We start from the raw sequence: 72,089 nt of genomic DNA, 5'->3' as shown, positions 1-72,089 counted from the left end.
CGTGGCCCTTTTCCCAATCAGGTTCCTTCCACGGCGACGTGTTTTTGCCAGGTTGAAGCCAGCCTCATCCACAAAGATGAACGCATGTTCATTCTCACTGGCTTCAAGTTCCATGGCTCTCTTCAGGAAATTAGAGAATACACAAGATACCATAAGACAAAAATGGCATAGCTTACAGTTTTGTGCAAAATCACAATCAACATGACAGTGTGTCCTGTGTTCAGTCTTACCTGGACGTATTGGTACCGGAGTTCCTTTATCCGCTCAGAGTTCCTCTCGAAGGGGACAGTGTAAAGCTGCTTCATTCGAATTTGGTGCTTTTTCAGCACTCTGGCGATGGTCGTGGTGCCAACATTCTCAATGTTTGCAAATACACCAATGTCTGCGATGATGTTTGCACAAATTTCTCTTAGCCTTATACTATTGTTAGCAATAACCGTTTGCACTATTGCATTTTCTTGTGGCAAAGTGAATTTTCTTCCCCTTCCACCTGAGTGGGGTAACCATTGGGTCCTACAATAGTGAGTCAGACACAAATGCACTGATACGTCAGGAGAGTTTTGGAGTCTTCTCACATCACATTACTACTGTTACAAACACATCAGTCAGAATGCTGTAAATACTGTATAGTACCTGTTAGTTTGTGTGAAAACCCTCACGATTGATGCTACCGTTGATCTTGGCAAGTTCGGCTGAACCCTCAGACCAGCTTCCCTCATGGACAGACCATGATTGATTACATGGTCGATGACAGTTGCTCTGATTTCATCAGATACAACTGTCCTTGCTGCTGCTGCTCCTCTCCCTCTCCCTCTACCTCTCCCTCTTCCTCTACCTCTTCCTCTTCCTCTACCTCTTCCTCTTCCTCCTACTCCACCTTCACCTCCACCTCCACCTCCACCTTCACCTTCACCTCCACCTCCACCTTCGCCTTCACCTTCACCTCCACCTCTTCCTCTTCCTCTGCCTCTTGCTCTTGCTCTTGCTGCATCCATTTTCCTATACCAACTACGTAAAGAAGTCCAAAGCAAATGCCAAAGAAGGCCCTTTTTCAACGAGGCACAAATTACATGTAAAACACCTGAGTAGGTCTTTAGCTGAGTAGGTCTTTAGCTGAAATGACCACCAGGTGTTTTGCATTGCAAAACTTATCCTCTGTGTTTTGTACAGATCATTGTATGTAGTGTTGCTTTTACGTAAAAAAAGTAATTCCATGCCAATTCACCAAGAACTATGGTGCACAGGGGGAAAAAAATCTAAATTACTGTAAAATAAAATAAATAAACTATAAACTAAATATTTTTTCTTATTCAAACATGTAACTTCATTTGTCTGTCCAAATGCAGCATCTTTCCATCTACAGTGATCTAAATTACTGTTAGGTTTTGAACAGAAAGTTCACTGTTTTGAACAGAGTATCTAAACATTGGTAAAATATGCTGTAGTTCCACAGCGTTTTGCCGGTAGTGAACATTGACTGGGGCAGGTATCCATGAAATTTGGAAGAAGGCGTCATTGCCAGCATTTGTATCTTAGCATAGGGGCAAGTAACCACAGTTTGGTTCACATGGTCTACTGGTATGCTCACTGTGTGAAGTGTTTAGGGAATGTGAACATGGTTTAGGTAAATTGCCTAAAACGATAGGAAAAAACTGTATTACAATGATTAATGCAAAGGCACCATCAAAAAAATGTCTTCTTTGTTTTGAGTTTAATGGCAGGAACATTTCTGATTTCTATATTGTTACAACAGATATAATTGTTGTTGCCTGTTGCATAATAAGCATTAAATCCAGGACAAAATCATGCACAAGAAGTTTTAATTTGGTCGCTTTTTTTGATATCTCAAATACAAAATTCCATATTTTCTCATCTTGTAGGAATGGGCAGGCTTGTCCTTTAGCCACCTGCTGGGAGTTTAGCATTTCTTCAGAGAGATCTGTAGCTCTCAGGTTTAAGAACCATTGCTTTTACACCTATGGGCCAGAATTCTGTCGTAGTAGGACTGATTTCTACTCTATAATGTTTGATCGATTAGAAGATCAGTCTGTAATATCCAGAATCATGACATGTCACATTGTTATTCCCTCCAGCACTATGGATTTGCAATGAGCACACCTCAGCGGTTTGAGAAAAGGGATGTGTTGAGATAATCACGAGAGGAGAAGACTTCCATACTATTTGTCGGTGATAAATCCTAACCAGGCAGTGTTTGATAGTGTGCACACATATAGTTATTATGCATATGTATGAGTTCAGTCGTTAAATATTCATCAGAGAGCATCATTGTTTTTGGAGGACTACATATGGGGTAATTAGAGCAATAGTTTATATCTACATAAACAACCGCCTTCTGCTGCAGAGGGACCCGGCTTTAATGTCAAACAGGCTGTGTGTGTGTGTGTGTGTGTGTGTGTGTGTGTGTGTGTGTGTGTGTGTGTGTGTGTGTGTGTGTGAGAGAAACAGGCAGTGTCAGTGTAAGCATTTACCTGTGTGTTTCATGGTGTGTGTGTGTGTGTGTGTGAGAGAGAAAGGGGGTGCCATGTTAAATGTGAAACAGACAGTGGCAATTTTGCCTCAGTGGCACAGAGGGAAAGGCGTGACCATCTAAACTGCCCCCTGGAGAACCAGAGAATCCATCCCCAGCTGTGTGTGTGTGTCTGCAGCTGCAGGAGATATGAAAGGTCAAGAGTTATATTCGTGTTAGCCTGATACCACGAACCCACTGAAGGTTATCATGATCACTTTCTGCCAAGTAAAACATAATTTAGTCCTGGATGTCTGGGGGGGAAAATGCAATTGTTACTATAATTTTGCAACCCAGTCCATCTACTAGATGTATTGGGATCGTGCACAGGGACATGAAAGTGGACACACACATTAAACGCATCCACGTGACGATGAAACATCGTCGGAGCTAGTGATGTTTTATTAAATATTGAGAAAGAAATTTGGATTGGTCAACGCATTTGTGACGTCTTTCCTAAACCATTCATTTTGTTGCCTTAACTTATCTGTTAAAAAAAAATGTTTTTAAGCCAAACCATGATGTTTTCTCCAAACCTAACAAAGTGGTTTAGTTGCCTAATCCTAAGGCGTGTAAATATCTAAATCTTATCTAAGATTTTACTTTGAACCTGAGTTGATGTGGACAAAAGGGCTTTAAGAACTCAATGAAATGGAAATCTGACCACGAGGTTATCTATTGGCAGACAGGCATATGCTTATGTATGTTTATATGGTTGCATTTGTTTGTAAATGTACCATGTTTATGAGAGGATGTTTGAATTTCAAACATATGCTCACATAGTGCTTATATTATTTCAAAGGTCTGCTACCTGTTATTATGTACAATTGTACACTTGTGTCAGTATGTTTGTGTGTCCTATACCTGCATTGACATTTACCTTTGACATCGTCAAACTCCCCCAAGTGCTTTTTATCCGTTCACTCCATGAAACAAAATATAAAACTGCCCTCCTCAGCTCGGGAAATCCCATCACTGCAACACTGTCCGTGTACCGCCCTGATGATTTTCCAGAGAGGGTGTGTGTGTCTTTGCATCATTAATCTTTGGCGTGTACTTTGTTTATGGGCTGCAACTTGACCACTACAAATTAGATTAAAACCAGGAAAGTGAGTGAAAGAGAGAGAAGTGGGAGAATTGTTGCAGTTCAGGCAATAAATCAGAGCAAAAGTGGAGTTTCCATTTTGTCGTAAAAGTCGACAGCGCTGTGGTCTCGGGGTGAATGCATGCAGTTCATCTATTTCATTATGTTATGGCATTCTCTTTCCTTAGTCTTTCACCCACACACTTCGCCGCACTGCACACTTTGTGCTCTTTATGTCCTCTAAATTATTTCCTTTTTACTCCTGCCTTCGCTGACACTTACCTATTATTCCTGCCATGTCCTGACTTCCTTATACTCTCGATGGTGTATTTAAATACTTTGCCTTCAATATTACCATTGAATCAAAACACACGAGTTGTTCTGATACCGGTTATGCACCAATCTGATATATTGTTATATCACTTATAAGCTAATATGCTACACAGGAACAACAAGAACACATATCACCTGCTACCTCATCTGTACATTCTGCTCGATCGGTCCTTTACACCTGTAGATAAACACTACTGCATTCTATTTTTTCCCAACAAATCTGTGTCGAAACGATCATGAGCGCTAGGTAACGTTAGCTGTTAACTGCGGCAGCCGGTGGGCAGCACAGTCATGCTTTGCTAAGTAACGGAGCTAACAGCTAACGTTACCAGAAGTAGCATTGAATTATATTATGTGTTAAAGTGCTGTTCAGTAAAAAAAAATGACATTGATGTAAATTCAAACCAACCTGAACCTGATTTCTCACTTCATATTTGTCACAAACTACAAAAATACACCAAAAAATGCAGGAGGAGAAGAAATGGAGCTTGACCGGATGTTCGCCATGGCAACACGTGAAAGCTACCGCTACTATCCACCCGACCATCCGATCAATAAATATCCATAAGATGACAATTTAGCCGTATAAATAAAACCAACAATAAGCATCAACAGCTGTCACCCTATGGACCTTAACGAGGCGTTGTCGCATGTTGGGATGGATTTATTAGAAAAATAAATGCGTTGGTTGTTTGTTAGCATCGTAAAAAAGTAACAATTCTGCGACTTTTCCCCCCGGAATATTGCCCCCCTCTCTCGGCTCTGGTTTTTTCATACAGTGGCCCAGATACGCCTTCGTACAGAGGAGCAGAATATCTGCTGCAGCACGATCACGAGCACATAGGCCGCCGTTGTAGTTGTTGTTACGAGACGTCGCGGGGGAAGAAGTCAGGCTCAAGGGTTGAGGAGCGGGGCGATGACATCAGCGTATGCGTTTTTGCCGTCTACATGAAAACGAACATGAAACGGAGGGGTTTTTCTTTTTCACCCTCAGAGCACCCTCAGGCCCCGAAATGCTGGATCCGTATGGACGGCCGGCCGCCCACAAAAAACGTTTCCGTGTGGACGGCCTCTAACAGTAGTTCCGTAATGAATTTGCACGCTAGTTTTATTTATTCTTATACCGTGTATTCTCCGTGTAAATCCATGCACCGAACCGTGACCCCTGTACCGTTTCGGTTCAATACGAATACATGTATTGTTACACCCCTAATCTCCACAAATCAATGTACAGTAAAATGTTTGGTTTTACATTTTAGTGTTTGGCTGAGTTTTACTCACACTAATCTTGCAGGCAGCTACTTCTTGCAAAAAACTACCTGCCTAGAAATGACAGATGGACAGGTAGGTGACAAAAGTGAATACATATTTTTGGGATGTAGAAACAGTCCACTGACAGTCCAGGACATTTAGTTTGCTATGTTCCCTGTCAACTCTGATAAGATATTAAAATTCTCTGTTCAATAATCAAACAGGAATGGGCAAAGCCAGAACACAGGTATGAGGTTTACATGAGACTGTTGACAGGTACACAACCGAACCTTGGTGGATGAGGTACGGTGAACTAGTACCTGAGGAACACCATGTCTTGCGTAAAAAGATTTATTGACGAATCTCCACCCAAACTTCCTCTGTGGTTACATCACCCAGATCCTCCTCCTAAAGGGTTTAAGCTTCCAAAACGTCTGATGAGAGCTGTGCATTCTACTAACAAATAATAACATGTAAATTAAATTTGGTGAGAAGAGCAGAGTTTGTATGGCGTCTTTAAAGCTACCTCTTAAAGTGTCTCTTCCACTGTGTCTCCCTCCCTCTGTCTTGGTAGCAGGCGAGGAGACGCTTCCTGTCCAAAGGGCCCCGGGCAGACCTGCCTCGCCCCGAGTCAGACCAGAGCGAGCCCGCGGCCAGATGCACACACAAGTGGGGGCAAAAGGGGAGTGATCGTCTACGCGATCCATGCCAGGTGAGAGAGAGAAATCTAATTAGAGAAAAAGCACCACAGCGGCCGTGTACCTGTGGTTGAGAAAGGTTTGCTTTTGATTTATGGGGGGAAGGAGCAAACTTTGAATCAGATTCTTGGCAGCAAACGATGCACTTAAAACTTACTGGCAGTCTGAAAACACTTCACTGGCAAAATCGCAATAATGACTCACATTTTAATGAGATTTATCCGATGAGAGAATTCTTGTTTAATGGGAACTGAACTCTCGGTGTCAATAACAAACAGTTGAAGGATTAAATATGTCAGTATAATGTGCAATCAAAGCACCTTTTGAATGATTAAAACAACTCCTTAACATAAATCAAGCAAATTCTGCTTTTGTAAAATTTAAATAAGTAAAAAAAGAAAAGTACATATGGGTGTATGTTTATGTATAGATTATAAATCAAGATTCCCACTGTGGCCCTAATTTGAAGGACTTTTAAATAAATTAACATAATGAAGTGGAGATAAGTCCATTATTGAAAGAAAAGAGAATATATATTCATATATGATATGTGAAGCAAGCTGTAAAATACTTTCTATTTTAGACTGCATTTTCATACAGCTCATACAGGCATCTGTGGGTGGTAGCACCTTTTCAAAAATGTAAAAAAAAAAAAAAAAAACAGAACATAAAATGACCCCTGTGGCCCTTATGTGCTTGCATAAATGTAAACTCATAAAAAAAAAGGGTTGTGGTTGCTCTCACTGCCGCACACACACACACTTGCATATAAAGTCGATATACTGTACTTGCTCCCACCCTCAGGCATATATACATGCATGAACAGTGTGCATTAGCAACTCTCTGCGTATACAACACCACAGACCTGCACTCATGTACTTCACTACACCTGCATGGTCGTTCATACGGTCCCATCAGCATGATGGTGGTGGACGAGCCTGGTGCTGTAGTGCTCTCTTTCTGGGAGTCTACAGGCCACCAGGGACCTCAGTGTGGCTACTAGTAGCTCCTACCACGCTGTCAGCATGCAAACCTCAGGGACCTCATTATTTAGAATAACACTGCATTGAAAATACACGGGGTATAAATAAGGACTTCGTTCCTATTTAGTTTCTCCATCCTGGTGCTGACAATTCAAATCAATAGAACAAGCAGCTCCGCGGCTTTCAGTCGAGCAAGAGTTCAACGTTTTCAGCATTGACACCATTGTCAAGAGTGCATTCAAATAATCTATGAGAGCTTTCACCAGCCAACCCTCTAACAACAAATGTTTTGCTCAACAACAAAAATTAACGCAACAGTTTCCATCAATCTTTTTAAGTTATGACAACTTCTAATGAAATCAAGTTCAACCAACACACTAGATTGAGTTGGGGGAATTCACTATTCTTCTGCAATCAAATGTATTTTTAAAATGAAGTTGTTTCAACTAGTTTTTTCACATGATGCAAAATTATTTTAAGTGTTATGTACTTAATTACAATAATTATGAAGACAAGTTTTTAAGTTGACAATGGTTTAAAAAATTAAGTCGGTCAAGTTATATTTTTCTTCACTACTTTAGCTTTTTAAAATATTATCATTCATGAAGCTTTTATGAAATTAATTCAAAAACAAAATTGTTAGGCAATTCACCGTTTAATTTTGAAGTGCATTTGTATTTGATCCTGTTACTGTATTTTATCACAATATAAAGAACATTAAGATCAATGTACAAAAACTGCACACATGTGTTTCCCCAGCAGATAGTCTTTAAACAGGATGAAACGTTTTAACACACAAATGTTTGGGAGATACTAACAGAATCACATATTTTGAACATCTTGACAATTTAAAGTTGTACTCTGTAAGATTTGAGATATGTTGCTTCTCGCAGCCTCTTTGGCGGTAGATGTAACTGCAGGCAACCTCTGTGACCTCATCTCCCTCAGCCAACAGTGTCGACTGTATGACATCAGTTGTGATCCTGTTTTTTTGCCTCGTTGGCGATCACTTTGCTTCCTGATGACTTGCCCTTCTTCACTTCCATTAGTTTTTTGTTTATTTTTCTTGGAACTGGAAGTAAAATGGTATTCTTTCTCTGCCTGTTGATCCTCCATTGTGAGTCAGCAGTAATGAAATGTACCTGGCTGCACGGGCCAAACACTTTAGACAAGAGGGAGTCTGACTCAGCAGTTGGAACTGATTTCTTATTACAACGAGACTAAAGGGTACGATAGCCAAATGTCACTGCTAAATATGACATGTAGTAGTACAACATATTCCATCAATTTACAGGTGTAGCCTAACCTCTTTACATTAGTCCAGTATTGGTCATATCACATTTCAGAATATGCCTAAAATTAATTTCTTTAGTCGAAATGTTTTGTTAATGAATGATGCTCACTTTAAAAATGTCCGTGAAACTGTCTGAACTTGTTCAGGCTTGTTAAGTTGGCAGGGGAGGGCACTTGACATCCTGAACTTAAGTTGATATTAAGTTGATGTAATTACAAACATTATTATGTCAACCATGTCAACCCAGCTCATCAAAATAATGTTTGTAACTTAAAAGTTGTATCTAAATAAATACATCAGAATTTTTAATTTGCAGCCATGCATTTCATTAAGTTGTAGTAACAGATCCCCTGAATTCTTTTTTAGAGTGAACATTTAGTCCGTTTGCAGTTGTGAATGCAGGAATCATACTCGTGTGGAACAAGCGGTCCGAAGACGTGGTTCCGAGAGAACTCTAGTGCGACTTGATTGCAGTTAGAACATAATCCAACCCAATTTAAGGAAGTGAACTAAAAAGCAAGCTGCCTGCGTGGGCATTTTCTGAGATCGACACAGATAAACATGAATGAGTTTAACATGAATGAGAAAGAACTGACTCCAACATTTGGCTGAACAGACTGAATTTGCAAAAAAATATTACGTTTATAAAATCATTCGGCAAACTGGAGGAGCAGGGACACACAGCAGATCACTGCCAGGTGAAAAAACTTCAGCCCCACTCCTTCGTACATGTTGCCTTGCACGGCAGCATGATTTAAGGGCGACACCAGGATTATTTTTTAACACACAATGAAATCGGGGGATCATTGTCCATCGACTTTGACTATGTTGGGTTAGTTTAGCCTTCATCTGGGCTCTCCTCTCTGTCTTCCTGAGGCAGAGGATGCTTTTGGTGGCGTTTGACCTGGCTGGTTGATCGGCCATGGACAGTCTCAACCCCCACACTTCCTTCTCCGATGAGTGTTTTCTGTGGTATGCCTTTTAGTGCTGGCTGCTATTCTGGCCATATAAAAATGACATACATGAGCCTATAAATCATTATAAAAAACTTCATAATGTGTTGATGGTTATTGTTTGAAAGTATTATGAACATCTTTGAGTGCCTATAACTGATTATATCGTGCTATGAGCATATATTAAAGCATCATCAGTATGTTAATAAAGCATTATAGAATATTGTTACCAAAATAAATTATGATAAATGTCAGGCGTTGGCCTTAATAAACGCAAAGCAAGATCCACCATTAAACACCAGCAGTTACCACACTGCTTAAAGAAGTTAAAGAAAAAGCGAAAATGTTTTGGCTGCTGTCACTCTTCCCGTTTCTGTCGGCCTCTCGAATGTTTCTACTTCAGATTTAGAATTACTTAAAACGCCAAATACAATAAAAACACAGGAACCTGTCTCAGTGGCACACACACACACACACACACACACACACACACACACACACACACACACACACACACACACACACACCATGGTACAACCCTGCACACTGTAGTGAAGTTTCGCATTGGTGAACTGCACCATAAATTTTCCTGACCGCTTTCCCCTTCATCCTGAAACACTGTTTTGACTATTGCAAAACAATGGGTGAAACTCAAGCACCACATAAGTCACATAAAACTGAAGAGCTGGTTTCACGGCGTTGCTTTTCTCTCTGTTTCGCTTCCAAGTCTGACCAGAGTTCTGGGTCTGATTTCAATCTGTAGATACTGAAGCAGTGGCCAGCGCTTTCAGTTTCAGCGGGGGGGAAAAAGCTCAATACTGTACAAAAAGACATTGCAACACGTAATAAGATATGCCATATGACATGTTCTTCCCCCAAACTTAAAGTGCACCCACTCTCTCTCTCTCTCACACGCACGCATAGAAAGGCATTCACGTGCACACGTACGGCACTCGCTGTCTGCCTGCCTACCAGAAAGTCAGTTTTTTCCGGCAGACAATCCTTCACTGTTTCCTCCAGCCTCCTAATTGGCTTTACCCCGGACCCAGTCCTGCAGACCCGAGTCACAAACAATTAAAAACTCCATTTATATCCCTGCTGTGAGCACGTGCTCCCACGGTGTCCGGCTGCACACATCGGCCCTCATCATCTGTGTGCGATTTTAAACCTTTTCCATATTTATTTGAACGTGGCCCGACTTGAAAGCTCCGCAGACCGAGCGGCGAAAAAAGTGCTTTTTTGATCACACAAATAATCTGTAACTCGTCCCAGCGTTGCCTTTTCAAATAAATATCTGATTCAGAAAATATTAGCTTTCCCAGCAAGCCTGTTTATTGTTTGAGTTTGCGGAGGCTTAAATTGACTAGGAAAACATTTTTGCTATAACGTCCACATGGGTGACTCAAAAGCCCTGGATTTCAAAAGAGGGCCTGATGGCGGTAATAACCACGTTTGACAAATAAACAATTCTACCCGCCTCCGTCCTCCGTCCCAACCCTGCACAGGACTGGAGCTTTCCAGACAGGTAATTGCCTTTTGCCCTAACATCCATTTTTAGAAAGTACCACAAATGTATAAATGACCACATACCAAGGAAAGAAAAAAGAAATATGTGAACTTGGCAAATCTCAGTTTCACCCATGTAACCAAATCCAGCATGTGGATGCAGATTTTTATCAGTGCATTTGGTTTTTATTTGTAATGTGGGCAGCAGTGGACTGATTTAATGACAGGAGTGGATCGAAAGTGGGATGTGGCATCGTTTGAATCAGAGATTACAGATTAAGATGTCAGCATGACAGCAGTGATGGCGACCAGGGTCTCTGGTGTACAGTACCTTCTGGATCCAGCAGTCACTTCTGTGAAATACAACTTGATGCTCAGGCACATTAAAGTGCTCTTGCTGTTGGAAAACAAGGAAGTGATACCCGATCATACTGCATGTCAACATTGTCATTGCCATCATTGTTTTAGAGGAACGTGACAGAAACATTACTTGCACTGAACTACTTTCGCTGCATTTGTAGGATCTGTAGGTTTCTGTCTGACTGACATGGGTGGATTACTGAACGGGCCTACTGGGCCAACACATTGTCACTACCAGCTACTCAAATACCAAAGTTTAGTCAGTGCCCCTCTGCATCAGAAATCACAACTGGTCTCCCTTTACTCACTGTATGCAACATACCAGACTCCACTAACTCCAATATACACACAGGAATAGTGGATACTAAGAGAATGTGACGGGGTATAAAGTGTTTGTAACTGAAAACGTTGATATTTTGTGACCAGATTCGTTAGGCACGCTAGTCAATAGTGCCGGTAGTCACACTAGTCACTAGTGCCGGTAGTCACGAAAGTCAAGCTCATCACTAGTGCTGGTAGTCACGCAAGTCACTAGTGCCAGTGGTCACGCTAGTCACACCAGTCACTAGTGCCAGTGGTCATGCTAGTCACCAGTGCCAGTGGTCACGCTAGTCACACTAGTCACTAGTGCCAGTGGTCACGCTAGTCACTAGTGCCGGTAGTCACGCTAGTCACGCTCATCACTAGTGCTGGTAGTCACGCTAGTCACGCTAGTCACTAGTGCCAGTGGTCACGCTAGTCACTAGTGCCGCTAGTCATGCTAGTCACGCTAGTCACTAGTGCCAGTGGTCACGCTAGTCACTAGTGCCGGTAGTCACGCTAGTCACGCTCATCACTAGTGCCGGTAGTCACGCTAGTCACGCTAGTCACGCTAGTCACTAGTGCCAGTGGTCACGCTAGTCACTAGTGCCGGTAGTCACGGTAGTCACGCTAGTCACTAGTGCCAGTGGTCACGCTAGTCACTAGTGCCGGTAGTCACGCTAGTCACGCTAGTCATTAGTGCCAGTGGTCACGCTAGTCACTAGTGCCGGTAGTCACGCTAGTCACGCTCATCACTAGTGCTGGTAGTCACGCTAGTCACGCTAGTCACTAGTGCCAGTGGTCACGCTAGTCACGCTAGTGCTGGTGGTCACGCTTTTCGCTAGTGCTTGTAGTGCTGGTGCCAGTTGTTGCTATGAGTCGCTAGTGTCAAAATTGAGAGTCGCTAGAGGCGTTCGTCAAGTGACTTTGAGTATGTCATTCACTATTCAACATTTATATACATATTACATGTTACATATTGACAGGTCTTCCTGTCATGTAGATAACTAACACTTGAGGTGTACCTCGTGCATTGATCACCGTTGCCAAACTGTGCTGACCTAGCGACGCTATTGGACGAGTTAGGAGTGAGAATGTGTTGACCGCAGACCTGCAGGGATGTAAAATGTCATGTATAGTGTAATAATATAGTATTCTTATATAACTATATTATTATAAAGCACATAGTTTGAAATGCATTTCTAAAATTCAAATCCAAAATGATGCAAACAAACTAAGAAGGTGAAATTATTTTCAATACACTTGACAAGTTAGGAGTTGCAGACAGGGAGAGACCTTGAAGACAGAGGGTGAGAAAGAAAAGAAAAGTCATCTGGATCTCCTTTTTACTAGAACACTTAAATTAAACAATGTCAACATTAATTTTCAAATGCTTTGTGATAATTTAAGCCCTCTCATGTTTACTGCTTGACAGATCATTCATGCTACCGCCCAATGACGTGATCTTAAAACTGTTGCTATTCACTATTTTTCTCCCCAAACATCTTGAAATGCAATGAAGATGCAATAAGATCAGAGCAAGCTCAATAGTTGGACCTTGGTATTTCTAAGACCCTGAGTACGACCATGAACCTTCCAACCAGGAAGACACTCATAACATATACTGTGCCCCCATCGTCATGATACACATTAAACTACAAAGAGACCAGAAAAACTACTGCACAAAGACATGCAAAATGTCCACAGAGAAATCTAAAACGAAGAGAGACACAGCGAGCTGAGAGAGATTCACCATGACCACAAAGAGACACGCAACCACAGAGAGGTTTGTAATAAAAACAACAATAAAGTCCGTGGGTCTCATTGTCTTATAAAGCGAGTGTAATTCTCCTTGAAGATGTTTCTCATACTGTTACGTCAATAGGACTTAATAAAAACCAAACAATACATTTGAATGATCAGTTTGTTCAAACTGAACAAGCGGAGCATGGCCTGATGAAGACGAGTGAGAGAAAGTGAAGAAATGAACGTGGACAGAGCTAAAGTAGAGTTGGCGTGTGTCTGGAACATATGAGGTGTTTGTGGAGATGAGTCCTGCGTGCCAGCAGCCACAGCAGGTGCAGGACGTCTCCTGGTGTGTGTCGGGTTGTTGGTGTCCTTCCCTCTCATCTTCTCTCTGCTCTGTGGACATAAATAAAAACAGACATCTTGCCACAAAGCACTCCTCTGGAGCAAAGGACACTCATGGACAGCTTTGAGACGGTCATCTCAGGACACTTGGACACATTTTCAGAGCAGTTGGATACAGTTTTTAATGTGGGAGATCACATTGTAAACATTAACTTAGAATTGCAAGATTGCAAGATTTAAACAACAATTTTTCACATTTGTGCAGTGCAACACCAGGGAGTTGTTACAACACTAAGAGGTTGTTTGTGAGTCTATCTCGTGTCTGTTGGGGTGGAATCGAGGTTGGACAATACAGAGTGGACAGAATGATCATTGTCATGTCTTCATGTCCAAATCAAACATTTTGTTCTCATGTTATTTATCATGTCTTTCAGCGAATGTTAGTGCTCCTTTAATTAATCAAGCAATGAATTTATGAACAACCCTTTGTTTCTGAAGAGGACAGCATGTAGCTTTTTGTTGACGATATACAGGAAGTTACTTTCGTCACATCCTAAAATTATAATGAAAAAATAAATGTATAAATAAATAATTATGATGTTATAATGACAGTTATAATACTGATAATAATAATAATAAAACATAACTTGTATAGTAAATAGTTATAAGAATGGTACTTATAATCATGATAATAATTAGCTTTTTTGATAATTATAAATGGTAACATAATAATAATAATAACAATAATAATAATAATAAAAATAATAATACAACCAATTTGTTTATGTTGCTCCTTTCAAAAAACATGATACAAGTAACTAAGATTCAGAACTTAAGTTATAAAGAAATTCCAACAAATACGCAAGTTAAAAAAAGTCAGAAGCTAAAAGTGAGTAGCGTTTTGTAAATATAGTCCCAAAATTAAATCTACAGGAATAAATATATCATTCTATATAATATGATTATTAGTGTTCCTCTGAGTTCTAACTGGACTGCCACCTTATTTCCATGCATTTCCTGCTTTTCTACCAAACTCCATTAAGTCTCGCAATTTGTTATTAATTCAATCAACTCAGGAAAGTATTTGGGATATTTCAACATGCTCATTCGATTATTTTTGCAATGTCACTTTCCTGCTTTTAATGTGCTCCCTCACAGCTCCACCTTTTCTCCTTCGTCTCTCTTTGACCTGCCGTCCACTTTTTCTCCACTCTGTGCTCCAAACACTGAAAGAACATTGTGTTGATGTTTGCACTTTAGAGATGCAGCAACTATTGTTCATGCATTTATCTTCTATCTCATCTGCCCTTGATCACGGCAACGTTCTTTTCTCTTGTCTTGTCAAATATCTGTGGAACGACTACAGAACCTGTTTTAGCTTCTTAATATTGGCTCCCTGTTTGTTTGAGGGTTGATTCTAAGATTGTATTGATAACTTTTAAGGCTCCTCCCTCTTCTGATCTAATCCATATGTCCACCCAAAGGGGACAGAGCTTCCGTGATCAAGACTCCGAGGCTCTGGAACGACCTGGCCGAGAAGATTAAGGCTGTCTGATTCTTTTTTTAAAAAACATACTTTTATGAGATAGCATATCCTGATTTATCTGGGTTGCCTGCATATTTTTATGTCTTTTAATCTTGCCATTAATGCATTTTGTCAATCACCCTGGTATTATTTTCTCTCTGGGAAGCACTTTGTACTTTGCTTTGATACGTGCCCTATTTATAAAAATGACTATCATCAGGTTGAATCATGCAATGAGGCTGAGAGTCAACAGTTCTTACTTTACCTGTCTCAGGTCGTTATTCTATTCTACATCTAAACCAAATCTACCTTTTTATTTTTTACCTCTTCTTATCCCAAAACCTGAATTTAACTTCTGCTGTCCTGCATCTGTTCTTCCTCATCAGTTATTTCAAAGGCCTGCTGAGCCATTATTTGCACATTTCTTCTCTCGACCTCCATGTTGGTGCCAGATGTGGTTGATCGACAACATATGAGAACTCTCCGCGTGTCCTTTTGAATGATTAAAACCAACTTGGGAGAGGAAGCACTTTCTCTTTTACGGAACCTTAGATCAGTGATTTCAATTAGCTGCGTTGAGTAATGCACTTTTCTGTGCACTGAGAAATGATTCTCCCGAAGACATGAAGTAATATTTTACTGAGCTCCACCCTAACCCCATCTCCTCCTCGCCTGTGGGAGTCCTGTTATGAACTGTTGGAGACTAGAAAAATCCCCTTGCTGCATCACCACATATCTCCCGCCATCGCCATTCCTCCTGTCCACTCCTCCTCCACCCCCACGCCTTCTTTTCCCCTCCTCTTCCTTCCCCATCGCCCTCCTTCGTCTCCTCTAGTAATGGATTACACGTCTCCCCTCAGCCTTCCCTGTCCTCTGTGAATCATGGGGCCGAAGCCAAGGGTGGACCTCAGGGGTGGCTGGGAACTCCAGCAAACGGAGGGGAAACTCCAGATATTGGGTTACGCTGTTCTTAGCTCCAGATATGATGTAGTGAGTGTGAGGACGGGTGCATAGTGGGGCCTTTCAGTGTCCTACACATCCATCGCGCTGTGAGGCCGATGTGGAAATATGGGATGAATCTGTGGTGAGAGGGTGATGCTGGAACGACTCAGGAGGGACATCCCAGCACTCATACTTTATCTGAAATGTGAAGTGCTTGGACAGTTGGTAAACCTTTGTAAAGAATGGCACCTCATTTTCATCAGGTATCACTTTCACTGAAAATCATTTATTGTGTGATTTGTTTATTTCACTCAAAAAGAAAGTGTTCTGATGTTAATTTACACCTGAAAAAGACCCCGTTGGTCACAAGATCACATTCCCATACAACTAAAGTGTGCTGTCAATTATGTTTCCAGGGTTAAGCATTACTGTTACAGTTTCACTGTCTGACAAGCTGATCTTACTTATATCTAGGAAACCGATGAGTGTATTAGTATTTGTGTGTGTATATATAGGTTACTGTATGTTTACTATTTAAGTTTAAGTTTTGAAGTTGATCAAACTTAAAAATTGACATCAACTAGTTTGTGCACGTGTTAGTAATTTAAATAGAAAAAGGTCAGTCTGACTTAACTGGACAGTTGTGTTTACTCAACCAATTGTCAAATAAAAAGTACAACATAGAATGATTAGTTCACAGGATTCTTTTTTAATGTTGACAAATTGTGGTCCGTTACTATGAAATTGAAACAAAACAAAGACGCAACAAATAGTGTATCAAGTCTCCTGGAAAGTCCTGTGTTCCACCACCCAGACCTCCTCACTACGTGCACTTCCGCTGACTCATGTGAAACTAATTTCTGATATGTCAAGAGAAAACATCATCAAGAAAAAAATATGTTTCCCTTGAAACTGAATTCACAATGCAGTCTTTTGTGCAGGAAGGTAATTTTGACCAGGGTGACAATCTAACTCGGTTTTTGAATTAGTGAAGTGTTACCTTCTGGGATAATATAGCACATGGACACGAAGAAACTGAAACTGAAAGGCAAATGAATGGTGAATACTGTTACAATTATACAGTGTATATAGATATAGGGAAAACTGCCCGCTATATTCTTTGTATATTGTTTTCCCCATATCCTGTCATATTTCATAGGTTGCCCTTTTACGTTGTACATATTTTTTCCAGGGTGCATTGACAGTATTCTCTCCACCAATGTTTTACAGAAGGTGCATGCTTCAATTTCCAATTGCATCGATGTGAATACCTTTCATTTCTTCCCATCATTATGAACCTCTTTAAGCATTTCTGCGTCTCCCGACATTGATGGAATGAGATGAATTTGCTCAGAGATCAGAGCTCCTTGTCGTGTCACGTGCTGATTATTAGCGTTTTCTGTGAGCTTTTAGTTTCATCTGCAGCAGCTCTGTGTGGTTGTCTGAGACAGCAGGAGTTTGTTGGCTTCGTTCCGGCTTTGGCTGAGATTCCTGCACATGTCGAGCTCGGAGCTGGACGCAGCAGTAAATTTGTTGGGCGGCGGTAAAATACTATTACGGTGGAGTGAGGACAGCGCTGAAAGCTAGCGTCGCTGTAGTTCATCGACTAACATCTAAACTCCACTTTTTCATCCCTGTAAATCAGATGAGTCAGGGGCTTAAGTGCCTGAAGCAGCCAAGGGACACAGCAGTCAGACACTGTGGGGGTGGAGGGTTGTTCCATTGCACAATAACACTGAGCCTGCAAGATGAAAACGATAGTTTCCACTACTCCACCTTTATCTGGATATCTTAATGTCACCATTCATAAGGTGGCGGCAACCTGTAACCTTTGAGCTTATTATAATGTAAAATATTGGATTATTGTTTGTAAAATAGACAATCTGCAAGTTTTCTGAAAATGTTAGGTTTAAATATGCATTGAGGCAACATCTTGTAATTCGTTTGCTAATTTGCATTAATTTCCTGAACAGATATCTAAACACTGGATAAAACCAGGGTCAAGATTCTTGTTTCATGTTGTTACATATTAAAGTCCAAGGTTTTTACAGAGGGAATGTTGGATATCACTTTGTATTAGTCCATAAATCAGAAAATACTACCAAAATAATCAATATTCTCCATATTTTGGGAAATACAAATATTGTATAAATCAGGATATATATATATATATATATATATATATATATATGAACAAAGCACTCTGTAAAAACGTTCTGACAATAGAAAGGAATGACAGTGAAAAGTTTGGAGGCTGCTGAAGTGGAGATTTCTGCCTCAGAGTCTGACAAAAAATAAATTGGAGAAAATGACCTTTAAAACAGGTGAAAATATTAGCTAGCTGATATCATCATGAAGCTTCACCAGTTAATCAGTCTGAGATGAGACAATGTTATGGAAGATAAATCTGCGAATTGACTAGTACATGAAAAACAATGTTTTGCCTGCACTGTCTCGCCTAAAATTTAGATTTTTTTGCTCCTTGTCAGATATGGAATATGTATCATAATGTTGATATGGAAAATTGTAAGTGACCTCGCTCCTCAAGCATGATATGAAATTAGCGAAATTAATAAAGTAAAAACTTGAGCCCGCCCGCAGATGGGATCCAAAAACAACAGCGACGCCAAATCAGTCCGAGGGCATAAAGTTTCCTGACTGCATCTTACACAGTACAGACGCTGTCATGGGGACAGACAGACAGACAGACAGACAGACAGACAGACAGACAGCAGCTGAAAGAGCCGCACGGACAGAGACAAGTAGGCACACACACAGAGACACACACAGACAGACATACAGAGAGACAGACAGAGACAAATAGAGACAGACAGCCGGACACACACACACACATACAGAGAGACATACAGACCGACTGAGACACTATGAAAAACTCCAAACCTCCTCTGAGGTTCTTCTCGCTACAGTCGGCGTCTCCAGGACGATAGGTTGCCATGAAGACTCACACACACACTCAAGGTGAAAAGAGTCCAGCGTCGCTGTCATGGCTGCTAATGAATGAGTTTGTGTACGTGCTGGTGTCTCTTTGGCCTCGTTATGTGTCCAAAGAACGTTTCTGATCCTAAAGGCTGCCAGGGTCAATGTAACACTGAAGAATTCAGAGCTGATTAACGGCCCACTTGATCTTAAGAAAGAAGGAAATAGGAAGCAGTTTTATGTGGAGACAAAGCACCTGATCTGTCCATACATGTACGTTTATAAGATGCTACAGACATAAGAAAAATAATGCAACTGATACATGAAATAATAAGTTTGTGTAGTGAATATTTAAATCTATCCTTTCAGAGGTGCAAACCTAAATCCCTCTCATAGTCTAATCCACAAAGAGCCGCACTGTGTGCTGTGCAGGACGCCATTGTGACACTACAAATACATGAATGTAACCTTCATTAAAATACGGCAACCTCTGGATATATTTAAGCTGCATGAAGTCAGCCAGAAAAAAAAGCTTTTATTCCAGTCTTTCTGAGTCTGACATCAACCCAGCGCCTAACATAGCGTCTGATGAAAGGAGGTTTGGGTTTGAAGCCTGTCAAAAGGTCTCCAGCTCCCATTCATAAACAGCAGAGGAGTTTCTTTCTGTCAGCTCACGCTATATTTCAAGGCAAAAGAAAGGCATGTTAATGTGCTGCAGACGATGTTCTGGGTCAGAGTGACACAGACAGCAGCTAGCTTTAGCTTTAGAGTTACAATGTAGGATTCTTGAATGTATTACTATTATGTCATATTCTTTTAATATAGATCACGATGAAAAAAAGATAGTTTTTATTACTTATTGGAATAACTTTAACACTATTCTGTATTTCATGTTCTCCTTGATTACAGCTACAGACTTGACTCTCAACTCATGCACCGAGACCCGACCTGCAGCTAACATGCTCCGTTTTAATTGGCCACCTGCGCGAGGAGTCACGCTCAATCCCACATCAGTCCACTTCAGACTCCCGTACAGGTTGTCTGTTCTCCTGCCTGAAATTAATGAAATTCGCCACGTTCCAACTTCAAATGGTCAGAGAGCGTCTGAAGTGCCAAAATCTCTGTAACACAGAGTCCTTAATGAGCTCAGAGTTGCCGTTTTTCACCTGACTCCCCGCGATTTATTACCTGTGGAACATGTGAAATAATTAGCTGACTTTCAGCCTTTTCATCAGAGAGCTACGAGAGGTTGCATCACCTGCTTGTGGCCTGCAGACAGAGCAAACCTAACCTCCACCGCTCTTTAAAGAGGATCAGTCTGGCCGAGGACGTGTGAGGAGTAGCTGTCATTACATAACACAGGAGGAAGAGGGCTCGGCGACATTGCTGCCAGTGTGGAGATGAATTGTGGAGTTGTGAAAAAATGATTAAGCGACACTTCAGTACAACTAATAAACAAAAAAGTCCTGCTATACTAACACATAATATTTCAAGATTACTATATTACATCTAACTTGAATGGGGTCAACAAACACAGGACTTTCACTCTGGAGACTGATGTTAGTTTCCCACTTGTTCAACAAGTATTTCTGTTGTGTTTAATTTTTGTCTCAATTTTGAAGTCATTTTAAGCCAAACCACATTGTTTTATGCAATGAAGAAAACATAACTAAGTAGCTTTGTTGTCTAAACATTACTGTGTTTTGTAGCATGTTGTTTTGTGTTGTCGTTCACCACTTGTTTCAAACTGTTAAAACTTGTTTGTTTCCCTGAAAACAAATACAAAACAATAATTGACAGTGAAGTTTGCTTTGACAAGAACTTAAACAAGAAGATGAATTGTTGATTTATCAAAACTATAAAATGATACTTTAATAGAATAATGTCCTGCTATACAAATAAGATGCATATAATGATCCTACATCATTAGTATTACTTCAAATTACGGTTTCAAGATATTTATTACAACTCATTTAATAAATACATCATAATTTCATTATACCTTTTATTATACTCAGTGTTTATTTATATGTTTTATAATTACAATATTTAGATTTAGGCAACAAAACCTCTTCCGTAGGTTAAGATAAAAAAAAAAGATATAAAGCATCAGTTCACAACAACACTTTGGGACAGGCGGTGTCTTGTGATTTAAAATCCATTGTTTTTGGACCCATAACTAGTTTTTCTCAATATTTAATACAATGTCACGATCTCTGGCCTTTGCATAGTCACATTGATGTGTTTAATCTGTGTGTCCACCGCAAAAAAGGATCCTAATTAACTTTCTATTGGCATTATTTCCCTTGAGAGTGACAATGAAAAATATATTCATCACTTATAGATAGACAGACATATTTTTTCAGATATTTTATTCATCCCCACAGTAGCCGTACTGGAGGCATGAACAAAATGGAGGATCTCTCACAGTACACGCTACATATAAAACAACCACCGAGATCATCAGACTAAAACCAAAAGCTTCGTCCGTAACTATACGGGAGGCTGTAAAGTGGATGGTAATGAATTGTGTTTTCCAACTTTCTTTTGCAAAGGCATGCAGCACCTTTAATGAGGCAAACACTCTCTTTCTCCGCTTCGTCTCCCACATTAACTGGCCTGCATGTTTTAAAGTCTTGGCCTGATGTCAATGACTCTGTAAAATAAATTAAATCAACTAAATTGAGTTGGATTTGTAACATCTGTCCTCTACAAAATGGACAAATAAAAACTCTGCTGGCATAGATTTGCATTTCTACAAATTGTTCCGTGCACTCCTTCAGATTAAAAGTACGTATGTTGCAAATCTACTCAGAGTACTTGAACAAATGCATTTACATTTTAAGCAGCTAATGCTCTTATTACGATTGACCTACAGTGAGCACAGACTGGATTTCTAGTGTTCTATACTAAAATACTTGACCACTTGTATTTAGTGTGCAACAGAAAACATACTGAATATATGATAAGATTCATATTTCATATGGCTTTAAAACATGTTATGATTGTTATGTCAAACATCCACAAATGCTGCACATCAACCGACCAATGAGTGAGTTCAGCACCTGAGATCAGGTTATGTATTCCCCTTCTACCACCACTGCCGTCATACACTTTTATTGTGAAGAATGGGCAGCGTGTCATGTTTCCGACAGTATGTGCTGCAGCTGGTTGAACAGACAGTAGATGCATCGCTGTAGTAAATGATGTGTTGAGAGAAGAAACCCTCCTCCTCTCCCTACTTTCCACCACTGACTCATTTGGTCCTCCTCCACTTTCCTCCTCCACTTATTGCTCTTGATGACATTGCTGTCACGTCCAATCTTTAAAAGTCCGATGTATAAGGCGTAGCCACCTGCTTCAAACAAATTGGGGACAACGTTTCATCTCAACTATGGGGTCTATACCAGGTGGCAACCCTGTTCTGAAAAGTAAAACCATGCTAAAGTACGTTAAAACTTGTATTTGGCCTTTGGCCATCAGGGGGCGACTCCTCTGGTTCTAAAAAGAAGTCTAATTGAAAAACATCTGAGAAAATGATCTTACTTTAACTTTGTTTATTATCTCAGTAAACATTGCAAACATGGGTTTATGGTATAGCTAAAGGATTTAGCTAGCTAGACTTGTCAATAACGTTGGCTAGAGAGAGAATAAAATAACTTTTTAAAAATACTTTGTGTTCTTGTTTCTTTTACCATAAAGCAAGGCAAAATGCGCAGAGAAAAAGCTGTGCTTTGACCATGGTGAGGTACCCCTCGTGGGAATGCAGTCAAGTGATTGGCTGAAAACGAGGGAGGCATCTGATTGGCTACGGAGAGTTCCTTTGAAAAATTGAAAAATGTGATGAAAAAAAAATGCATTCGTGAATCCAGCCAATCAGGAGAGTCTCAAAAGTCCACACACAAATTCAGTAGCAGGGGGTCCAGTAGCGGAGGTCCAGCAGGCTAGTGGAGCGCTGGGTCCAACATGTTTAACGGCTGCAACAGGAAGTTCACTTGGGAAGCCGGTGCAGTCATCCTGCATCAGAAGCTCCCCTTGTTTCATCCTCTCCACAGCCAGGACACTACTTTGCTGGGAGAAGAGTATATGAGATGGACTTTTAGTTAGCGGTTAGCTTTAGCAACTCAAATTCAGTCACCGCAAACCTCAACACCAGGGGTCTACCCAAACTCCACCAGACCAGCACACTTCTGTTGATGCCTTTTGATCCAGCGCTCCACCAGCCGCTGTGACTCCCAACACCGAGGATTGGTCTGGCTGAATGTTAATTGCTACAGCCACATTCCTTCCTCCGAGCAGGCTGGTCTACTGGTGGCAATGAGGTCACAACAAAAACTGTCACTCTTGATTGAATCCAATAAACTATCAAATCGCACACAGACTATGGACATATTGTTGATGAGCCTCTGGGGCAGATCTACGTCTTCATCCTCATATGTTGGACTGAAAGTCGACACTGGAAACTCTTCACATTGAGAATGGTAGTTCGTTTATTGAATGCTATAAACTAAAATTCTGCACTTTTTAATAGTGTTTCTGCTTTGCTCTTAGTGTCTGAAGCAACTTGTTTAATGTGTTAGTTGGTGAAGTTAGTTGTCTATACATCTAAAAACTTTCAAAGATAATGTTATTGTCACAAAAACACAACAACCGCTAAAATCAAGGGTTTACTAATGCATTATTCTGATCCACTTTATTTTTCCTCAAGGCTTCTACATAAAATCTAAACGTACATAAAAACACTGGGTGGTTATGAATGGTTGGAATAAACTGTATTATAGAGCGATGAATGGATGTTTATTGCACTGCATTTTGGCTAAGCATGTGAAGTTGTTTACAGCTACCTATTATCTCGCTTTATTCTTGGAAGGTCTACTGTTTGTTTCTCTTAAAGTCTGTTATTGAAGAAACTTGTGAGATAATTTGTTTTTTTTCTTTTGTCTGGCTCCTGTGAATACTTTAGACAATGGCCAAGAGAGTACTTAAGACATTCAAGCTTTAATCCAGAGAAGATGAATGTTCCCAATGTTGTGGCGTGAGTGTGAATACTGTTTGATTGAAACAAGGTGGCACGCACTTTCTTTAACCCCCTGAAAGGCGTGTCGGTTCAAATTCTCCCCTAATTTGACAATCAGAGTCTGGCCTGTCACAATTGCCTCCAAAGCCAGAAGGACCTAAAAAATATGTTCCTTGACTGGCCTAATGACATTTTACACATAATAAACTTTCTCTTGCATTCCGTTTACCACTGCAGGGAGCCACTCGGAGGATTTGACATGAGTTTTACAGGCCCAGGGTTGTTGCCCTTCTCTAAACTGCTTTTGCCTGCTGTGAGAACTACACTGACGTTGGCGATTAAACCTGTTGTGCATGGAAATTGTCAGTGTAGCGGGCGGCTGATGGGTGATTACTGATGGAGAAATAGGATATTGATACAATACTGTATGCTGTTTTTATGGGTTGTGGATCCACTGTGAATACTTTGAGCTTTTATTGTATTGCTCATTTTGGGTATCTGATAAGATGCACAGCAAGTTTCATTTTTTTATATTGCACCCAACTTTTTGGAAAACTTCAATACTGAAAATGGAAAATGGACAGAAAAAGCAGATGTAATTTTATTCATTCATCATATCATGTAGTCATCATTTTATTGGACAAGCACAAGACAGTCAAATTAGGTGAGGTTCTGCAGAGTATAGGCCTACTGTAACTGTTTTTTTTTTCATTTTTGCCATCCTGCCAAACAGAATTTACAACGGGATGTTTCGTAGCTCGCTCACACAAGAGTAATTTGTTTAAGTTGAATAGAATATGAAGACAAAGCTGTGTTTTATGGCATATCTAGTTTATTCCATCACCATAGCGACATATATTGCCATGCGTGTTTGATTTTGCGGTCCTGCCATTCCGGCGGACGGATTTCCTTTGCAATTGAGTAAATGTACTTTGTTACGTTCCACCTGTTAACATAAACACATTTTATTAACCAACTCTAGTCAATGAATGTGATGGCAGTTGTGAAGTATTCAGTATAATAATTATGTTTTTCAATAATTAAGACATGTAATGACAATAAATCAATAAATAATAAATAAATAAGGTGCTGGAGTGCATAAAGAAAATAGGTTAAAATAGGTTGTTAATCAGGAAAATCGGATGCCCCTCCTGAGTTCTGGGCTAAACCCTGAATGTCCTCAAGCCCTAGAAACACTCCTTAACCAGAAGGTGTTGTCTGTCCACCGTCTGCATGATTCTATGTGAATACAGCAGAAACAACAGCTTTTACTGACTGCAGCACTAAATCAGTTGTTTAAGGATTTTTATAACGTTATTCAACTGATTGCATTGTGTATATTGTAGAATAAAGTTTGTACTTTGTTCCTGATGTAATGTGTTAGCTCTATATTATAGGCAAGTGGAACTTTAGCCAAATGTTTTTAACTTGCCTGTTGTTTTTACACAGAACTGTTGTTTATTGCAGCTTAAACTGTAATGATCCTAATAACAAAGAGGATGGAAACTGCAAAGAGAGTGAAAGTGATTGAGTGCACGGGAAAATTGACCCCCCAAAAAGCTGCCATTGTCGATGATGGATTCCTCCCTAATCGAAACAGTTTGCCCAGTCGCCCAGCTGGGCTTCATGTGCTTTTGATTACTCTCCGCCATTTAGTTCCACAAAATTACATGCTGCCTAATGGCCTTTTAATGGTTATAGGTTTCTCTGCTCTTTAATGAGCCTGCACCAGTTGGTTGCTAATGCCCTATGGAAGTTTGGCAAGCGTCCAGTGTGGTTAAGTATATTTCCCTCCAGTTTACAACTTTGTTGTGTGAAATCACAAACAAGAAGGGGTTGGGGTGTGCGGTGTGGAAATGCGGCTCCTTGTTTTACTGTGGCGGCGATCCACACGGCTCCATAATTGTGCTATTAGGCGTTTGATTGTTAGCACTCTCATGCTCCCTGTGATTTTTCTGAGGTGATAATGTGGCAACTATTCCGTCTTTACGCGCACATGTGCAGCACACACATTCACTGCAATGGTAAACAACATGCGGGGTTGCTAAACATGTCTTTGGTCTCCGCTTCGTAACAAGACACCCCACCGGTTGGAGGCTCTCAGGTGTCTATGTGGGTCAAGAGGTCAAGGTGAGAGAGAGACCCCCCCCCCCCCCCCCCCCCCCAGAATTGACCTTAATCATCACCGCAGCCATTACTGATGTGTTTGTTTGATTTTTATCTCTACGGCGCGGCTGTTTTTGTGTCCTGGTGTGTACATGTGTGTGTTTGTGTCTTAATGGGGACGTCAGCAGCTGCTTTTCGATGAGTGCCTGTTTACTGGACCTAATTAAGCAGAAAACGGCCACAGATCTCCTCTGCTAAAGTAGGACCCCAAACAGATGGCCTGAAGACCCAAGAGGCCATCTGACACCTTGCCTGCCCTGAATGGCCAGTCAAAAAAAAAAAAAAAAAAAATACAGGCCAATCCAGTGTCCCTGTCAACATCATCCCATCTGAAACAAGGTCATTATCACTGCAAAAGTTCCCATCTGAAAAAAGTGGTTGGTTCCATCAGTAGAAAGATTTACAGAGAAATATATTTTCAATATTTCAGTTCAACTCATTGCTGCAATTCAGTAATTCCCAAAGATTGAGTCAGTCCTACAGGTGAAGGGTCGCCAAATATATTTATAGAATGTCTTCCATTAACATTTAGGTCTGCAGTATTCCTTTCAGCCACATGAGGGAGCCTTAATATTGGTCCAATAATTGTAGCTCAAGATAGGCTCTAATATAGTTAGCTTACATTCTGTTTGTTTAACTGATGAGAGGAAATGAAAAGAATGAGCTTTTCTCATGATTTATAGATAAGGCTGTCGTGAATTGGTCGCGATGGTCATCATTTTAAAAAGTGTCTCCCCAGAAAATAAGTTCTTGCTGTAAACGTAACAATCTGGTATAATAAACAAGTGTCATGGCTTTGGTGTACAGCCAAGCAGCAACCTCTGCTGCTCAGAAATGAAGCCAGAGAGGAAGTGCAAACAAACTGCTGGCTAATGTGCAGGCGTTAGATGATGGTGAGTTTTCTACGGGATATTAGGAACTGTAACGCACATGAAACCTGGCTGGAGTCTGGAATACTAGTCATTCAACCAAGACTTTATAAGAAAGGCACGTGCTTTATGGTCAGTTACGTTAATGCCCAAATTTAAGGAGGGTGATTGGCAAGTTCTAACGTTACCTTATACAATTTTCATGTCACAAACAAATTGATCGGAGACGTCTGCGCTCCAGTATTTTTGGTGGGTGAAATTCTGACCGTAGTGTTATTTTATCTACATGTTAGCACCGGGACCAGCCAGCACCTGGGAGCAACAAGACCACAGGCTTAACGTTAGCATAGTTGCATATAACCTAGCTTCTTAGCCTGAGCTAGCCTGTTAACTATGAGCTAGGTGGGCCTGTTAACGCAGCCTGTTATCCTTTGGCCCATCAGCTCCATCCCTGCTCCACCTCTTTACCAATTTTTGATGACCTCACTACCAGGATTGCAAAGATAGAAATGGAACTTTTCACTTGCACCATTCGCTCACCTCTTGCGGCTATTCCGTTTTTGTAAGGCTTTCTTTAGAATTTGACAGATCTTAGGCAACTGCCCGACCGCCTGGAGGAGGAACTCTGGTATACGTCCACTTTGTTATTCTTCATATTGCTTTATCTGTCTGGAGTCTGACAGAGGCTTACCTGAGGCGACGTGCAGGACTTCTGCTGACACTAAACGGATCACGGAAGCAGCTCGCGACACGCCTCGCCTATGAAGTCATCACCACATAGCTATGCAAAGGGAGAGACGAATCCCCAGACCACAGGCCCCGTCATGTTTTAAAGCGTTGTTTTAACTATTACAACAATCAACTGATAAGACACTCGTGGACTGTAGTTAAGTCTCCTGATACTAAAAGTAGCTCTTATACTTTTTTTTGTTTTCTACCAAGCCAAACTCCAAAAATACTCCACTTCCTCTAGTTGGACCGTCCTGCATGGGTTGCATTCATATGTATTTGTGCTGCATGCCCGTTAAAGGTTTCAAGACTTATTTGGAGTCTCCTTGTTCCAGAGATTTGTGAAAGGGAATGTGTGTGTATGTGTGTGCGTGTGTGTGTGTGTGTGTGTGTGTGTGTGTGTGTGTGTGTGTGTGTGTGTGTGTTAGTATGCCTGAGTTTAATAGGGAGGTGTAACAGTACTCTAGAGGGCAGCAAGAGACCATGAAGAAAGTGTGGCAGCTCCGGGTCTTTTGCAATGTGTCGGGCAAGGTGGGGGTGGTGGGTGTTGTACGAGGGTGGCAACCTATTTGTGTGCGCGTGCACAAGGCACACACTTATTTCAATGCATCTGCATTTTTCTTCCAGCTTTGATACATATATCTCCATACAAAGTAGAGCAACGTGCACCTGCAGCGAAGCTAATGATGATCTGCTGTGACCAATAATATTCCAGGAGCGGATCCCTCTGTGATGAAGTGCTGGTGAGAATTTATTGATTAAAAGTAGAAATTAAATTTGTGTGATAGAAGGAAGGCCTATAATCAACAGCTCGGTCATGCGGCGCTGACCGAAAAAGGTCAAATGGTTGTGAATGACAATCGATATTTGTTATTCATTGAAATCAATGACTACTAATAGTACACTTAAGTTTTTGATTTACAGCTTTTTACAGTTCGAATACACACTTTACTGTCAGCAGAGTATATACCGTAACAGCAGCTTATGCAGCTTGTGACGATCAATCCATAGATCAGATGTGATAAATAGGCCAACATTCCAAGTTAGTCCATGAAAATCACCTTCACACAGTTTTACAGCATGATGATAGGAAGAGCTGAACTCTATTACAGGATTGTCCCCTGTCATCACAGTCCCAGAGTAGACTCGGGAGGACTAGAAACCCGACTCTGCTGTTTGTCAGTCCAGGGACCAACAAGCAGGATTAGCCTTGGAATGACGAGGCCGCCGAACATTGTGAACCTGCGCAAACAGTCTTTGAGTCTATCCCCTGCCGACAACATGCTATGTTTAACGTTATGTTCCTACACCTGGGCTGATTATGAGACAACGGGCCCCCGTTTCTTTGTGGTCTTTTTGAGTCTCTTTGTAGTGGTTTTCTGTGTCTTGTTATCTACTTGTAGTTGTTTTTTTATGTTTTTGTGGTAATTTTGAGCATCTTTGTAGTCACTTTGTAGTAGTTTTGTGTCTCTTTGTAGTCATTTTGATGGTTGTTTTTGCCCCTTTTCATAATCATTTTATCTTTACAGCAGTTCAGTGTCTCTTTGTAGTTGTATTTGTACGTTGTAGTCCTTGTGAATGTCTGTGTAGTTTTGTGTTTCTTTGTAGTTGTTTTATGTCTTTTTGTAGTCATTTTCCATCTCATTGTAGCCAACTAATGGTCATATTGAGTCTCTTCCTGGTTGGTAAGTGTCTTTTTAAGTGACATTTTGAAGACTAGAGGAGCCCCTAACTGTATGTTCCTACACCATGTGTATGCCATACATCATTGTATCCAAGAGGCATGGCACGGCACGGTCAGTTAAGGGGCATATGAAGCCAATGGCACATGACCATATGCCTGTTTAAATGGAGAACGGGCTGTTGGAAAGACCACAGTGCCATTGGACGCCTATTGTATTGACTTTTTAAAGAAATCATATTTTGAACATGTGTCACATCTGTTTAATTAGTTTTCATAGTCTGTAAAGTGACATTTTTGATTGCAAATATAAAGTCACAGACGGTGCGCCATAAACACAAACTGGATGCGAGCAATTAAACAAAGCAGTCCCTGCCCTCTTCATTACCCTTCAGTGTGCCCATACTTCAATGTACAGCTGACCTTTCCTGATGGAAACGCTGCCGCTGTTGCACGAGTGCAAAGATGCCAACGCATCTGACTAGAGAAAAATAGATCTCGTGTCCAGACAACGGTTGGAGTTTGGCAAACGCCGGCGCCATAAACGGGGTGATCAGTGTGTAAATGTCAGCAGTCTTGGGAGCTGCACAGGGCTTTTAATTTGTTAGCTTTTATTACCTATCAGAGAGACAAGATGCCTGTTATGTGCTGCCAAATCCACTCGACATGCCCAAACGGCCCTTGACCTTTTTATACACGTTAGTTTACAGCATGAGAACCTAGACATACAGCACATACACAGGCAGTGTACGGTGTCCCATAACTTCACATATAATAAATGGATCCCTGTCAAAAGCCAATCTGGGGACATGTTAAACATCTCTATTTAAGACTTTGAGTTAAAACATGTTGGGGCAACTGTCTGTACTGCCTAAAGCTAATAATTGTTTGCCTAAAAATATCTGACTGTACGTTTTATAAAAAAAATAATGGCTACTAGGTGTACTGCTTTAACAGCAAATTACTGTTACAGCTGTGTACTGCAACTTCATAGTCAGTTATTGTATCAAATTACTGTGATCAAGCAATAAAATACAGTAAATTACCCATCAGGATATTATAGCAAAATGCTGATAGAATTATAGTATAGTAAACCCACATTGCTTTGCAAAGTTCAAACTCAAGGTTCCTAAGTAAACATTTTCCACAGTACAGTGTGAAATCTCACAGTTGAAGCCTATAAAGTGATAATGTATTTTATTGTGAAATATCACAGTTAAAGCCTGTAAAGCGATAATGTATTTTAATTGTGAAATACTAGTTCAGTCTGGGGAAATTCTGGAAATCATTTACAGTGTATATATTTAGTGTTATGGAAAATGCTTCAATGTGAGTATAGGAAAAAAACATCTTAATTTCTGTAAGAGCACACTGATGTATACGATACAGCCTTAACAGTGTGTGATATTGGTACAATGAGGATATTAAATGTCTTCTTTCCTCTTTTTCTGCAATCCACGGGCAGATTTACACCCTCACATATTGTATGTGATTAAAACGAATGGAAAGGGCTGCATTAGCACTGTGGAATTGGACACATTCCCTGCTGAGAATGTATTACAAATACAATCTTCATTTCATTTTACAGGCACAAATTGGGCAGAGTCAAGCAGAACAATGAAATTATGTCATATATTTATTCACACATATGCACATTAGGCATATGAATAAAAAGCAAATAAGACAGATCTAATTTCAAGAACATCAGTGCACAGCAGCAAATTTCTTGGATACACTTTAGATTAAATCTGGGCCCTCTTATTAAATAATAGATCTTAGCAGCCCCAAAGTCTGATTGTACATCTTTTTCTATTTGATTTGATAAGTTTGTCAGCTAAATTTAGATTCCTCGTAATCAGATCTCGGCAACCTTGTTACATACTTGTAGATGAGTCGAGGTGCAGCTTTCCTCTGATGACCATAAAGGCAACTCTTAAAGCTAATATTAGTTTACTTGTGTCGCTGCTGTGGCTTCCTTTTTGGTCTATTGGGTTACAAATCATGCCCTCAATTTGATCATTAAAATCATCATTTCACATTGAAATAAGCTTAAAATTAAACAGATGTTTGTTCAAATGAAGGGATTTGTAAAGCGCCTTGATGAACAGAATGTGAGAGCCTTGATAGACGGCCATTTCAACATATTCTTGAACTATTACTTAACTTGCTCATGTTCCTTTCAACAAAACATTAATAACTCGTATCAGTATGTCATTAGACACATGTTGATAAGTGACAAATGCGTGCCATCCGAAGGCAGACACACGCAGTGTTGAAAACGACACCTCGCGTTTTAAGAGTGCGTCCTAATTTAGCGAGATGTGTGGCTTCATGGGCCGAATGCTGTCCGCCTGAATCACCCCTTTTAGTCATAAGGGCCATTAACAGCTAATGCTATCCAGTGCTAAACTGTGCGGGAGGTAATGAAACCTCGGAGTCACGACACTTATCTCCCTCTGCAGTTCCAGCAGCAACATGGCTGCCAGCCCAGCGTCGCATAGCAGTGTGTAATATCAGCTCCTCCGTCCCTGCTCACAGACAGCAGTGGCTTTAAACACCACCATCTTGTACTTTAGCGGCAGGCGGTCTAGGTGTGGTGCAGGCAGGTATGCCTGGCACCGCGTGCCGTCATGCCAGGGGGTCTAGCGGGTATACTTATAGCCGTTTGTCTTCCAGGACATGGAGCTGCGAAGGCGACATAGTGACAGACGTCGGAGAGGATGGCGAGTCTGCACGTCTAACGCTGTAAAAATGGATGGAAGAAGTGATGAGTAATGGAGTGATAATAATATTAATACAACTTTACAGGGAACATATTTAAAAGCAGAAGATCAGGATTAGTGCCTAGCCATCATGTAGGAGAGGTATCTGTGTCACAAATCTTAGATTAAACGTGACGTCCAAACCAGCCTGGACCAGCTTTCACGATCTGAATTGAGCTTGTAAATGAAGTGTCCTTAGCTGCTCACTAGCTAATTAAACATTTCCAAATGGAATTTGATCAGCTTCAACTCATGTCACAAATAATGTGACAGGCAGCAACATCCTGGTCTGCAAAGTTAAACCAAAGCTGAAGTGCCTAATGCCTGGTTCACCAGACAATATCAGCCCGACGGTCAGTGTAAGCCCGACGGCCATGTCGGCTCAGGTCGGGAACCATAATGTGTGTCGGAACTGACAATAGATGGATTTGTCCCATGTAGTTTGTTAAAGTAGACAATTGCCTATCCCAGTCAAGGAGGCCAACTCTCTTCCTACTCTGAGTGCTGCGGCGACTCAGACCAAGCCATTGCGATGACTCAGTTCTTGTCGACCGAGTGCTGCAATCAACCGCCTACCGCTAAATTACAAGATGGTGGTGTTTAAACCCGCTGCTGTCTATGAGGCTAAGAACTGGACTGTTGGTGGGGGTGTTGTTAGTGGGTCATGCTATGCAGAGTAGAGGTGAAGTCTGAACAGGTGAGTCTTGAGCCTTTTTCGTTAGATGGCAAGTGACTCTGCTATCCTGAGATTGGTCGGGAGTTCGTTCCACCACTGAGGCGCCAGAACAGAGAAGAGTCTGGATTTTGCTGAGCGACATTTGTTGACCAGTGCTTAGGCAAGGATTTGCGTTGCATCCTTTGTGAGGAAAGTCCGAATCCTGCAGATATTGTAGAGGGCAAATCTGCAGGATCGGGCCACAGCAGTGATGTTGGGGGTGCAGGATAGTTGGTCATCGAGGATTACACCCAGGTTCCTCTCAGGACAATACACTACGGCAATATGTCCTTGACAGTGACCGACAGGTCCATGCAAGGGCAGTCTTTCTGCGGGATGAAGAGGAGTTCGGGTTTGTGCAGGTTAAGATTGAGGTGATGCACAGTTGTCCAGACGAGATGTCTGCCAGACATTCTGAGATGCGAGTTGCAATGTGGGTGTCAGAGGTTGGGGTTGTCGGAAGTTAACTGTAACATTTTGGCCGCCTGAAAATGTCTTATTTAGCATTCGGTTGTACTTCGCTCCACCCTCTTGTGTTTCTTCTGGTTGCAAAAAAACAAGATGGCGACGACCAAAAAACAAGATTTTGATGGCCAAAACTTGAAGCTTCAATACGGCAGTCTTCATACCAATGAGTGATGTCAAATATTAACTTCTTATATACAGTCTATGCTAACTGATGGTGGACACCATGACATTTTCTCGTCAGTGGTTTTATTCTTATTTTGTTGAAAATATTAAGAAGTAGTTATCCCGCCCACTCTCAACAAACGGCGTATAAATGACTGGCTGCATGCATGTTCATACATGAACTGATTACATTAGCAGGGGAAGTATTAGCTGCTGTTTAAAAAAATCTAAAGTCTTTGTTCATGTCTTTGAGATTGGAGCATCTCAAGATAATTATATGTTAATCTGAAACTGAACACATTTTAAATTTCATCATATATTTGACAGAATCTATTTAGTGGTATAAACATCATACTTACTTACAAGCGGAGTTGTTCAAAAACGTATAAATGTGTAAATAATGTGCGCATTAGATAAGTAGCTGCCGTGGGAACTGATGCAAAGACTATGGCATATAATATTTAATAAAAGCCCACAGTGGCATGATTCATCAAACCCCCCACACACAATTTGACAGATTAAAACTCTAACATTAAAAGCGGTTTCATTTCAGCGTAGGCCTGCTGGCTCGGCACTTTGACTGGTCAGCCGAGGTGTTAAAGAGGCAAGGCAGATCTGTGCTGGCGTGAGTTACATGAGCTCTGGTACTTAGTGTGGCTGAGGATTTGGATGTAAGTAGGAGCAGAGTGATCCAGGCCAAGGGTGATGACTCAAGGCGGATTTGGGACTCGGAAAATAGTTTGTGTACATCTTCGGTCACTTTTGGGAACAAGCTAACAACAGTTGGCTTTTTTCATTTTTTAGTAATAAATAAGTAGTAATCGTTTGTTTTTCACGTATTTTTAAACACTTTACATTGTACCTCACTTTGCTTCAATATGTGTGTTGTTTCATCGTAGTTTAAATCTAGAGTATTGTTCCCTCTGAGACTTATTTGTGTTTTACAACATCCATCAGACCCAAACCCATAAAAATCTGGTAGTTCTGCAGGACATCGTCTCTGATTTTTCTTTAAAAGTAGCGTATGACTGAGGGATGCCTATATTTGCAGTACAAAAGCTCAGAAAAATTGACCTTTGCTGCATAATATTCACTATTTTTGAAACAATATATTGACGTGCAACTTCCAAACATTAGAAGAGGTAAAGCTTTTAGCACATCACATTTCAACGTCAGCTGTCAGTTATGCAGAAGCTCCTTCAATGGTTTCATCACTATGTGTCGTACTTTGGCACAAGGCAGCAGCGAGACAGGTGGCAGGAAGTTATTTCAATAATTAGTAATAATATCATCAACTCCCACCCTTGCCACACACACACACACACAAACATACTCACTTCTTCCATGACAACACATGCTGATCACCGCTCAGGGGGTGTCAGCGTATCCCAGAATGCAGTTTGGATGTCTAAAATAGGCCCCTGCACAGCTGGGGCTGCAGGAATGGAGGGAGACGCAGACTACCCGCTAGTTCCTGTTTGCAAACACTCATACCGAAGCTGGCTGCTGCGTGTTGTCATGCTTCACGTGGCGTCTTCCCGCACTGATTCAAGCAGAACCGTGCTTCAAGTTCCCTGGCAGTGATCAAGGACGGACGCCGGCTCGCTGATCAAGGGCAGCAGTTGGCTTTACACTGTTGCACCTGTCTAATGGTTACAGAGCGTCCATTTGATCCGCATGGGCCATTGTTATAAGTTAATGAAACTCTAGAGTAACTCTTGTTGGGTGATTAATTTGCCTTTTATGGAATGAAACATGTGAGAGGAGCGTCCCACTGGGAGGCAGTGCACACTAGAGAAAGATATTGTCTGTGAAGCTTCTCAATCATCCATGTCGTGGTCATCTTAAAAAGCTTTATCGTAGGCAAATGGACTTGCTTTTTGCCTCTCATCCAAGAGTTTTAACAGCTTTGAAAATACATTCACAAATCACGGAAGAAGGAACAAAAATTAAGAAAATATTTTGCCAAAATGTGCTGCCTCCTCTCATTCAGGCTCAAATGAAAAGACATGTCTGTATTTCCCCTCGGCTGTTACATTTCCAGTGTTCCCACTCCACTTCTTGAACGCAGCCTTTCCTTCCCACTCTATTGATTTGACCCAGAGAGTGAAGGGGAGGGAAAAAGTTCTTTGACACTTTACATTTTCCACTTCAGATATGAGATAATTTAGCGGGTGACTTCAACGAAAAGAGACATTTTGTTTGAGTTAAAGAAATTACAATGGAACAATTAAAATAAATCTTGAGTTGAACTTCCATTAACCTCGGCTTGGTTTGGGTTTCAGCTCTCCGGGCCCCGAGGATGGAGGCCCTTCATTTGATTTATACCATCCTCCTCTTTGCCTGAACTAGAAGTAGGGGGGAAATTACATAGTTCTGTAAAAAAAATACAGCAGATTAAACTCCCCCCTCCCTTTCAGATGGAGTGAAATCTTTCCTCCTAGCTTCAGAACTTCCATTAGTTTGTGTTGTAAATCTCTCAACAACAGATTAGATCACCGGCTGGAGGGATACTTGTTTTGTTCACTTTTGGTTTTTCAATTGACCCAAAATGTCTAGAGCTTCACCATGCTAAAGATGCTAAAACACCTTTTCTGTGGAGCTGCGATCAGGTTTTATATCATGCTCACGTTATTTAGTATTTGGAGCACAGAACACAGCTTGGTTTGTTCAAGAGTGGGAGACTGCATTTACCTGATTTTAGAACTACAATACATTTTGAGAACACAAACCTGTTGCTTACTGTTATATGTATATCTAAGGTTCTAGAGATAAGGGCAAAATGTCATGTAAGAATACACCATCAGAGGCTGCAACAGAGAAGAAAAGAGCTTGCTTCTACAAGAGATGTTGTAAATATACAGCTCGTTGGTCTGAGGTGATTTAGCCTCTGGGGCCAATCGTCAATATTTCTGGTGGTTTCTGGTGAAGCCAGCAGATATCAAGGTCAAGACTTCCTCTTCCATGCTCTGCTCACTTGTTTAAATAGCCAGTTTATACGTTAATTGTAAACTCGGAAACAGCTTAATCATGCTCAGATAGTCGGTGGATTCAGAGCATTTCTCTGCACGGACTATTTACATGCATTCAACCATTGCATTCATTCATTATTTTCCACTTGTCCGCTTTTGGGGCATCAGGCTTAGAATGATAGTCCCTCAATGTTTTCCAGCTCTTCTTGAGGAACTCAATTGTTTTTTCACATCAGAAGAGATATATAAACCCTCCAGTGTGTTCTGGGTCTACACTGAGGTCTGTTACTAGTTGGCCTAAACCTCTAAAGGGAGGCTTCCTGGAGGATCCTGATCAGACATTGAACCACCTCAGCTGGAAGGAGCGTCTCTACTCCAAGCTCACTTTGAATGCCTTTGCTCCTCAGCCTATCTCTAAGGCTGAGCCCAGCCACCCTATGAAGGAAACTCATTTTAGCCACTTGTATCCATTATCTCATTCAACCCCCCTCACTGGTGAACAAGAGCCCACGATACTTGCACATCCTCACATGGGGCAGTGACTCACGCCAAACCCAGAATGCACAATCCAACCATTTCCCGGCAGAGAACCATGACCTCAGACTCAAAGGTATCTCTCATCCTGAACCAACCCTCCAAGTTTTGAAGGTCACAGTCTGATGCAGCCAACAGAACCACATCATCTGCAAAGGTCAGAGACGCCACTTGAAGGTCCCCAAACCGGACACTCTCCTCCCCTCAGCTGCTTCTTGAGATTATGTATACTGACACAGCTCTCACTTTGGTTAGACATGGACCGGGTGGCTTGTTGCAACAACCCGGTATTACTGCAGTGCACACAGACATATTCGTAAGCCTTATCCAAGTCCACAAACCCAACAGTCTCATAGCACTTCAAATTAAAATCTATTGATTCCTGTACATGGAACTTTCAAACTGATGTGATTGGAAGTAAATGCCTGCATCAACATTTTCATTTTTCATTTCCGTCATTCAGAACGACATTAGGCTACAAAACATCAGCTTTTGGCAACAAAACCACGAGTTCGGTTGAAGGAAAACGTCACAAAAGGGTCACACAGGACTGGTTAAAAGTTAAAAGTCCTGTGTTGCTAATTGGTCGTGATTATTTCACGACCTGCTTTGAGACTGCGTTAAGAAAACACATGTTGACATGCAACCAAAAGCCCACTCTAACACGATTGTTCGATACAATACAGACTACAAACAGAAACCAGAACGCCTCCAGTACTCACATCTTGTCCCGTCTGCATACGAATGCAGAGTCTCTTAATAGAGATTAGAAAACTGATGCAACTCAAACCTGTTAACTGAGAGAGAAGAAAAATCCCACCAAGACACTAAAAACGGTAAATTTATATCCAAGCACGGCCTGCGTGGATCCCAGAATTCAAAAGTAATAAATCGCTTTAAACACACAAGAGTTGAAACAGTTATTTCCTGCTGCTCGTTCAGAGCCATCGGACTACAAAGTTGCTTACAGTTCAAATTAAAGCACAAAACGATAAAAAACCCGACAGCGTTTCACCTTCCGGTGATCATTAAGACGAACTCAAAACAAATGTCACTCTGGATAAGATTGCCAGCTACATGTCTAAAGGGCAAATGTAAAATGTAGTTCATCCACCTTTTTATATGTCTATATCAGTTCTTAAATCAACTGTGTTTATGTTTGGAAGGCCACACTGATGTGGTCAGAGGCGAGGCTGGCTGCTGTGATTGCTGTGTACTGATGTAAACTCTGCTCCGTTGGTTCATGTTTCAGCCCGGAGGCCAAAGTGGCGGCTCTGTGTCGAAACGCATAAACACTTGCATGCCGACGCACGATATCTTCAAACAGAGAAGGACACGTGCACACGCACGCACACACACACACATACACACACACAACCACGTTGACCAGAATGGACACACACTGACCACGAGGGAAGAAAAGGAGGCGTGGGTCATGTCATCAGGGTTGGTGGTTAATTTAGGAAGGCTGAGTAATCCATAAATGAGTGTGTGTGCTGGCCTGTCAGTACGTTCCCAGGGGAGAATAACCTTCGAGAGTTCGTGCTGATGGCTTCATGGAGCAGAGGCTTTGTTCACTTTTACTGCACATGGTGAATCCTGCTTGTTGCCTTCTGACTGAAATACATATGTGCACTGATTTTTGACTACATAAAAATATGTCAATCTGATCAAGCTGCTGTCAGTATGTGAAATAGTCACAAAAACTAAATCATCTGATTCGTGGCCTTTTTCATGTCACAACTTTTAAATTATTGTATGTCAATTGGAAGTACCATTTGTTCCTGTAGGATGATTTTTCATGTTTTTGTTGGGACGACATTACGCTATAAAATGAAAGTAGGTTTATGCAACTAAACCACTGTTAGGTTCACTTTGGGAAACACGAGCACGAACCCTTGTTGTTGGACCTTTCTAGCTCCCCACATGCCCACCATAAGTAGTCTTTTCTCAGTATTTAATACAACGTCACAAGCTGTGAACGTTGCATAGTCAACTGGATGCTTTTAATTGATGTCCATCACTTAAACGGATCCTAATTGCCTTTTCATTGGTGTTGATTTAGTGCTGAGAAACACAAATAAATGGATAATTAGACAACCTATAGATTACATTTCCTAATTTATTCAGAAGACTAAATTAATAAATAAAGTAAATAGCTGTAGAGAAAAAGTGTCACTTTTTCCTCCATTCATATATTATATAATATATATAACCTATAGTGTTCCAAAACAAATGGATTCATGAATGTGAATATAATAGAAGCCTTTCAATATTCATTTCACAGCTTTTCTCTCTTATTTCAAAGTGATCATTTCTGCAGCTGCAACTTGACACTTGGTTCAACTCTCAGCATAAATTCCTAACCCTAATCTTCGTATCTGATAATCTTGTCGATCCAGTTCTTTTGTTGACTCTACCGTTGCCTAAAAGGACCTGCCAGACGATCCATCATGAACTATTCCTCCAGCTGCAGCCCGGTAACCAGCACAGCTCTTCCTCCTGTCGTCATGTCAGACTTTGTGTACATTCCTCCTGCCAGAACCGTGTCCGAGTCGCTGCCTCTCTCTGCGTGACTCGCTGAGGCACAGGTGTGGTTGAAGTACAGTGTGATGTGGTAACCCACGTGGAGATGCATACACACTTTGTCAAAGATGCAAATGAGGCAATAGATCAGTATTTCCTGCAGAGTCCTTATCTGTGATCAGACAACTGTCCTCACCTCACTGATAAACTCACACACACCTTTGCAGCTCCGCTACAAGCAGTAACAACAACCAACTTAGCTACTGTAAGAAAACAGCTGTTCCTATTCCTACCGAGGCCGTCCAGTCTGGCACGAGCAGCTAATAGTGATTTACATCCATGTCAGTGCCAGTGCAGTAGCTTTTACATAGAACAGCACTAGATTATTGTTATTATAAATGATTTGTATCCATTTATTTGATTTATTATGATATTTTATTTAACCATTATTTAGTCAAAATAATCCCACACAGATTTTTAATCTCATTTTCAAAAGGCTTAAACAACAAGGATGAAGAAGCAGCGCTCTGACTTCACGCAACAATGAAAATGCATATTATAAATGATAAACCATTGACTAAAAGGCAACATAGAGTAAAATAGAATGATAATATTTCCTTCAAATCTTTCAAACCAATTCATATAAAAAAAAATGTTTTTTTTTATATTTTTTATTTACAAAAGAATATGAATAAAAATAATCGATTATAGACTTTCCTGCAGCGATGCACCATAGAATCAAATCTAATACATCTAGTAAAGCCTGTTCTGCCAACACGTTCTCATTCCAACTCGTCATGATGCTTTGTCAGGAATCCCTTCCAGACATCACTAAATAACACACTGAACTATATGTGGTATTGTGGAAAAACATGATGGTTGGGCTTAAAGTAAGGAAGTACACAAAGAAACACAATAACAGAAAGTCATTAACATAACGTTGGGACAGGAACGCTGGTCTCCTGGTTGACGGTCATGTGTTTGTCCCATCCTGCAGACTTCATCATCACACTCCCGGAAAATTATGAATGATTATGAAAAATAAAAATACCAAAAAATCAATCAATCAAATCTTTCCACTTTGAGGAGTGACAGGAGGAAGCTATGCCCCTTCATTAAATTATCACAGATAATATACATTTAGCTCCTATATCTGTGTGAAATAGTCATTATCTAAATGTTGAATATTAGTTATATATCCAACACAAAATAATAACAAAAAGAAAAAAACAACACATAATACCCCTAAAACACTTTAAATCTCCAACTCTATTCTTTTATATTTGTGCATAAATAACTAGATGCACATGCTCTAGTTAAAGTGATTTAGTTCATTGTTTAAAAAGCCCCCAAAGATGTGGAGGCTGCACAGGGTTGAATTAAGCGACACTTACCAAAGAAGCATCGTTTGTCTCGGGGAGTCGTGGTTTACTTGTACATTTGGTGTTGTGCACCTTGAACATTTAGAGGTCAGTAGTTGCCCTCTGCTGCTTTGATTTGAACCATCTTTTAATAACATCCATTATTTGAGATGGTAGGAAAAATCCATTACGGAATCTTGACAGTAAATGTTTTGCATGTAGAAGAACAAATGGAAGGAACAACATAAAATCGTAGCAGCACAACAATCAAATAATTCCATGCAAAGCTACTCTTTCACTGTTCTGACTTCTAAGTGCTGAAGCTGTCAGACAGCAGCCGCCGAAGCCACGGCTGTGAGCCTGCGCTGGCTTGATTGGTGAAAACACGCAGACCGGGTCTGCTGCTGAGCTGCTGGGACGTGTATCATGTAGACTACAACATACCTGGCATTCACTGATTGGTGGATATGAAGACAACTGTTGGGGAAACACGTACGGCCTTCAGTGTATTTTACTGCGAGGCGGATGTGTTACAGATACAGCAAATTCAAGTCATCTAATACAGTGAGAGGATACAGAATAATTCAGCATGACCCTGCGTTGAGGCTAAGAATGTTCTGTGACGTTAATTAGTAATTATCATAAACATTGTTTAGGTTGTTATAGTTTAGCACAAAACGTAGCCTAAGGTCACTTTTGAGATTTGTGTTTCTTTCATTACATGTCTTCCTTCAAATTAGAAAACTGGCATATTTATTCATGACATTTCAGAAAACTTGTTATACAAAAACGAACTGGTTTAATATCAGTAATGACCTGGGGGAGTGTCATGATCTATTCGTTATCTTTAAAGGACATTTTCTCAAAATTTGTTTTTTTCCTTGTCGACTTACATCCAACAAACTTTCCACTTTCAATCCTCTCTTGATTCTGAAGGTTTTAATCGACAAGTTTATCATTCATAGCCTGATTTAAACAACATTTTATGACTTAAAAACAATGCGAACATAGATTTTTTTTTTAATGGCTGTTTTATACACAAAAATATGATTGGTTTAATATCAGTCTGTTTCATGGTGATGTATGTTAGTTTAAATGTTTACCCCCTTAAGCCGTGAGACATTGAAATGTTTGATTTTCAGCAACGTTGAAGCTTCCTGTCTCCACATTTCAGTGTCATCTCAAAGAAGTCCACACAACAGAAATACAAATTGAGGATAGTTTCAAACGCAGTGCGTTTTTTTTCTCATATCAGTGCATTTACTTGATTTACAAGCGAATGCTTTGCTTTGCCTTTGATGTTTTTGGAGGGAAATAAGTGGTCAGAGTGCAATGTGAAATTTAGTGGCTCCATCTCGGGTGCTACAGCACTTATCCCTCATTTATCACAGACGGCCTGGGCTCCGCAGTCACACAAACTGTCTCCACTCGCATTTAGCAACACAATTTACCTTTGCCACTTTGCATGCCGAGTCTATTTGTCACTTTAATCTGGGTGCTGTGCGTTTATCTTCCCTCAGTCAGTTTAATGCACGCGGCGGGTGGACCAGGCCGTCCGTCAACTCGCGGCTGCATTAGGGCTCTAACGAGAATTAGAGGCACATCCTTCACGTGATGCATGAGCACACGTGGACATTTGCACAAACACACGTATTGACCATCTCACACATTCACTTGGTGCACTCGCAGACACACAAACATGCATGAACACTGACATGCTGCAATAACTCTTATCTAATGCAACCACGGAGGAGATAAACTTACCATTACCTCACAAAATACCCTCACATTCATAATTACTTGTGTCGCTCCCAGCATCTGGTCAAAGGAACAGGAGGACCGCTGGAGCTGAGGGCTCCACAAACTGCTGATGTGACGAAAAATAAGGAACACACTAATGATTGTAAGATTAAAGATTATTATTATTTGTTCAACTGTTTCAAGAAAACTTGCTTGTGACCATCCATCAGAGTTGCCATCAAGTTGTATCTTTGACAAAGAAATAAGTATATTATTGATTATTATATTTTATGCATTTAAAATATAGGAAAATACATCTAAAAGTTTGCAAAATTATTTTAAAAAGTGTACACAATTTTTTGAAAATGTGTTAAAGTTCATGTTTACAGGATAGAAGAGTCCATTTCTGAGTACGTCATAAAACAAAGAGCAAACACAATACATGTGTCCATTTTCAGTCGAATGCTGTTAAGTTTAAGATTACTAAACGTTTCAGGCCACCATTCCTTTATTCTTTATTATTATTTAAACCAATTGGAAGAAACATGCTCCATCGGAGATCTAGTTATAACTTTGACAAAAAAATGTATTTATTATTGATTGAAGATTTAAGATAATAATTAGTCTTTCAATTTTAGAATTTTAGAAATGGGCTCCAGTAAAAATCAGAAAAACAGCATCTGAATGCAGAATATCTATTCCCACACAATTAAACGGCATTGTGAATTACAATTGAAGGGAAGCTTATTTTCTTGTGGATTATGTTTTCTCTTGACGTATCAGAGTCCGTGGAGGTCCACGCAGGGATCAGGTCTGGGTGGTGGACAGGTCCATAATCACAGGCCTTCCACCAGGAGACAGATGTTAGTGTCTGTTTTGCTTTAATTTCATAGTCATTTAAGCCAAACCATGATCTTTTTTACTAAACCTAACCAAGAAGTTTTGTTTTGTTCATTAAAAACGTTTCAAACTGCGACCAGAAAAACTATGTTTCACTGGAAAAATTTGAGCATGCTTAGTTGTATGGGGACACCTTTCTGTAGGAGGCAGGGTTACTGTTGGCAGCCTCCATCAACTATTGGCTTTAAAATGAATCCACAAACATATTCTGCTATTTCACGTCAGTAAATTTCGACCTGAAACTGCAGCCAGGCCTGTGCTGATAGCTGCTGTCTGCCGCGAAGCTCGTGAGCTGGTTTCCAGGTCGGGCCGCTCCACTGATTATGCTGTCTCCCTCCCTTTGATTTCCTGTCTGGGTCGAGGAGGCGGTGATGATTTCCACCGGCCTCTCCGTCATATAAATCAAGCAGGAAGCCAGACTCTGGGACGAGCACTAGACAGCCTCTGTCCCGGCAGCGCCAGGAGTGGTTGCAGTGCAGGAAAATCCCGTGACTTGGGGTTAAAGGACGATGCCGTACATTTGAATCTCAGCCCGCTCAGTTGGTGGAAGCGATTGGAAGACGGTTTGAATCTCACTCAGGACGCTTCATTTCACCGTAGATTAGAGCTCAAAGGAGAGAGAAACTCAACGTCTGATCAGGAACTTGACACAAAACATTAAAAAGCAGCAGTGTCCCTTTAAGAGTTGTTAGATGCGTTCGTGCTAGCCTTGATCGAGGGCCTTTTTGGGGGGCAGGTGCAGCAAGTGGGCCAGGGCTGGAACAGCTGCGATGGGATCAAGGGAGGAGGGGGAGATAAAGAGAGATAGATGAGAGAAGAGGAGAGAGAGAGAGGGGGGATTTCTTCTGAGCTGCTGCCATGTCATGTACATCTCCCATAAATCTCAGAGAGAGAGAGAGAGAGAGAGAGAGAGAGAGAGAGAGAGAGAGAGAGAGAGAGAGGTTTGCATATCATTCGCTGGCCGTCTCTGCATTCTGCCTTTCCTCCCCCCCCCCACACACACACATCAGTGCTGTTTATTTTCAGCCCTCAACATACTCCAAAGGCCTGTGAAGTAATTATTTCATAAAGTTACACCTCTGCTGTCACAGATGACTACAGTTGGCCCACACTTGAAAGCCTGAACCAGTGATTAACATTTGAAGGCAGGCGGCCAGGGAGAATAGCAGCTACCTCAATTTGTCCAAGTACCTTCTGCATGACAAGTAGAGTGTGGGGGGGTGCATCAGATGCAAGAAGATTTCCCCCTCCCAATCGATGAATTATTATGAGGAAAAGTCTTCCTTCATATAAATAATCTTTACAGGCTTCATACATCTGGCAGTGAGATTTGGTGTTCCTTCTTTCTTCTTCTTTCACCATGAGCAGGAATCAGCCTCTCAACATGTTGAAGTAATAGCACAGAGTGAAGCTGTTTCTCCTTTTGGATCCATTCACTTTGGAGACCCAAGAGGTTGCAGACGTCGAGGCCTGGTCTGAACATGACAACCTTCACCCTGCATGCCCAAAGGGTATGAGTCTATACAACTAGACACATGCTTGATGAACAAAACAAAACAAAAAGCTACAAACCTACTTGGTTGAGTGTTTAAACATCATGGAGGTGGTTTAATATGACTATGAATCAACAAAAGTGCTATGCACAGGACACCAACATCAGTCTCCTGGGTGAAAGTCCTGTGTTTTTGGACCCGTCCACCCTCCAGACCTCCTCCCGACATGGACTTCTGCTGACTCGTTTGAAACTGATTTGTGATACATCAAGAGCAAACGTAATCCACTACGAAATAAATCCCCCTCAAAACATAATTCACAATGCGGTTTAGTTGTGTGGGAGACCAGGTTGTCTTCAGATGCTGTTTTTCTGTCATTACTGGAGCCCATTTTTAAAATTCTTGTATACTTTTCAGAGATCCATTTTGCAAATGTTGGGATGGAGTTTCAAAAGGCTACATCGTTGTTGTTTGAAGATGTGTTGAAATACAACTGAAGAAAAAACTATACCACAAAACATTTCCCAAACTTTAAAAAAAGTAATATTAGTAATATTAATTTGAAAATGTCACGTACAACAGGAGTGCTGACACTTTTTTCTCTTCATTTCTTCCACTGTCAACATGTGGACGCTGGAACAAACACGTAGTTCAACATAATGCAGGGCATCACTTTTATGGTGTCTTGCTTCTGTTGATGCTGGAGTTTTAATAGTGAACGTTGTGAAGTTGCATGCTGCTTTAAACTATTATAGTAATACGACATATAACCAGATTTTCTGTCTGTTTTGGCCTCAAGGGGAGACATACAGGCAAAAACATCAAGTGTTCTTGCTCTGGTTCATTTTGAGATTTTGGTCTTTTTATCTTCTATAACATGTCTCATTATAGTGGAAAGAAAACATCCTAAATAAAATATACATATAGCTGTCTATTTGTGTCTGTAGATTTCTCTTGAATCCATGGCCTAAATACATGTTGAATATTATTTCACTTTTTCATGGCTGTTGACAGCATTTTCTGATTGATGGAGTGATTCAAAGAGAGATCCAACATTCCCTCAGCAAAAACCATTTGCTCTAATACGTCAACAACATGAAAGCCTGACTTTATGGCCAATGTTCAGATTTCTGTTCTGGAGATGTGTGCAAATCAGCCCAAACATTTTAAAAGATGATGCTCCATTTGCATATTTAAACATTTAAACACTTCAGAAAACTAGTATGTTTCATGATGTCGATTTGACAGTACATTATTATGTTATGTTTGTTATATTGCATGGTAAAATATTTTAAAATCACAAATTAGATAATAAAATAGATCTCAAGGGGTCACCGCGTGTGTTTAAAAATCACGTGTAAGTGATACTGAAGAACTAATTCAGTAGAAACATCTTCACGCGCTCCCGTCACGTGTGTGTGAGAGTGTTTGCTCCTCTTCCTCCCTTCGGTGATCTCCAGGTTGATTCAGAGTGAAGTCGTGCTGATTTACACACTTTTAGATAAAAGCCTGTCGCGGCTGTCCGTCTTAAATCACGCTCCTCGACAGAGCAGCTGCATGTGTGTGTGTGGGGGGGGGGGGGGGGGGAGAGAGAGAGAGAGGGAGTGTGTTTCACATGTTACAACATAGCACTCCTGTGAAAATACATACAGGTACACAAATCTCCTGCTGTAAATTGTACATGCAGACTCTCACACAAAGATCCCTCAGTGCTCGTCGGGATTTGTTCGCCCGGATCATAAAAGTGCAGAGACACAAGGGCAGAGTCAGGCCCATCATGATTTTCAGAAGTTATAAATAGCGGAAAAGCTAATAAACATTTATGGAGCGGCCGTAAATCGCCCGCAGTGTAAACGCTTGACAATACGTTCTGTTATTCCCAATGTCATCCGAGTGCCCTTTACTGGTGGGGCCATTACTCATCCGGGCCCCCGCTGTGAGTTCAAGCGCTGCTGCCATTGGCCGCAGCTTCGGCGTCGTCCAATCAGGTGATCCAATGTAACGTCCAATGTAGCGTGTGGTTTCTGATGACGCCGTGATGCCTGGCTGTTAATTCCACTCTGTGAAGTGTGACGCCGAGGGAGAGGAAGATGTCATTTTGTGTTAAATATGCTGTTTGCACAACAGTTTTTGGTTTTGGATCCTGGTTTGAGCCACGGAGACATTTAAACTGGAATATTTATAAGAATTCAACATTTTGAAAATGGGATAATTTGAACATAATTCTGTCTCGTAAAAAAATCCATCCCCATACAACTAAACTGCAAACTCACTTATGTTTTCAGGGAAAATAGTTTTCCAGACCAAGCAGTCGCAGTTTTTAACAGTTTGTTAGCGTTGTTAGCGACCAACACAAAACATGCTACAAAACTACTTTGTTTGGTTTAATAAAAAAAATTGACTTTGGAATTATGACAAAAACAGAAAACTACTTGGTTGACATGAGACACAGTCTGCTGGTGAAAGCCATGTGTTTTTGAGCCATCCACCACCCAGACCTCCTCCCTACGTAGACTGCCTCCTCCCGCGGACTCGTTTCACATAATTAGTGATGTGTCGAGGGCAAATGGTTTGTTTCATAGAGCAGGCTGTTGAGCAATGAATGGACTTGTGAAAATGATTTGATTGATGCAATTTGCTGGCTTGTTTTAAGTCTCTTGTCCCTCACATGATTCAAAGCGTTGGCGTGAGTTGGTGACTGTCTGCGTCGTCACATCTCGGGAACACCTGGAGGGAATTTCTTTGCTTGACTCAAGGTTGAACTCAATGGGCCCTAGTTTCGTACACCAGGCGCAGTCGGGGCGCAGCGCACCTGCCACGCCGACGGGGTGTGTCCGCCTGGACTTTACAAGTTTTGTGCACCGCGCAGTCGGGCGCAGGCACACCTCCCGTCACTCCCACCCGCGCAAGTGAGAAAGAGGGAGGAGAAGAAGGCGTGAGTGGGAGACGAGGAGGAGACAAGGCGTGGACTGGGATTAACACAGCCGACTCAGATCTTCACCAATCAAATGAGTTCCTCTCCTCACCTTTAATGCGCCAAGGCGAGGTTCAGTGCAAGTTTCGTCACTTGACAGCCCAATGACAGAAGCAGCGCCAGCGCTCCCACCACACTCATCACGCGCGGTGTGTGCGTATAATTATAATAATTATAATGCCGATATTATATCACTATAGAAATTGTAGGCACATTTTAGGCATGTCTATCACAAAAAAGGGTCAGGGCGCACAGCAGTAGACATACTGTAATGGTGGCGAGAACCCGGTGCCTGCACGAGCCGCCGGGCTATTCATCATCATCATCACCGTCTTCATCATCTGCGCTCCACAGCTGCACCGGATTCCCCGTCCAACACCAGAACCAAAATGGCTAGCAGCGGCGCTGGACAGAAGACAGCAGCAGCAGTGCTAGACGGCCAAACTTTTCCCAGGATGAAACTGATGTTTTGGTTTCCGTTACGCGTGCCATCCGCCTTTGATCTGATGTCAGATGTGACGGGACAATCTATATAGATATAAATTCACGTGTTGATTCAATTAGTTGCATTAAATAGTGTTTGTTGTGATTATTTATTGCATTTAAATGTGCCTGGAACTGTGGAAACCTGCCTGTGAGGTCTCGGTGACGTGCGCACTGCGCGCCGGTCAGCCAAACAGCCAAAGTCTCGGCGAGTCTGTGATGCCTCCCCCTGCTGCGCCGCCACACCCATCTTGGCGCAGGCGATCCACCAAACTGCCAAACTGACCGTGCGCAAGGCTGCGCGGGTCGAAACTTGCATTACACCGGCTCCGCCACCCTACGCTGCGCCCCGAAACGAGGGCCCACTATGTTTTGCTGGTCAATGTTCACTCAAGTCAATAATTCATATGCTAACTATGACTATTCCAAACATATGTCTTACGCCGGCTTCCCATTGGATGTAGCCGCGTCACGGAAAGCCATGATTTCGGAGACATGTATCCCTTCCGCTCATGTAAACCCATTGAGCTGGACACACAGGACGAACTTTCACTCTGGCGTCTTTGTCGGGATCCCCTTGTAAAAATGATTCAAAATCTCAGTATGATTATAATATTCTTCTTTCTTTTAGTGCCTTGAAACTTCACACACATGTCGTTTGTTTAAGTGGTTTGGAGGTTTAGTTGAGCCAAGGAGTTATAGAATTTCTACAAAAAATCCCTTCACCTATAATAAATCACATTTCCACTGCACAATGACATCTTTATTGTCAGAACTTTTTACATGATTAGAAAATTCATTTATGACATCATGATTGATGGCAATATTGTTTGATAAAACACAATATTTCCATTTAAAGAACAGGCTTAAATCTATTTTAGTCCCTTCTAAATCTCATTTGCTTCACTGTCCGCTACATTCAGGCAGGAGCAAAGGATGATGGCACTGTTCTGTGGTTGCTGCTGTACCGGTCCGGAGCAGTGATGGAGTGTGTTATGTTTTAAAAGCTAATTAGCGTCACTAGCAGTATCAGCAGCCATCAATCTCAGCCTCAGTAAATAACCAAAATGGACCAAATAACCAAGTTTGGCTGATGATGGTGGATGTAGCCTTTGTTGCTAATGGTGGTCATTAACCTCTCAATGGCTAAATAATAGCATCTTAATTAATTACTTTCAAAGGGAAAGTTTGTAGTAGAATTTAATTATATTAATGGGGGAGGCCACAAGGTGCACAGCGAGGGTTGGCAAACGTGTGCACGGACGTTAACTCGGATGAGATTACACTGGTTACGGCTTGTGTGTGTGTGTGTGTGTGTGTGTGAGAGTGTGTGTGAGTGTGTGTGTTTATGTCTACACACGCCGCCTGTGTGCATACATGTATTTATGTACACGCATTCGCTCTTGTAATGTCCAGCTGTGGTGCATGTCTTTCAGCAGAAAGCATCATTGACTTTATGTTCCTAAAATAGAAGACGGCCGTTATATAAAGTAAAATCTTGTTAAGGATTAATTAAATAAAACTGATGTATCTCAAGTGAAGCAACAGGACATTTGTGATTGTGTTGTTTTATTATCAAACCTACATTGTTGAACTCCTCTCATGAAATGTACTCAGTATCGCTGCTGATTTGTCAACGACATTACGCTACAAAACCAACGCTAGGTCTAACCAACAACACCTCTTCATCAGGTTTTGGAAAAAACATCACCATTGGCAATTCACATACTATTACTAAGGCGTTCTTGCTTTGGGCTTGACATTTCATTTTAACCGACCGGCATAATGCACAGTCCAACATTTTCATAGATATTTAGGTGATGTTTCACAGCGGATTAAAGCCTTTCTTAGAGCAGAACATTTCTGGGTGAGACTATTCCTGTCACTCTGCTGTCCTCCTTCAGTAAATTCAGCCTCAGTCCAAAATGAACCCCTCACATCCTGATTAACCTTCTATATCTGCTGCTCTCTCTCTCTTCATCTTCTTCTGCTTAATTCCACTTCCTCCGCTGCTTGTCCTCATCCTCCTCTTCTCTCCGGATATAAGCACAGCCAGATCTATTACCGGGCCCTGCAGATATACTGAGACAAAATGAGAGACTTTGATTTTCTAATACCATTAGACTATATATGTATGTGTGTGTGTGTGTGTGTTGGTGGGGGAGTGTGGAGATCCGATGGCGGACTCAATAAGAGAAGAAGAGCTGAGATTTATTAGTGGGACACAAGTCCAAAATCAATCAGGTGATTGAATCAGGATATTATTGGTCGTAAATTAGAGAGTTGTTTATGTCAGAAAGGGGAAGGAGGGGAGGGGGAGGAAGAGGCTGAGTGCAGAACGAGGAACAGCAAGGTAAGCTGCTGGAGCTTATCTGATTCTTTATGTCACGACCAATCCATGCCCCCAGTAGTTAGCCTCGCTGGAATGCATTTTTCAGCAACACAGGCCATCTTTTACATTGTAAGTAGTGCAGCATGCACTTTCTTATCCCGCTTCATTTAATTCTGGAGGAAGCCTGAGATGTCATAATAAGATCAGGAATGAACAGGCAAAACAAATAAACAATCAAGGATAAAAAAGACAAATTGCTTTAGCGGAGGGAAAAAAGGAGGTTTCTAAATTGCACAAATAAATAAAAATTCAAATATGACATAACAAGTTGTGGCTTATGAGGAGGTGGCTGTTGCAATTGATCTTTATCAGGGACTGTGTTCCAATAATAATAATACTATTTATTCTCCCAGCACATTTTTTTAAATATGGGTGCTTAAACACAAATAACCTCAAAACAAACAGTTTCTAAATGAAAGCATATTAACAAAATGTGTGTGTGTGTGTGTGTGTGTGTGTGTGTGGGGGGGGGGGGGGGGGGGGGGGGCATGTACAAAAGATTAGGGCCATATGTGATTATTTTTTTATTCTGACAAGCTAAAATAGAATAAGACAGATATAAAATCCAAGTGCAGACAAATACATATCTTTATCTGGGAATATGTTCAATTATAAAAATAATTATACACTTTATTCATACCATTTATCCATCGTCTACCGCTTTATCCTGTAAAGGCAGGTTACACCCTGGACAGGTCACCAGTCCATCACAGGGCCGACATGTAGAGACAGACAACCATTCACACTCAGGTTCACACCTACGGACATTTGAGAGTCACCAGTGAACCTATCCCCATCCTGCATGTCTTTGGACTGGGAGGAAGCCAGAGAACCCGGAGAGACTTTATTTATACAGCACATTTTTTTTTAACATGGATTACAAAATGCTTGACATTAACATCAGCATAAAAAACAAACACACCAAATGCAAACAATTAAAAATGCATGTTTTTATTATTCAGACAAGCTAAAATATAACGTACCGGTATATAATACACAAATAAAAGTGACAGTGCAGCGTGAGAACAGATTGAATTATCCAGGCATTTTAAATAGTATACAATGTTTGCAAGTGCAGATGAACAGTCGTGGATTTTCCAATGAAAAAAAGGATTGTCGTCATCCAGTAAGCTCACAGTTGAAACGACATCCAATAAAATATAAGAACTCGTGAATATACTGTATGACGATAACAGACTGCTGGACTGGCTGAAGGAGGGAGGCCCCCCTCCCACCTTCAATGAGTCTCGTATCCAGATTGTGTCTGGATCTGATGTCCTTTAGGTGGATTATATTTACACCAGCTTTGTTAGAGAATACACTGACACATGACTTTGTTTCTCTCACCAAAACACAGACTAATTGTTATCACATCACTTCCTCAAACAATATTCAGCCTACAAGCATCATGATGACATAATCAGGCAGACGATATAATCATGTAAACATGTGGAGTTGCTGAATTGTTTTCATTTGCAGCACCTTCAGAGGTGGTTTGGATGATTGGACATGTGAATCAGGAGCACAATTCACTGACATCATACTCACATTCATTTGGCCCTGACGGGAATAAACGTTTCTCTAGTTAGTGACTCCCAACACTAAAAATATCACAATCACTTAGTTAAGGACGACTTAACCTTGTTGTTGATCCAGATTTAGCCTTGTAGCATACGCTGTATGTTTTCATACATCTAGGCTATTGGTTAACCTTTATGTCTTTCTGTGGGGTTTATATATATTTCAAATATGTTCACACTTCTCAGCATCTGTCTGCCCCGGGGATTCAACTCGGTCAGGGACGGCTGCTCACAGTCAGCCAAGCTCTCAGGAGCAGCATAAGGCACACAAACACACAGAGAGACCTGTTGTTATAGTAACGTTACATCCTGGTACCCAACACACTGAGAGACCTGTTGGTATAGTAACGTTACATCCTGGTACCAACACACAGAGAGACCTGTTGTTATAGTAACGTTACATCCTGGTACCCAACACACAGAGAGACCTGTTGTTATAGTAACGTTACATCCTGGTACCCAACACACAGAGAGACCTGTTGTTATAGTAACGTTACATCCTGGTACCCAACACACAGAGAGACCTGTTGTTATAGTAACGTTACATTCTGGTACCCAACACACAGAGAGACCTGTTGTTATAGTAACGTTACATCCTGGTACCCAACACACAGACAGACCTGTTGTTATAGTAGCCTAACGTTACATTCTGGTACCCAACACACAGAGAGAACTGTTGTTATAGTAACGTTACATCCTGGTACCAACACACAGAGAGACCTGTTGGTATAGTAACGTTACATCCTGGTACCCAACACACAGAGAGACATGTTGTTATAGTAACGTTACATCCTGGTACCCAACACACAGAGAGACCTGTTGTTATAGTAACGTTACATCCTGGTACCCAACACACAGAGAGACCTGTTGGTATAGTAACGTTACATCCTGGTACCCAACACACAGAGAGACCTGTTGTTATAGTAACGTTACATCCTGGTACCCAACACACAGAGAGACCTGTTGTTATAGTAACGTTACATCCTGGTACCCAACACACAGAGAGACCTGTTGTTATAGTAACGTTACATCCTGGTACCCAACACACAGAGAGACCTGTTCTTATAGTAACAGTGAGTGCAAAATTCCTCCAGAATATAAATGTGTAGTGAATAAAAGCCATGAAACATGAACAAGGATGACTGAATAGCGGAAACAATCTTGAGGCCAAAGTGGAGAAGGTAAAGCCTGCATGTCGAATTCCATCAATGTAATGTAAATGCAAAAATTGGCCGTGTCTATCACATGAAATGTCTGTTTTCACGCTATGAAATGTCTCCGTAAATGTTCTATGAGGAAGGAAATGCCTTCAACGGGACCGCAGGAAAACACTGAATGTAAACAAGAAACATTGAGTTGTACCTTAAATTCTAATGCATGTGAACAATATACACAATGTACAGTCGACCCAGATGACTGCAGCTTCTAAGCTAGACATCGGTGAACGTCCCTGTGAATCTGAGGACTGATCACACACTGACCTCAGAAATCAATACACGTCTCATCACACAGCAGGCACGCAGACTTTGGTTTTAACCTGCCAGAAACTGCTTCATGTGAAGCATTAAATATGTTTTTTGTATGTCAAAACATTCTGACACTTTTCTCAGGGTCTTGTGTGGTAAATGACACCATCTGGCACTCACAGTGAGTTAAAACCAACCATCAATAGTGTTTGCAAATACTATTTGAACCGCGTCTGGCTCTCATTTGCAAATGTCTGCATCTCTCAGATGTTGAGAAATGTCATCGTCATCAATAGAACAGGAAGCAGATTATTATTATAGCAACGATTTTCCAAGATCTTTTGAACCCGTCTCTGTTTCCCTCCTTTGTCTTCTCTGTCTGTCTGTCTTTAAACTACTGCTCTTTCTCCGTCCTTCTGTGTTCTTCACTTTTCCTTCTTTCCCACTTTTTTTTCTCTTAACATTGACATCAACTTCTCATATTTGAAGAAAATACCAGTCATCTAATGGCTACATGTTTCTGACAGCAAATTAGGGCCACTGTAGGGAAAAAAGGAGCCGAGACAGGGGGGCAATATTCTGAGAAAAAAAGTTGCAAATTTTCTACTTTAAAATGTCACAAATTTGCTACTTTATAAAGTCGCAGATTTGCGACTTTATAAAGTCCCAGATTTGCTACTTTATTACAATGCTAACAGCCGGCATTTATGCTAGCTATAACGCCCCATGAATATTGCATTTATTTTTCTAATTAATACATCATGTGTGATAACACTTTGTTAAGGTCCTTAGGGTGATGGCTGTTGATGGTTAATGCTGGTTCATTTTGTGGGCCAAATTATCAACTTATGGGTGTTTATTGGGGCAGTTGGGCTAAATCATCAGAGGAGACAGCTAGCAGCTAGCGATCTGAAACGGCATCTACTCAAAGCAGTCATGCCCTCAATTATAAGTGTATAATATTCATTTTAACCAGGTGACATGAACGGGGATATTAACTAAAAAAAGAAGAAAACTGTTTTTTGTACTGGCTGTAAACATGTTTATTTCTGCTTCATGTTGGGTATTTTAACATGGAGACTGACTCACTTTTGGAGCCTCAAGTGGTCATCAGAAGAACTGCAGTTTTGGCACTTCCATGTTGGCTTGATATCTGAACACAGGGATTTGCTGCTTGGTCTCATACAGACTCTGAAGGTCTGGTTGCAAATCCGGGTTCAGGTCTGCTCTGTGCAGAGTTCTTTCACCCCAAACTCAGAACACCTTAAGGCATTAGCATTACCATGAGAAACATCCAATTTGATATGATCAAGCTGTCCACATACTTATGCATAGCTAGATGAACTGCTATATTATTTTGAGCAGGATTCGCAGATTCATGTTATTTGCTTGTTGCGTTTACTGAGTATTTGCATGTCTAGCGAAACCAATTCATAATAGACGGAGGAGGTCTTGTTGTCCAGTAATCGCCACACTGAATGAGTAATGTCTGTCTGCAAATAGTTTTGTCTGTGTGTACTGTCATCCCTCCCCCTCCATCTTTCTCTCCTCTTCCTCCACCACCCCGTCCCTCCCCATGTTCCTTCCTGCCTTCCACACTCCCACGATCTTCTCTGCCTCCTCGCCTCCACCCTTTATCCCCCCTTTTCTTTTTTCTTTCCCTGTCTGTTTCTTTGCATCCTTTCTCTCTCATTTCCTCCCTTTCTTTGCCCTCCCTCCCTCTATCTGTATCCAGGCTTTATCAGTCACACTGGGGTTATTTGTCTATCAGTTACAAGGGCTGGTCTCTGCCAAGAATGAGATAACAGAGGATGAAAACATGCGGTGGTCCTCTTTCTCTCGTCCTCTCTCTGTCTGCCATCCAAACGGCTTTGTCCGTTGTCCCTCCTTCGTCCCTCCTTATCTTCCCCCCATTTCCTCTGTCTTCATTTTCCCCCTCTTTCTAGCACACACATTCGTATTCTCTCTTTTTTTCTCCTCCTCTGTCTTCTGTTTGTATTCATTAGCCCAGTGCAGCAGGTTGGAGTCTGGTTTGGGGTCTGAATAGAAGAACACTAGTCTGGCATAGAGCCTGGCATTGGCCCTGATTCTCTGCAACGCACACACACACACACACACACACACACACACACACACACACACACACACACACACACACACACACACATGCAAGCATTGCACAAAAAGCTGCAGACACGCCAAGACGTACATATGGAAGAAACACAAGGTTTTAGAAACACAAACATGCACATACAGACTCACATGCACATGTGCAGACATCAAACCCTCATGCGCGCGCACACACACACACACACACGCACAGGCCTTGCATCCATCCATCTTAGCTCCTTGATTAGATTAGGCATTATTAATGGAGGGCCTGTGAGCCGAACAGACAGCAGGGTCACACCGAGTTTAATTCCATTCTCAGATAACTTCATTTGGCCTGATGCGATTGTTATTGCCCCGGTGCTAGATGTTTATAGGAAACAATAGCCCCAATAACACATCCAGACATCCTATTTAAAGAGGGTCAGCCGGGGGCATTGGATACAGCAGCTCCTCTTCCTGCATGGCTCGGTCCGGCGTTGTGGCTGATTTAAGGGGTTTGCTCGTTTCCCATGCCGAGGAAAAGAGGATTAACCGGCGCACTGAAATGTATTACCTTCGCCCAGAGAGCGCCGTGCACCATCGACGTGTGCTCCCCCGTTGCATATGGACAGGCGAGCAATGGCAAGAGGGAAGCGGTGCTGGAATTTCGTGATAACCCTCCGTGTGGCTTTCAGAGAGCAATAAATCCAGTCTTTTTATTGGTTCGTCACACGGAGCTCTCTTACAAAGAATAAACATTAAGCGTAGATGGCACAAATGTATTATGTGTGGTTGTCGACAAGGCGAATAAAGCTGTCGAAGGGAGAGTGATGGGGGGGTTAGGGGGGAGGAGGAGGAGATTGATATGCACATTGCATCAGAGAGGAGAATGTAATTCAACTGGAAGAGTGCAGGATTTTAATTCTGAGCAACACAGATGGATGGATAGATGCAGTGGCAGAGCTAGCACATTTGGCGTCCTAGGCGAGCCCCCCCCTCAATCTACATAGAAAAGTGTTTTTGGCCACTAGGTGGAGCCGCAACACTTCTCAAGATGTGTTAGTTCTTAAAATTCACATGAATATAGCTTCTAACTAAAAAAAAAACCTGATTGTGCATAAGTAAACGTCTCCACCACTGAAATGTAACCCTGTGTGTGTGTGTGTGTGTGTGTGTGTGTGCGTGTGTGTTTGTGCAGGGAACAACAGGATATATTCTCTTTACTCATTTTAAAATATAATGTAAACTGAATAATAAGCACAGATTCACTTTGTCTCAAGAACAATAACATATAGAAGAATATTTTCAAAATTGCTTTCAAGTAAAAATAACATGGAAAATATCATTGAAACTCCCATTTTGACTGCATTTTATTAGTCATAAGGAATAAACACATAATAATCATGAAAAGCCGTGCTTGTTAACATGAAGGAAAAGGTGACGCAATGACTTTTTTGAAATCCATCATCGGCGACGGCTCTATCCGCTGCGACTTCAACCACATAGTTCCATTCGGGGAAATGACGCTCTCGAAAACATCCAAAGGCCCAACCAACATGTCCACGTTATATGTCACCCGTTTAAAGTGAGCGGGCGAGAGAGGCGGACATCAAATGGACCGCTCTCTCTCAGTTTCAAAACGCAGACCACATTAATGGGAGCTGGGTTTCACGCTGAAACATTACAGTCCATTCCTCGGTTTTTCATTTCGAAAATTGTTACGCCGTGTTACGTTAACGTTACAGCCGCTGACGTTTCAGTCACCACCTCATTGGGGCTGAGGTAATGCCTTTTTTGGTTTGGGGTGCAGAAAACAATGAGAAAGTGCTGGAAGCCGTCCAAGAGCTGTTAGGGGAGAGCTTATCGTGTATCGTGTTGCTGCTCTGTAGTGCTGTTAGTGTTAGCCTGCTGCTGATGGACCGTTCTGTGCGGGTGGGTCAGTCAGTGCCGAGCCAGAATGGAGCCCCCCCCCCCCACTCCTGCAGATCCAGTTTCCCCCGTGATGGATGAGTTTGGCTGGAAACTGTCGGTGGAGCTATGACCTTGTTGATTGCGTGCATGTTTCATGGGGTGATGCTGTGGATTGAGGCTACAGCTCCCCTCTCACCCAGTGTCCTCCCAGGCTTCCTCTCGCTCCCTGATACAATCAGAATGCCTTTAATTGCCAAGTATAATACATGTGCAGGAATTCCCCACGAGGGCTTAAACATAATACTGGCCCAACGAGGCACATGCAGTGTAAATATAGCCGGCATCGAAGTATTAATAGATTTGCCATTAGTACAAGAAAGTATTTGATGACATTTCAATTTAATTTTGTTACACTAACTTCTTCCTCTGCCAGCTGTGTTCACATGTGGTATATTAATATTATATTGTACTTAATATGTGTGAAATGAGCTAAAATCTAAGAGAAAAATCTGTTTCACTTCCTCTTTTATCAGCATCGCATTACAAGTAACCAAGGAGAGGAATCATCAAAAGCACAGCAACGTTCCTTTCTTGCTTTCAGGCGAAAATAACTAATAACTAATGGATATCACTCTTAAACTTCCCCAGTTGATTAATTACACTGAGGGAGTATTTATTGTATTAGAAGTTTTCTGAAATGTTATGTGTGAATATCCAGGCATTATCTTATCAAGTATGTGCTAATTTGTAGAATTTCCAGAACATAAATCTGAACACTGGATGAAGCCAGGCTCAAGATTCTTGTTTCATGTTGTTACATATGAGACTCAAAGGATTTTACAGAGGGAATGTTGGATATCTCTTTGTATCATTCCATAAATAAGAACATACTGTCAACACCCATAAAAAAAAATGTTCTCTATGTGTTTAGTGATAAAATGTTGTAAATCAGACTATGAATGATATATGAAGAAACCCCTCTGTGCAAACCTTCAAAATATAGAGAGGAATGAAAGGGGAACGTTTGGAGGATGTAAGAGCTGCTGAAGTGGAGATTTCTGGGTAAAAACATTAATTAATAGTTTATTATCACCAGTTGATTACTGAAATTAAGAAATGTTTTCTTTTTGTGTAACAAGTATTCTGAAAAGTCATGTTTAAACACAGACGCAAATAGACAAAGTGATGGATTTTTTTTTCAACTAGTCAGAAAACTAACATGCAATTGTAGAAAAATACACCAAAGTGCATGAAACCAATGTTTTTACCCGTCGTGTCTTACCTCTATGACAGAATTAAGCGCAGCAATAAAAGCGAGGCTGGGAAAAGTTTTTGTTCGCTAACCTACACAGGTGCAGGTGAAATGTAGCTCCTTGCACATTTGTATCTGATGATAACAAAGTGGTGCTGGCTCTGAGATCCATGTGGCGGTACAGGAAGGGGACAAGGAGCTCCAGTTTCTCCTCACACCTGGCGCTAGCTAGCAGCAGTGCCCAACCCTCGGAGCGCTACGGGAGAGCGGCTCACCGCGGACCGAACAAGCTGTCTGAAAACCCTAGGTGGCCACAACTGGAACGTAGAGTAATGTATCACACTGCCGGCTCTGTTGGAACTGGAGGCATGCTGAGCTTTCAGCAGACGGGAGGAAAGTTAAGCGCTGACTTTAGGGCTCTTTCAAGTTTTTACTCCTCTTTGACAATGGAGGGAAACTCTGCAACCGAGTCCTGACATTTCAGCCTGATGTCCTAAACAAATCCAGTACTTATCCTTACTGTCTGGGCGGCTTTTACTGTTTTTAATGAGCAGTTTCCCTCATGTTTATGAACACTTTTTCCCTGTTTAGGGAGTGTTTCCTTATCTGATGCTAGATTCCTCTGAGGCCAATTTGTGAATTGGGGCTATATCAATTAATTGAATTGAAATTAAAAACCATGCAGCTTCCCCACTTATTTTTTTAGCACTTAATATTTGTTGTTATATCAGTAAAATGCTCCACATAGTAAAAATAATGAGTTTACTCTCATACCAGCAATCACTTTGTAAAAAAAGATGTAAATCTCAAAGATGATATCCTTTCTTATTTAATCAGCCGTCTCTGTGTTTAAAGGATGATGCAGCTCATGTATAACGAGACTAAGCTAGCACCAGCAATAATGAAAACAATCCGATATCACCTCAAGCTACTTGCATTCTTCTCAATAGAAAATTACAACTGATGCAATGCAAACAGAAAGTATACACAAGCCATTATGCTCAGCTGTTTGTGGCTTCTGTAGCTGGCAGTTTGATGGGACGCCAGCGAGTTTGATAGCGTCTACTTTTACGCGCAGCGTGCCATAATTGATGGTTGTATTCCAATCAGGGTCTGTAAAGCTGTCATCATCAGTCTGGGCTGCCAGAGGTCGCCCCCCTCCATACTACCTGTGGTTTGTGTGCAAAACAAACAGCTGATATACTCCAGATAGAGCAGTGGTGTTTTAACTGAGGGGGGGAGTCGATAATGACACTGTGGCTTTCTGGAATGATAGGTTTACAGTGTGTACACTGTTGGGAGCGGAGATGATCTCGACATGGTACTGATTACAGTCGGGAGATAAAGAGGCCACTGTTCAGTTTCTGTGTGAGAAATGTCTCACTGTAAGGGATTTATATGACGCATGAAACACTTGTCACGATAAGGCATATTTGTGTTTTTGTGCTATGGAAATATAAAGTTTAGGATCTGCATGCAGACGCCAGTGAATGAGCGAGGTTGCACACTTGATATATTATTTTTTCATTTGAATTTACTTTATGTCTTTATTAAGTTAAAATCTTGTTTCTGATAGTTATTTTGTCTGTCGTTATCTGTACGAAAATATATCTGTTGTTTAATCATAAAATATACAAGTTAAGTGAATTAGTATTTTAGTTTTGTTTTATAAAATGTAATTTATCATATTACTAGTACAAATAGGATATATGCTGAAAAGACATACAAATATGTAGCCTTTAAATTAATTCTTAGTATCCATATTAAACATTTGATTTAATTTGGATAAGCTTAAATATCTTTTGTTGATCGGAAGTTCTTTTTTGTAGTTGGTTCAATTCATAATCATTGTGTTACTGCATTAAGTTGATTAAGTTAGATCACCTTTACATTTTGGCTTTTAACTATCAGAATAAAATATTGTGTAATCTGTTGACATAATACATTGAATTAAAGTCAATGTTTAAATGTTTTGAGTGTGCACATGCATTGTATGAGTGAGTAATGTCTATGTATGCAGGGCGCTGAGGAGGAGCATCAGCCCAGGTGGCAGGCAGAGTACATAATGGAGTAGCCGTGCTGAGGTGAATAATTCATATCTGGATGGGAGCTCATATGAGGATATCCAACATTTTCATATATTAATTTATTGCATGGCAGATGAAGGCTAAAATATGCTGAGTGCTTTATTAGCTGCAAATCTATGTCACTAAAAGGCCTTTGTATCCGTGAGGTTATAGGCGCCTGGTGTATTTCTTCTTTGTCCTCCTGGATCAGAGCCAGCTTTATTTAGATCATGTGTGAATGTCAAGTTTATGCTATCTCTCTATTTGTTTTATCTCTTTTTCATCTTCCTCTGCCAAAAGAAAGAACCAAATATTTATATCTGTCATTTCATTGGCTGTTTACATACACATTACTGTATAAAGTGTGATGAGAATGATTGTGGATGATCTATAAATATGGTTTCTGAATCATGTGACATTAAACCTGAACTTAAAGTCCTTATTTCTAACTATAATTGTAATGTTCTTGGAGTATACAGTTTGTAAACAACGATGACGTATAAGTCTTCACACGCAGTTTGGCAACAGAAGTACAGAGGAGTGCTTGTCAAGCTTTGTACGAACATTAACCAGCAAAGATGGTGAATCAACCTAAACAGATACTGTTTTTTCCAGAGTGAGGGAGTGGGTAGAATACATTAGCAAGTCTCCCAGTATGTAGTGACCACAACCCATGTATTTGGTGGAGAAACCTAAAATGACAAGCATACAAGTCACAGATGCTTCCGTTGTTATCAGTGGTCATGGACAGAAGGTCATGTCATCGACTCAGAGGTTTGACTTTAGTCCAGTCCCAGCCAACACAAAACCTTCCTGGAACATTCCCTCCAGGTTTATACATGGTAACCCTCCCACAAGGTTTTAATGTTCCGCAAATGTTACTGTTCAATGTAACATTCCCAAAACGTTCTAATAACCACATGAAGTAACACTTTTACTAACAACTACTAACCAACTAACCTTGCCAGAACATTCCGGGAACATAAAAGTAATGTTTGTTTCACGTCAGGAAAACTTGCCGTTTGTTCAATAAATGTTCCCAGAAACAAAAGAAAATGTTCCCAGATGGCTTTTGGGAACCAGAATTTTCCATCCATCCATTGTCTACCGCTTATCCTGTATTCAGGGTCGCGGGGGGCGAAGGCAGGGTACACCCTGGACAGGTCGCCAGTCCATCGCAGGGCCAACATGTAGAGACAAACAACCATTCACACTCACATTCACACCTACGGGCAATTTAGAGTCACCAATTAACCTATCCCCATCTTGCATGTCTTTGGACTGTGGGAGGAAGCCGGAGAACCCGGAGAGAACCCACACTTACACGGGGAGAACATGCAAACTCCACACAGAAGGAGCCCGGGCCGACCCGGGAATTGAACCCGGGATCCTCTCGCTGTGAGGCGACAGTGCTACCCACTACACCACTGTGCAGCCCAGGAACCAGAATTTTGTTATCTGAAATTGGAGTCGACCCGTTTATGAACTTGCAGCCATGGATGCCTCGGGTGTTTGGGTTTAACCAGTGACCGTGTTAACTGGTGACTCAGCAGAATGCGTCCGAGGCTGCTCGTAGTTACGGCAGCTGTTGAAAACACCAACAGAATATGTAGAAGTCCTTGTAAAAGCCTTCAATTTCAATTTCAATCAACGTTGTCAACGCTAACCATTTCCTGAAGTTACTACAAGCAACCACGGACGCATTCTGCTGAGTCACCAGTTAACACGGTCACTGCTTAAACTTAAACACCTGTTGCTCTGAAAAGGGACGAGACATTTTCGATACTGGTTAACAGTTTAAATTCATTGTTTAAAGTGGGACACAATAACACTTCTGTTGCCAACATGCACAGAAATAGTTTTGATGACATCGGACTATGAGCTCCTATTATGTTGAAGGCAGGAAACGTACAGTTTTGCAGATCGAGAAAAATATGTCATAATGGCTCAAATGTTGTTGGAATTATTATATTTAATACCTGTTGGAGGTTTGGAGGATATTGGATGATATTTGAGCTTTAATGTGTCATAAAGATGCATGGCTGTGAGCCGCAGAACATTCTGATGGTGTGTGATGGCAGACGATTGGGTTTGTGGTTGATTTGTTTGATCGTCCTCTAAAATGAAGGCCGAGGTTCAGGATGCAATGACAATGAGCGTTTGCTCCCCTCAAGTCTACCACACATTCAGGCTGGTTGCATTGTAGCATCAAATCCTGCATCTGAGCTCCTTGCTAGTTTGAGTGCACTTTTTCTTCTTCTCTGCAAAGACGTTCATGTCAATGAATTTATTGTGCAAATGCGACTGATTTGTTTTTGTTTTTGGAATTGAATTGAATCCCCTTGTTCTACAATACAGTCCCAGCGGTTCATAGAGCCAGAGCGCATTCAAATAGTCAGCAAATTTAAACCTAGTGATTGGTGTACATGGACACCAATGTTTTCATGTTGCTCACCACGATTTTCAAATGAATGTATTTCAACCGGACGTATCACCATGTGTTGTTTGTCTCTAGAAGTAAATGTAGCACTGACACATACAGTACATTTGGATTAAAGACACAAAGTGGCTATTAAGTCTGCATGCTGTCCACAGTCACTCAACTCCATGCTTTTCTGATTTAGTCATTCCAGTGATATAGTAGCTTTGACTGCTCGGCGTAAGTAAATCCATACCCACCATCAAGCACTAAAGATGAAGTTTGATTCCCAACGTGTCCATGTGGGGCATCATGCCCTTGGGAAAGATGACTTTCTCTCTGCTGCCCTGACCTCTGCAGTTTAATGTGTTCGTGTCTATCGGATGGATATGTGAACAAGCAAATTCCTAATCACCCTCGGTGGAATACGGTGATCGAGAGCTCGAAGAAAATCTCCTCCTTAAGACTCTTTATAGGGACATGTTATGTGCAAATCCATTGCTTTGGAATGGAGGAAAACAGCATTAGGCCAGAATGAGAAGGCATGAATATTGCATCAGAGCTTTGTTATGCTGAGGCTCACGTCTGTCTTAATGGTGCACTTTACCAACTAGCTGGATCCATTAAATGAGTGTGCTTAATGTGAATGTATGTGCATTAGAGAAAGGGAAAGAGAGAAAGAGAGTGCGTGTGTGTGTGTGTGTGTGTGTGTGTGTGTGTGTGTGTGTGTGTGTGTGTGTGTGTGTGTGTGTGTGTGTGTGTGTGTGCGTGTGTGTGTGTGCGTGTGTGTGTGTGTGTGTGTGTGTGTGTGTGTGTGTGTGTGTGTGTGTGTTGGGGGGGCAGAGCCTTTATTTATGTGGATAAGTGATGTGAGCTTGGCTGTCCCTGTCTATCAACACTTTGCTTGTGTAAAACTGATGCAAACTGTCTAAAAATATGATCCAATAGACCTTACACAAATGATCTTAAAAACGTTATTGACTACAGTGAAACTATAAACTGTAAACCTGAAGCGGAAACTTCCTGTTTCACGGCATCGACTGGACCTGAGAACAACCAAGCCAATAATTCCCATCGCTACTATCTACTGAGATAACAACTATGGCTGTTTGCTTAACTTCTACGGTGACCTCCTCGTCGTTGCTTCTCCTTTCCCCCCCTCTTCCTCTGTGATCAAGGTTGGGAAACTCAATACCCCCAATGTGCTCTGTTTTCACCTGGTCGTCACGGTAACCCCAAAACACGGGGGCGGTCGTGAATGAAATTCCTGTGTGTCATCAATCATTGGCCGACAAAGACGGGATTGTTGTGGTGTTTGAGTGACGGGGGGTGGGGGGGTGCTGGCTGGGGGCCGAGGCTGGGGGCCTTGTGCGGTCTGGACCGACCTGGATGTTTACACTGCTCTCATGACGCTGGCACTGATTCAGGTTCAGTTCAGAGAGAGAGACTGTCCCCTCACTGTTAGTGTTGGATGCAAGACAAGGAGACTTTAAACCAGGAAGTGATGGAATAAATACATCTTATTATTAAAGAAGTGAGAATCTATCTAACAGTGTGTGTCTGTTTTGTCTGTACCCTGCAAATGTGTACATTCAAAGGAACATACAATTCAACATTAGGACACAAATTGAATCTCATGGGGGCTAACCAAATATGGCGGTCATTTTAACGTGGCCTCTTTACCATAAAGCGACTGCAGTTAGTTTTAGGATAAAACATCATGATTGGGCTTAAAATGAGTATTCTAAGTAAAATGATTTGTTAAAAGCAAGAATACCATATTATGGCACATTAAATGGTTTTGATTCATTGCATGCATTTGTGTGAGACATACGGGTGATGTAAATGACCCCGGGGCATTTGCATACCAAGTTTAACTTTATTTTGGTCAGAAAATGTCACCATTAAAAAATAAATAAATACGATCTTGTGGTTGTGCACCCAAAACTGTCACCTGTCATAATCACTTTTTGCACATTTGTGCATTCAATAAAAGGCTCCAATGAGGTATAGCCTCTGTATTTCTATTTTTTTAATTTAATTGACTTGTTAATTTCTTCAACCTGCCAAACTACAACAGTACTTTGAACTAGAACAACATTAATCTAAATAAATGTGCTATACACAGTTTTTCACATTTTTAGAAAATGTCCGGTCAAGCTGATTCTTTATTATTGTTTCTTTCTTTGTAATGAAATTAATAAGAATATAGGTTTCAGCTTTACTCCAAACTCCTTCCAATCTGTAAATCTCCTTTCTCAGACCACAGACTCATTAAGTGTCAACTCTCAGCCTACTTGTCTTTGCCTAATCATCCATGAATCCTAAACCCAGTCATTAGCATGTATGAATGCTAACAAGGCTATCAAAAAGGATGGCCATGTGCCATAATCCCCACAATGTTCCCACTCTGCTACAATGGGAATCTGGTTCACATTTGTGCTGCTCACTGATCCGTCTTGGAGCGTTTGGCGTTTTCAAACAGGAGGGAGCAGGTTCTGTGATGCTAGAAACACTTTCGGTATTGAGTGATGTATGTCACCAACGAAAACAAAGTTTAAAGTAGTTTATTCTCTAAATTCTGTTCAATGTGTCATATAGTTGCCCTGGTGTTTATTATTCTCTATCTATAAAATATAATGTGCTGTGTCAAGACCTTGACACACCGGGGGTGTGATGAATAAACAACATGAGTGTGCAAAATATTCAACTGTGTCCAGGGCTTTTATTGTGAAAGAAGGAATGGATCTCTGTCAAAGTTGAAAGGAGAAATAAAGTTTGCCACCTTGGTTGGGAATATGGAGCCTCCATGGTGTCTTATTATAAAAATAAAAAACAATGAGAAACTAAATAGATAAAATAATAATAAATTATACAAATAAATGTATATGGCACCTTTAAAAACAGAGTTTTCACACTGGTTTGACAGACAACGCAAACGGGAGTAACAAGGTAATATAACAGAAAAAATGTGAGGCCAAAAAACAAACAAAACTAAAGCAAAATTGAAACACAGATAAAACAGTCCTATATATGGAACAATAAAAACACACCAACACAATAAATACAAATAAAAAGTAAAATTCAATGAGAACATAAGTAAACACAATTAACACATAAATAAACGCAGTAAAAGAAGACATCACATAAAAGCCGTCTGTAAAAAAAAAGGCTTTTAAGGAGTGATTTAAAATCGGTGTTCTGCTACCCTGGCCATGTACTATTAGCTGTGTTTTTACAAAAATAACACAAAAGACTGTGCAGTGTATATTTACTAGTGAGCTTTAGAGATGCTTGTATAGGAAGATTTGTATCTTTGGACAGCTAGCGGTTTCCCCAGTCTTAATGCTAAGCTAGGCTGCAAGGGATTGATCCTAGTTAAACACGTGAAGGAATCTGACCCGTACGTCCTTCCCTCTTCTGTCACTCGCTGCTAATTACTGCTGCTGCACACAACCAGTGAAACCAGCTGCACAGAATGCACACAAACAAAGCATTCATACAGTACATGTTGCATCACAGCAAACATGCTATCAGTCATCGTTCTTTGTCTTCCAATAACAGTGACCTTTCCTCTCGCGGCCGGTTGTTTTTCTAAAGTTCACGCTCAATTTCAAGTCTCTGAGCTCCGTTTCCTCCATTTCCTTTATAATACCACCACAAAGAATGGGGGTCAGCACTCTGCGCTGTTTTGCTCCCGTACCTGCTTAGCTGAACTTTGACACAAATACTGCACACACACACACACACACACACACATGCACACACATGCACAGAGAAGCTTATTTTGCTGCTAAAAGTTGGCGAGATCAAAGAGCTGTATGGAAATCCTCGTCTCCTTCTGATTTACAGAAGCCAATATGTTCAGGCTTCCTTGTTTTCTCCAGTGGGACGTGTAGCCCCGACAGTAAATCTCCACCACCAATACCCCTCCATATGGCTGCATGAAAATTTCATTGTGGAGAGCCTGAGGCTAAAGGGCCTAGCTGGTGCAGGAGAACAAGCACGAGTGTGTGTGTGTGTGTGTGTGTGTGTGTGTGTGTGTGTGTGTGTGTGTGTGTGTGTGTGTGTGTGTGTGTGTGTGTGTGTGTGTGTGTTTGTGTGTGCGTGTGTGTGTGTGTGTGTGTCTGTGTGAGTAGTTTCTGAGATGCAGTGATTTGGGGTTGGCTGACATTTGCAGTGGTGGAGAGTTTGTCATCACAAGGGTGTGTCTGCATGTATGTACTGTATGTGTGTATGTGTATATGTGTGTGTAAAACCAGGCCACCAGATTTATGATTTAGTGTGATGTCATTTATTGCCTAGAAGGAAATTCAGTTTAGTGCCACTGAGCAGCCCATCACACACACAGTAAGTACTTTTTAGGAGATGATATAGTAGTTCTTGTATTACAGACTGCAGGGGAAGGTAGCATGTGTGTGTGTTCCACACGTTTTCACTCCCGTCTAGTCAAATACCGACACTTGGCCAACGGTGCTACACTTCCAGCCACAACGCTCGAGGTTCCTCTCTAGCATCGGTTTTGGACGTGTCCGGTACGGCGTGTCAGTTTCTGCTAGTCACATGGGGAGGGTCTTCTCAAAATGAACTTCCTGTTAAATGAACAACTCTGTCTCCTACAAAACAATTTCCGTACACCTAAACTGACTTTTAAACATTCAATTACGTTTCCAGGATGGCGAATGGTCGCAGTTTTAAACAGTTTGACAAACCAAACAAAAAACGCTAATAACAACTTCAGAGTTAGATTTAGGAAACAAAACTCCTCGGTTTGGTTTTGTAAAAAAAAAACGTTATAGTTGGCTTGAAATGACTATGAAATTGAAACAAAACTAATTTGTTTGAAAATAAGGGCAAATGTAATCCACGACAAATTAAGTGTCCCTCCACATATAATTCACGAAGCATGCCTTGCCTAAAAAAATGAGACGTGACGACTTTATTGCGCTCATTAAAAGTCAACGTGTATGCTGGGAACAAGATTCTTTCCCAAAGTGAAAAGTCCTTGAACTCGTCTGGATGGTTGAGCCAATGTGTTGCTGCGTGGGGATTTAACTTTTAGGAGATCTGGCTGCACAGAAAACGTACCGTTCCCTCTCACTGCATGAATACAGTCTCTTTTCAAAAATAACCTAAAACAACAAGTCTAGGTTAGGGTTAAAAAAGATTGTGCTCTGAGTTCACATGACTCGGTAAGTAACTGCTGTTAGTTAAGTGCGTAAGTAACATGGTGACGTGGTTCCACACAGGACATGGACAGCAGTTTCCTGGGTGAAAGTCCTGTGTTTGTTTGACCCATCCGTCCCATGCAGACTTTCTCTCTCTTTACTCTCCGTCAGCTGTAAGACACTGTGGGTTGACCTCTGGCATCAATTTCTGCTGCGTCAGGGATGGTGCGTCTGTTTCTGCTGGTTACATATGTTGCGACCTATAACTATTTGGGAATTTGCATATTGATTATGTACTAAAATGATCCAAAATAGATTTAATCTGTTTTAAGCAGAATATACTATTTTCTTCATTGTATTTTGATATAGTTAATATACTAAATCCTATTCGGATTAATGTTTCTTAGTAGAGGTCAGAGTTCAGTATAGACGTGATGTCATTGAACTGCGCAGTAGTGCGAGAGAGAAGAATAGAGTCATGTGGTGCTCATGTTGTTGACTGATGTTCGTGCCGGTCTTGTTGGTGTAAAGCAACTGATACTGAGAATTGAGGCAAATAAAGTTGCCAAAGAGAAGAGATGGAGTCACGTCTGCTTAAGGGTGCAACACATACATAGCCTCTTTTCAAAATAAGAAAATTAAAAATATTTTTTAGGGTGAGGAAAAAAGTGCGGCTTGATATTAACTTGGCTAACAGCTTGTGACTAGAAAGTGACAAATGAGTAACTTCATACAAAATGTCAACATTTACTTGTAGTTTAATTTTTTTGTAAGATTTAATATTTCTACATTCTTTGGTGGGACCTCAGAGATGCAGACTTCCATCAATCTAGATCCTTAGACTGTTATCTATGTATTCACTCTTTAAGTATTTTATTCTAGATTTCCCATACCATGGTTTTTGTGAATAATGATCCGACCAGATAACGTTTAACCCCAGCTCACATGATGTTGGGGGAAGTTTTCTATCATGTAATGGTATTGTTTTTAAATTCCTCCCAAAGATTGTCTGAGCTGGCCTGCATTGAACTCCATCCATCTGGTTTTGCAAGCCGAGCAAATGGTTTGGAAATCTCCTTCTGACTCATGTGGGTCTGCAACAGAATCAACCTGCAGCTTCTGAGGAAGGCGAGCGGGTCCAAACATGTTGCTCTGCCATCACTCAAACCGCCGTGTTTGTTAAACGAAGCAGAATGGAATAAAGAGTCGGGAGCGAAATGAATTTTCTGTCATTGAGGCACACGTGAGTCAGTCAGCTGTAATGTTCACTGTTCTGTGGGAGGCGTGCGCTGCTGCAGAAAAGAGCCTCGCTGTTGGGTCTTCAGGAGACGCAGCCACACTAGAGGTCACTGTTGTAGTTCTACAGGAAGCACAGTGGGCCGCCGATGCAGGATGTCAACCATAAATTAACTTTTTACTGCTAAATGGTTTCATTTTATGAATAGTTGATGTGTCTGTGTCCCACGTATATCACACACATTGTGTGCATGTGATGTGACCGTCTTTTATGATTTTCTTTAATCATGATGACACAACCTTCATTAGACTTTACCTTCTTTATTTTTAACAACATATCCGTTCTTTTGTGCTGCCTTTCTGCAACATACATTTTCTTTCTATTTTCACTCCCCAAAACTTGTGCTCCTGCATTATGTCATTACTTGGCAGAAAAGGGGGAGAGAAGAAGGTCTTTAATATTTCAAATGAATATGGAGTAAATGTGATGCATTACGTGGCCTCATAAATATACAATATGCTGCTCTAATATGTCCTTTCTCTCTCTCAGCGTGTTTACGGGAGTGTGCGCGCACATCTGCCTGCTTTTTTTGTTTAAAAATTTCAGCCAAGTTATTTGCACTCCCATTTCTTAAAGAAATCATACCTGCAAAGATAATTCATTATTCACATATTACACTCCTTGGAGTTGTGACTAGCTGGCTGTGAACTGCATCACCTGTGATTAATCATTCATAGGCTCCATCTGTGTCCTGGACGTTGCAGTCGGCAGCAGACTCCAGGGCTCCATATTACAGCAGGGAACAGCGACTGGGGGACACACTTTTCATGTCCGCGAATGGGGGGACGTATAGGATGGACATAAGAAAGCATGCCTCGCCCATCGTGTAAAAAAACCCCATGAGACGGTGTCGACTTTATTGCGCTTACTAAAGTCAACGTGTATGCTGGGAACAAGATTCTTTTCCGAAGTTTTCTGAAAAGTCCTTGAACTCGTCTGGATGGTTGAGCCGATTCCAATTCCTCAATAGTCGTTATTTTATAGTGTTCGGTACGAGTGGGATTATCAAGGCAAGCTGTGGAATCATGTGTCTATCCAGCTCAGGTTTTGTGAGGACAATCTTCAGCATTAGACCACCAGTACTTCCATGTAATTTTAAATTACAACCATTTAATTTTGGTTATGGGGCAATGTCCTTCATTGTTTTTTTTTGTTTTTTTCTGTGAATTCAGAATAGAGAAGATTCTGTCACAAAACCCAAATGATTCGAGGGGAATCCCTGAGGATCATTTGAGGATCATTTGAGATCAGATAAAAGAGCTAATTCTCTAGCATTGGTCTCTGCGTTTTGGCTGCAAGAATTAACTTCGGTTGTTACAACGCTTATTGAAAGCGGAATGTGGGAAAAATCAGAGTAAAGATCACATAAAAACACAGATGCGGGCATGCACACACAAACATGCACAAAGCAGCTTGCACATGCGAGCTGACACACATGCAAACATAGTCGCACATGGATGAACACAAACACACACACACACACACACACTGCACTGCAGTTCTGTGCTTGATTGTCTTACCATCAGTCATTCTACCAAGTGGTAATTGAAAACACATCTCCCCCAGCCCCTGGCACCCATTACAAATAAGACACACTGGGGCTTTCTCCACACAAAACAAAGCATAATAACAAATAGAGTCAGAACGACCAACAGAGAAAGAGAAGCATGCTGTAGTTTTTGGCACAACATGAAGAGAACGCGCTCGCAGTGATTGGTGGAGGGCCAAATCCATTTTTCCAAAAAGGGAAAAGAAGAAATATATGATTCCCTGACAAACAGACGCAGCACTTGTCCCGGGCCGATTCATAAATCGTCATATTCTGAGCTCAAGTTTTTGGAAAGTCTATTAGTTCCGGATGTCTTCTTATCCTCCGGTTACTCTGAAATCTTAAGCATGAAGCACACAGAAAGTCAGATGGACACAGAGACGGCAAACGCAAGAAACAGCCATATTTTACACAGACATTTAATTCAGTTATTATTATTGAGCTGCACATCTTTTAGAGGGGAAAAAGTATGTTTTTTTTATAAATAAATGTATCTTGTAAAAGCACGGATGAGGCTAATTGCTGCAATGGAATCAAGACCATAACTCACTGCTGTCAGAGC

This window comes from Eutrigla gurnardus (genome assembly GCF_963514095.1).
Source record: "Eutrigla gurnardus genome assembly, chromosome: 11".
NCBI classification, from domain to species: domain Eukaryota; kingdom Metazoa; phylum Chordata; class Actinopteri; order Perciformes; family Triglidae; genus Eutrigla; species Eutrigla gurnardus.
The sequence above is the reverse complement of the archived record's forward strand: the minus strand, read 5'-3'. Positions refer to the sequence as shown.